The 54,852-nt window shown below is 44.0% G+C and overlaps 1 protein-coding gene across 2 annotated transcripts; it reads right to left on the bottom strand.

Annotated features, from left to right (window-relative positions):
• Nucleotides 1–12,377: 12,377 nt before the first annotated feature.
• On the bottom strand, nt 12,378–52,702 carry DDRGK1 (DDRGK domain containing 1). Of its 2 annotated transcripts, XM_074865461.1 has the most exons (10): nt 52,536–52,610; nt 47,941–48,070; nt 45,837–45,995; nt 35,610–35,716; nt 33,530–33,631; nt 23,483–23,605; nt 21,301–21,339; nt 16,692–16,748; nt 15,249–15,297; nt 12,378–13,957 (listed from the first exon to the last, which is right to left on the bottom strand). In XM_074865461.1, exons 3-10 carry the CDS (start codon nt 45,913–45,915, stop codon nt 13,785–13,787), a joined length of 729 nt encoding a protein of 242 aa, XP_074721562.1. In that variant the 5' UTR covers nt 45,916–45,995; nt 47,941–48,070; nt 52,536–52,610; the 3' UTR covers nt 12,378–13,784. The 2 variants fall into 2 exon arrangements, with proteins under 2 accessions (XP_074721562.1, XP_074721561.1); XM_074865460.1 differs by lacking the exon at nt 47,941–48,070 and having other exon boundaries at nt 52,536–52,702.
• Nucleotides 52,703–54,852: the final 2,150 nt, after the last annotated feature.

Below are 54,852 nucleotides of genomic sequence, written 5' to 3'. Positions count from 1 at the left end.
GGAAAAGACCTTGAAGATCACCTAGTCCAACCCTTAAACATATCACGTGTATATGCATCTTAAGAATATGCTGGCTTCAACACCCAGAGTTGGAGTGGAGGGATCTAGTTTCCAGCAGCCAGTGTTAAGTTTTGCAGAAGAAGAAAAACTCCTTGTGCTCCCATCTTCTGGCCTGGGCTCAATACAGATGCCATCGAGCTCAAGATCTGATGTTCCCTGTTGAGCTGCAGACAACTTTGCCTGTTGGTTGGGAAAGCGAAAGGACTCCTTGCATGAGTAAAGACCTCTGGAAAAGGTCTATCTGCCTTGGTTGCATGTTTCTGCCATGTCCAAGATCGTTGCCTGGACTAGACCGGGGTCTGGGCTTGGAAGGAATGTTTAAGAAGTGGAAGTTTGTTCCTATGGTCTACAAGGGAGGAAGCCCTTGGTCATTGCTATAGATGATGCCTTAGTATGTGAAATGCGGAGTGAGCCACCACATTCTCATTACAGAACTGTATAAGACTTTTAGGTGTGCATTTCTGTGTTGGGATTTTTTCCTTTTCTGCTCTTCCACACAAAGAGGAGACCCAACAGGCTAAGGGAACTCTTCAGAGACACTTCCAGTGTCCAAGTTTCTCTTTGGTCCAAAAGGCTGGGGTTATCTCTTGGGTGGGTTTTAAGAACAGGATCTTGTTCCTTGGAAGTCACTGGGCTGACCTGGATGTTGTTCATGCAGTTCATCATAGCTTAGAAATGAAGCTCAGCCATCAGTCATTTCTTACACTGCTTTGGACAGCAGGGTGGACTATTACTTTTCCTGGTATAAGCAATCTTCTAGCAGGGGATATCAACGTACTTTGCAAACATTTCCAGTGCTTTCTGCTGTCTGCATAAGCAGTTTACTTTGTATTCTAGCTTTATTCTATTCTATTTATATTTACCCAAAATATCTTGGTATGCTGGTGAGTGGCAGTTCTCTAGGATGACTGCGTATGTGAATAAACTTCTGCTAACTTAGTGTGAATCTCTTCTGCCAGTCAGGCAAATAATTATGGCAGAGAAAATTAGGAAAGGAAAAAAGAACAAAGACATGCAGCATCTCTGGGGAATGACTAAACAGGCCAGGAGACCTGATTTATGCCAAGTGCCTGCCTTTTCATGAGGTCTCTGAGATGCAACATGCTCCTCTGTTTGGACAGAGATGTGGGAACTGGCTTCATTCTTAGTTCATCCATTCCCCGAGATAGAAGATGACACAATGTTTTCCAGTGGGTCCCGTGGGTGATGAGGACCAGTTTTCCAAAGGGCTGTGTCTGACAGGCACCCTTCTATTTCAGCTCAGCCCCAGGCTCCCACTCCCTGCCCAGGCTTCACTGGAGGAGCACTGATCTCCAGCTCAGCCATAGCCATGCCCATGCCCATCCATGGACCCTTTGGCCCCCACCTGAGGGTTGACTTCACAGCTTGGCCTTGGACCTGCCTCATCACCACCAACTTGTGTGATGATCTGGCCTCTTGGTTGAGCATGGCTGTCATCCATGGGCCTTTCCTGCTCACCTTGTCCTGTGGAGCTGGGCATCAACTGGTGAGGTCCTTGCACTGTGAAGTCCCTGCCCTGCCTCTGTGCCATCCCGCTCGGCTCCTGGCTCTCCATCCCTTGGGGATGCAGCCTGGGACAATGCACATCACACACTGTTGAGCTGATAAAAGCTGCAGCCCATCAGAGCTGTTAAAACTATAAAATTAAATAAGGCGGGATCTGTCCAATGCTTGAACAGGAGACTTCCAAAGAAAAAGTGGGTGCAATCCTTATAGAGAAGAAACCTGAAACTATAGAAGAGTAGGAGCCATCTGGCAGGTACCTAAGGATCCCAATGGCCCAACGATGTGTGTTTTCCTGTAGAGCCGTATCTGCTGCGTCAGTCCATAGCTGGGACTTGAAACCACAGCAGTTCATCAGCCAGAGTCAGGGCTGGAACAACACAAGAGAAATGTCTGGTTATGCTGCGTCAGGTCCTAGCAGGGTGACACCAGCATGGTCAGCACCTCTTGCTGGAACCACAGGCCCAAAGGGAAAGATCTAGCAACTAGAGAGCAGCTCTGGGACAGGACCAGCTTCACTCCTGCTCTCTGTTAGAAGGAGAAGGATGAACCAGCTCCAGGGCTCAGCTTATGGGTCTACAGACAACGCGGAGAACAAGTTATGGTTGCTGGCTTATTCTCACCAGTGCTGAGGGGACTAATGTTTGAGAAGGAGTTTTGAAAGCGTCAGATTGATTGGCCAAATGTAAAGTATTAAGACAGCAAAGCATCCTTGAAACTTTACTACCAATCCCTTTCCAATCACCTCCTTTGCCCTCCTTGAACAACTCTTTGAGCTATGCCTTGACTCTAAGGAATGACAGTGTGTTTGTACCCGAAAAACCCTTCCTTGTAGAAAAAACCCTTCCTGAGCTGGGTCCCAAGAGCTCCACTGCATGACCTGAAGTGGCATTAGCCACAGATGGAGGGACAGGTCCCCAGCGGCAACTCAACATTACGTGGTGCCTAATTGCAAAAAATCCAGCGTGCAAATAAATGGCAACAACCATAATGATTTTCCTGCTGTAGGAACTAGATTTTGTTAACATGCATATTAGCGCATGCTAATTAGCTCCCACTGCTGCTCCTGCCACAATCCTGAAGATGGATTATACCACATGTGCTAAGCGGCTTAGTTTGGGTGGTAGCACACTGGAAATCAGGGAGTCGAGAGGGAGCAGCCAGCTTTCTAGACACTGAAGATCAACTGTTTACGAGCAGCAGGACGGGATCTAAGCTCACGAATGTTTCCCTGCTCTGGCTGCTCCTTGCCAATGGCTGTTAGACTTGGTTGATGCTGCTGTAAACATTTTGCTGCCAATGCTGCCATTTCCCCTCCTTGGTACGTCCAGGATCTGTGCAAGTTTTGCAGTAGCTTTTCCCTCCTGCTAAAAGAAGAGAGTGAAAGAAAACTCAGTCACCTTGGCTAATTCAGCAGCAAAACCCTGACTGTCACCTCAATTACTGCGCTGCGATGCTGGGCAAAGAGCAAAGTGGCAGGCAGCCTCTCTCCATGTTTCCCCAGCCCCGAGAAGCTGGGAGAAAAGCTGTTTGCTGGGAAGCAATGGCCTTCCCTAACCTTGTGGTCGCCCTCCAAGCTCTGGGGGATGCTTCATTCTCGTTGCCATAGAAATGCTGCACGGGGGGGATGCGAGATCTGCTGCTGCCATCTCCTGGAGGAGGCGTGGATCGCGTGGGGTGTTTTAGGAAGAGCACAGGCAAGGCTCAGCCCAAATCCAGGCATGCCAAGTCCAGGTACATTGGTACCGTGCCCTTTGGACCCCAGCAGCACACACCTGTTGCCACCTCTTACGGCCACAACCTTGCAGCGCATCACCCAAAATCAGTGGACTCTGCCAAACAAACCATTAACAATTCAAACGGCCGTGACCCCAAATCATGCCAAACCTGCCTGTGTAGGATTTTGGCCCCAGGTTTGTCCTTGGTTAGCTTCACCCTAGGGAGATTTGGGCATGCCTTCTGTTGGATTGGGCTCTCTTGGAGGATGCTGAAAGGTTGGTGAGGTCAGCTCAAGGATGGAGAACAGCTGGGAGGTGACTGCTCTTGGAAGAGAAAGGCCTGAACCAGTTGGTCCCGTCCTTAATGCACTAATGGAAGTGGCAGCAAGGAAATATGTGCAGTAGTACGGGGTGATGGGTAAATCGAGCAGATGGGAGGGGATGGGTGTGAGGTTTAGCTGCGTGCATGGAGGCAACACAGACAATGAACGTGGGACGTGTTAGAAGCTGCAGCTGATCCTTGTTTCTCAGTGTTACGACCAAGAGCTGTAGCTTTTCTGCAGATTGCAATTTACTGTCATCTTTCCTGTAAGCAGGCAGCCCACGGAGATCAGAGACCACAGCCCCCAGGGCAGAGCGGCTGCTTCCATCCGGATGGAAACCTCGGGCTGTGGATGGCTCCTTTGCAGGAAGGTGAGGTGAGTCACAGGCCGGGCTGTTAGCTGGCAGGGACCCAACGTGGGTCCCACTGTGGGGTAGCTGATGGGAGAAGCAGCCTGGATTCCTGTAGCTGATTGTTACGAGGACAAAATGACCAGAGCTGAAACACGAGACTGCTTGTGCTAATGGCCAAAATCATTGCAGAATGAAATGATTTTAAATGGGGGAAACCTGACTCTCTGCTGGGTTGTCATTACCCAGGGAAAAGTTCTCAGGAGCTCCTATGCCCCCTTGGGATCTCCTTGTCCCACCCTGGGGCTGACTTTGCACTGGAGTGGATGAGAGATGCTTGGATCACCCCTACTGCCAGCTCAGCTTCAGCTTCAGCAGCACCTCTTGCAGTCCCTTCTGCAGTGGTGGCCCTGTCGCAGCCTCTCTCCTTGGTTGGAGCCTTCCCTCCATGAATCCCACTTCTCCCCCTTGCCCACCCAAATCCTGCCCTCCCCGAAGAGCTCATGCAAAGTGTGAGAACCTCACACAAAACAGCCCAGAGCAGCATCTTCCTAGCAGGAGGACGGAGAAAGAAAATAAGTCACACAAATGTTCCCCAGCTCTTATAGTGTGGGAGACTGTCCAAAGTGACCAGCATAACCAGGGCACCCGTGTCCTGCACCGTGCAGCGCAAACGTGACTGCGGTACCCGCACTCCCGATTCCAGATTCCCTTGCCAGGCTGAAACGAGGCCGTTGGGCTGCTCTGTCCCCTGACCTTAATTTGGCGCTGGCAGAAGTTTTCCTCTGAGACAGACAAGAAATCTCTGTCATCTGCAGTGACCCGGAGGTGTTTTAGGAGATGCCAGTCCCTCCTACAGTTCACGTCTGATTCGTCTCTGACCATACAGCGTGATCCTCTCTGTAACCATTTTGATCCTGCTTTTAGGTCATCTTAAGTAAATTTCAGGACGCTAAAATGGTCTGAAAGAAAGACCAAAGGGAATTGTGCCTCTCTGCTGCCAGACTGTATCCCACAGTGCAGGTCTGCAGAGGACCTGTAGGTTTTAGAGACAAACTGGGTAAATTGCTGTGCTGAAGATGCCCAAAGATCAGGTTTTAGCTGTAAAAGTCCTGCTGTGCCTGTTCTCTGTCCTCCAGAGTGGGTGGTCATGTGTCTTGGCTACCTCTACATCCATCCTTTGCCTGAAGAAGCCCCTGAATGCACCTGGTCCCCTATTTACATGGGCACAAGTGTCAGGGAGAGATTGTCCACCTCGGCAGCAGCTGGCTGGGAGCACAACGTGCAGCTGAGCTGGGTGTCCATGGCCCAGGGAGGAGGGTTTGGATCCCATCCTCTGTGCACTTCAATTGTCCATCTCTCTCCATGGGATGCATCAGGAGACCAGGGCACAGGCCCAGGTGGGTCCAGGCTTTGAAAGGTTGGAGCATGACTCTTGTCGACAGGGAGCCCTGCAGCAGAATAGGAATCTGAGCCCCCATGCAGCATCAGATCATCTACCAGCTGCCAAGCTCAGATGCCACCTGGGAAACAGGAGGGTTCCCACCACCAGTTTCTCTACTGGATCATTTTTGCTGTAGACTCTACACCCCTCCCACAGCATCCCACTGCTCTGGGGGCCCATCCCATGGCTGCCCAAGGGAAAGAAAAATCACTCAAAGCACAGGCTGATGTGCTTCAGGGACTGAGCTACCTCCAGACACAGCAGCCCCTGGAGGCACTGGGGCTGAGTGAGGTCCAGGGTCCCCGTGGTGGGTGGACAGGACTCCTCTGGTCACAAGGAGGCTGCCCTAAAGCAGAGACAGAGACCGGGAAGCAGTTCAGGCTCTTCCATTGCCACTGATAAGACAATTTCAATGCCCTGAAACGACTTGTGGCACCTGGCCAAGATGCTCCACAGCCCACTGCGTCCTGAGTTATGTCGTTTAATTAATTTTCCTCTCTGGATTGATGAGTTTTGGGGGTTTGCCTCCACCGCTGAGAAACCGTGCAGTCAGTGCCTTGGGAGAAGGCGAGGATTCACACCCGGCTGCACAGCACAAACCCGTCCGGCACCTTCAGCTTTTGAACTGTCCTCACTTTCACCCTGTGGTTCGCCAGCTGCAGCTGCAATTTCCACCCCTCCCCGAGGAATACCAGCACTGGGGTTTCATCAGGGCGGATGGGAATTAAAACACACAGTGAAGGCAAACCCCTCCGTAAGAGAGAAAATGCCTCATTCCTGTAGGTGATAAAAGAAAAAGAGGAAGAAAACTTTCCCATGTCCAGAGTTACCTGCCAAAATACGTAGGACAGTTGTGACTATCGTGCGCATTCGTGACAGTCACCAGATTTTTATTTTATGAAGGCGAGAAGGACAGCAGCGAAGCCAGTAAGGATGCCAAGGAAACCACTTCTATCAGCAAGTGTAAAAAGCTGAAATCCTTTGGGTGCAAGAGAATGACTTGCACTGCCAAAGGAGAAAAGAAAAAGAGAAGAACAAAAGGTGGAATAAACACAACAGGCAATGCAAACCGGGATTGCTTCAAGTGCCCGAATGAAGGAGAACAGGTCCCAGAGAGATCTTCTGCTTGCTCCTGGGGTCCCTCCTTTCCAAAATACTGTGGTGCTGTTGCCCAGCCCTTTGCAGAACATCTGAGCTGGGTGGTCTGTGCTTTGCACAGGGCTGGGGAGGTGTCCTGCTTCCCGAGCCTCCACTGAACACTTTATTCTGAACGTATTGATTTCTCTAGCCTGCATCCATCCCATCTCAGTGTGCTCACTCACCACCCCGCCGTGGTTTCTGCAGTTCCCTCGCTCTCTCTTTCACTCAAGGCTCTGGCAGTTCTACTTGTGGCATTTTCTGCCCAGGCTCTCCTAGTTCCCTCCAAGCCTCATGGCCATGACCTCTGCGGTTGTTTGTAACAGGCAGCACTTCAGTCTCTATTTGGATCTCTCCCATTGACAGACCAATGGCGTTTTCTTAAAGTCTACTGCCACACAGATCCTCCACCTGGCACTGGTGTGGATGTCTGGTCCTTCCTCTTTTGTCTCTGCATTAGCTGGGCTGTGATTTCTCATCTTTTTCTGTGCATCCTCTGGTTCCTTTATGGCCTCTGGTGTCTGTCTATCATTTCTTCCAGCAGGGCCTGCTGCTCACTTCATCTTACTTCATCTTCTCAACCTTGTTTCTCCTCCCCCAGCTTCTCCCCTTTTTTCTTCCGGCAAATACATACTTCTGGGTTCACTGTTCTTCAGACCTTATGCTCAGCAGATACCCGCAGCTTCTGTGCATGTGCATCTTCTACTATCTTCCACCATGCCCTCAAAACCTGTCTTGCAGAGTTCTTCAGTGTCCTATTTCCTCAAAACCTCATTAACATTGTCTTCACTTCAATTTTCAGCCTGCAGCTCCCATTCCATGGATCTTTTATTTTATAAACCTCTATCATTTGAGACCTGTTCGGTGTTAACATACCACCCTGACTCATAGCTTTTGTTTGGTTAGAAAATGATGGGAACTCTTCAATTATGGATTCAGGGATATCCACCAGTCCCTGAAAACTTGTTGGACCTCTGGAATAGTCAAACAATTGCACATACTTACACGTATACATGCACTTAACATACAGGATATTTCCAGGGCACTCATAGATGGGAGCTGCGAGGCTGCAGCCTGCAGAAGTGACTGGCAGAGATGACTTGCATATGCAAACCATAAGGGCAGAGAACATTTCAGACTTCCTGTGCATATGTGGCCACCTGTACAGACACCCTCAGCACACACATAAGATGCATCAAGCTCCGTGCTTGGTTTTCCTGGGGGATTCCCTGGGTTTGGTACCTCTGATCCTTCCATTAGTGCTGATGCACAGAAATAGCACCCAAATCCAGCTCCCTTTACTTTTTCTACCCTTCTCTGTCCCTGCAGTGAATTACTAGAAGTTCTCACCTAAAGGCAAATCAAACATTCCTGGAATTGCCCCACATACCAGCTCATTGATGGGCTCCCAAAAGCCTCCACCTTCTGCTCCTTAGACGTTGGGGAAATCAGAATTTGGGGTAAACTGAGTTTCATCAGGTGGAAATGGCTGAGCAGGACTTTGGCTGAAGGTATTGGAGGTATTAGATGATTCTCCAAACCACCATTAGCTGCCAGTGAAGGTTCTGGAGGGAAAGCCAAGTGCAGGATGAACTCAGAAGTGATGTTTCTACTGCAGTGTGAACGCTGCCATCCAAGACCTGCACAAGATCCCACCTGTGGCAGGGACAGTTCTGGTCACTCATAGGACCAATGTGTACATCATAACTTCACTCTTAAATCTCACACTTCTAGTTCATCTGTCCAGCTGCACAGCAAAATCCGTTGACTTGGAGAAGACACATTCCTGCTGGACCCAATTAATAAGGCACCTGATTAGATTTCTGGGCCAGATGCCCAGACTAGCAGCCCTGAGCCCAGCCTAGCTGGCTTCCAAGTAATGATCTGTCTCTAAAACTGGCTCTTCCCTGGAGCTCCTCTTCTTAGGGGCTGGTTTTCTTTGCAGCTTCCCCCTGTTGACGGGGCAGGCCAGGCCAGTCGTTCAACAATTTTGGATGCAGTCAGCAGAAGCTTGTTTGTCCTGATGTTGTGTGCAAGCTCAGCACTTTTGAGAATATCAAACAGCTGTGCAGGCAGTTTCAGAAGGAGATAAGCTACATCAGGGGGGTTTATCTGGCGTCAGAAAGGGAAGTGCAGCTCTTTGACTCAAAAGGGAAATGATTTGGTTTACTGGTCAACAAATAAATCTGGAGTTGTTCCTCTATCTCACCACCAAACCAGCCTGCCCCGTAACAAGAAGCCTTCTGAAGGGTGAAGGTGGCAAATCTGGGCTGGGTGGGCTGGAAGGGGCTGGGGCACCCCTGCTGCGGGGTCTGCGCCCGGGCCGGCTGAGGATCCTCCAAAAAATGGTTCCCAAAAAGCAGTTTAGTTGATGCCACTTTGTGTTTCACCATTTGAACAGATATGAATGACTTGTCCCCAGGGACAGAAAATGTCACATTTGATGACTACAGACGTACCCACAGAGATCATAAAACGTTCCTTCGTCTTTAGGCCAGGAAGGAGATTTTTTTTCCCCTCCTTTGTTTTACTTGACTTTCACTGTTTTTTTTATATCAGAGAAGATGAAAAGAATTAAGGTTTCATCCCTACAGTGCTTTGGGCACAAAACTTCCCTGGATATCAGCTCTTTTGCAGGGATCCCTGCATTCAAGCCACAGATCGGCACTAATGCTCTGAATTTGCTTCTAGGGTTAAAAAAAATTTAAATAGTTAAAAAAATATAAATCTGTGAATCCAGAACATGGCTGTTCCTGTGCAGAGGGGAATATTGCAGCTTCGTGACTCACTGCCATCTTGTGATATTTAGCGTTTTCCTAAAAGGATCAACACACAACATCAATTAAAACAGAACCCCAAACAACAACAACAACAACAAAAATCTGTTCCTAGTATCCATAGTTACAGAGAAAACCTGGAAACCATGAGGCTGATGGGCTCTAAAACTCCTATCAAAGGAGAAGAAAACTCCTATCAAAACAAAGAAAATTAAAAGTTGTGACATTTGTTGCTTTCACATTTTTACAACCTGTAAATGCTTCACGCAGACTATATTCTTTCATTGAAAAAGAAGCTGGAGTTTTCCTTGATTAGATCTCCCCTTGTGTAATATGAAGACAAGGTTTTCAATCTAATTGTTTTGGCCTTTGCCTTCCGGTAGAATGGCAAAATTAGGACAAGCTCGCTGAAATGAGCTAGTAATTATGATTATTATTCCTTCCATGTACAACCAGAGTACCTGGGAGCTCTTGTGCTAGTTCAGAGGAAAAACACAGTGATAGATACTGCATAATGCATGGGCAAAGTTTAATGGAAAATAGGGATTTTTTAATTTATTTTAAAGCCAAATGGATGTTCCAGCTTTTAAAAAATGATAAAAGTGGATTGGACAAAGCAGCAAAACATCGAAACCGTCCTGCCTCTAGCACAGAGGGGTAGCGGGAGTAGGTGTCCTTGCCCAAAGCTAATTTTGATGAGGGATTTGCATACAGATCATCCCCAAGTGAAGGGCCCAGGCAGAGCTTCGCTGAGCACCGTACCCTGGTTCTTAGTCGTGAGCTATAAACAGTCAACACTCACTTGCAAAAATATCTGTGAGAAACTTTGGTTTACAGTTTTAAAACGGGAGACACTCCAAGAAGAGCTTTTAAATTTTTATGAACCCTAAATCTACAGTGCATCCCAGTATTTTACTGTATTTTACTGTATTTACTATTTTACTGTATTTACTATTTTACCAGTATTTCCCTGCCCTGTATTTTCCCGCTAACTGTGCCGGGCGTGACGAAGGGCCCACGCTGACAGATGCACGTGGTGGCTGGGTTTTGTGCTTGACCCTGTAAAAGGTTCCGTAAGCACGTGGGGTGGATCGGGGCTCTGGACGAGCCAGGGAAATCTTGTACCGTCCTGCAGGACCGTGGTTCCCTGCAAGGGAGGGTCAGGGGCAGTTCTAAACGCCAGGGAAGGCGGAGGGGAGAGCACCCCAGGTGCTGATGGACCATTCCACCTCTCCTCAGCATCCTCAGCCTCCATCCTCACCCAGGACAGAGGGGAAACCCCCCCGTCTCGGCCACGACAAGCAGGGGAGTCCCCTAATTTAGTGCCAACAGGGATAACTGCCTTCCTGTGAGGTGTTTCCTCTCATGGGATATACAAAATGTTACCACGATTTATGAATTCTGTCAATGAAATAATTTTTGGGGCACAGCCCTTAATTTCTTCCCCCTCCACTTCCACAGAAAAACCCATGAACACAGATTTAAGAAGCAGCATAGATTTGAATTGCTTCATTTCTAAACCAACCGAATGGCCTGAAGTAATGGTATTCAAGGTTTTCAGTTGTCTCCTCGGACTTTGTAAGTGGATTCCTAGAAAATATCATTAACGCTCTTTAATAGAAAAATCAGTTACAATTTAATAGTAGCTGTTCCCCAGAGCACGGGGCTGAATGGGACCTGTGGGTCAGAGCACCGACACCCCCTTGTCCTTACCTCATGCTGGCAATCTAGAAAAAATGAACAAGTGAAACAATTTCCTCAAGGCAGAGCACAGTTTGCTTCCACAGAAATTTTCAGAAAAATCAGAAGCCTACGCATGCTTTTTGTTAGCTAGATTTTTTTCCCTGGCTCCTCTAAGTGGCTGGCCTCTCAAGCCACATGCAGTGAGGAGCACAAAGCACCCCAAAATGAGTGAAACGGGTTTTCCTGAACGCTGACACGACGCACTGGGGTGCAAAGCACAGGAATGAAGCAGTGGGAGAGGATGGCAACAGACAGACCAGCTGCTGGCACAGCCACGCGGGCATATCTTGTCCTGGCTGATGCTACATCTGAGACTACAACAAGGTCAAGCCAGGTTGGACGGGGCTTTGGGCAACCTGGGCTAGTGGAAGGTGTCCCTGCCCATGGCAGGGGGGTGGGACTGGATGATCTTTAAGGTCCCTTCCAACCCAAACCAGTCTGGGATTTTATGACATCAGCTTTTCCAAAGCCCATCACCAGACCTGGGCTCGTTTCCACATGACAATTCCCCAACTTTAAGAACAGCACGGCCAGGGTCAGCTCCAAAACGCACTATTGAGGGTCCGTGGTAGAGAATCGTGGGTAAAAGCCAAGCACAGACCCCCAGACACTAGCATTGGATATGAGCTCAGTACTAGGCAGGACCCACAGGTTAAGTCTGGCCTCCCGCAATGACAGACAACATGCAGAAGGATCTGCAGAACTTGTTTGGTGACCCATCTCCCACATGAAAGGGCTGGCTCCGGCCACCTTGCCTGCTTCACTTCATAAACACTCCTGCAGAGGAGCTCTGGCAAGTGGCACCTCTGAGGCGCCTGTTTTTGTTAACAGACCCTGTATTTGGCTCGTAATAAATACTCTGCTATCACCTTCTCCTGCCTGGCACCTCCTTTAAACTGCAGCTTATAACTAGCCTTTCTCTGAGCTGTCAGTGAATCACAAACAACACTTTGGGCTTTGGCGCAGCCCCGTGAAACTCCACTAACAAAACGGTCTGAATTATTTTGACATTACAAGACACAAAACTCGCCCGAGCTGACAGAGAGGCGTGCGAAAGGGGAGTGCACACACTGGCCCAGGCTGCAGCGGCAGGGGGGCTTTGCCGGTGCAGTGTACAAGCAGAGCAGAAGTAAGTTTGCACTGCTCAGCGGACGTGGTGGTATTTGACAGAAACTGAGCGATTTCTGTGGATTTAACGGAACACCTCTGGTGTTTGACTGGCACACTGGAGGCTGCGGCACTGCTGGCTGCCTCCTTTATCTCATAAAACACACTGAAAAAAATATCTCTAATACAAATCTCCGCAGTTCTTTCAATATTGTTTATTTTATTACAAGAATAGTTTTGGACAGAACAAAAAAAGTCATGGCAAAATCAAATTTTGAATAATTAAGAGACTTTACCAGCCTCAAATCTCTAGCAATCTCTGTGCACCACGGTAATGATGAACCAACCTTTCACACCAACGCGTGGTGCCGCGCTGTAACTCAGCACTCCTGCAGAGTATCACATTCAGCAGCGGTGCGGAGATTAAAAGGGACATATGCTTCCTCCCATTGTTTTATTGCTACCTCATCTCACTGATAACGCAGCTTTTAGTCTACTCAAGTTATCTCTAAGTTTGGCAGAGACAAAACCAACCCTTGCCCTCCCCAATTACTGCATATCCACGCAGATTCTGTTGATTTCAGAAAGGAGAATTAACAAAGCATCAACTAGGCTATTAAAAAATAAATCTTATGCAGGAAATATACTGACCCCGACAAGTAATATATTAATAATCATTTACTTGCCACATTAACTGCATGACTCATAGTGCCTGAATTTTTTATTTTAAAAAACCCCAAACATCCAGAACAGAAAGGCCATGGGGCGGGGGTGGTGTCTGAGGCCTTCAGACACACTGTGCTGGCTCTTACTTCAAAGGATGAATCATCAGAATCTGGTTGGTATCAGTAGAATTGGCCTGCACAATAAATGAGGCGAGTTAGCCTTTCCCTGGAGGTATTTCTGTCTCTTGGCTACAGAAAAATAACACAGCTTTGCTGCGAGCAAACTTTTCATATTATATAAACCAAGCAAAACATATTTATACAGCAAAGGTTTATCTGAAATAACCTCTGGAAGTTCTCACAAACTAGCAAGCACTCTTTCTAGAGTTTCAGTATATATTTCAGTAAAAAGAGAGACACTTGCAGTATTTTTTTTACTCTATCCTTCCAATGTTGACACAAAAGACAAAATCTGCAAGCCTCACCCCTACACACCTATTATTCTGGGCTGTATATGTCATTGCCACAAAGTTATACAGCTCCCTAAGAATCCCAAATACAATGAAAAGCAAATATATTTGATATAGACATCAGAATCTGGAAACAATAAAAAGTTTGGGTATAGTCGCGTGAGACTGACTGTCAAGATAAAGTAATCACGTGAAAATTACCGATATTCCTGGGGTACAAGTGCATCAGAGTGTTTTAGTCCCAAGTTCTTGGCTAACCTCTGTTGTACAAAAGACCGTCCTATTTTATACCGGCTCTAACAGAATCAAAAGCAAAACTTCTGATCAAGTCTTGCGGCTGATGCTTAAAAAGAGCATCCTATCTTCAAGCACCGTGAATGGACTAGAGGGGTTCTCGTTTGTTTTTAATTACGTGGCTTATTCATTAAAAGGTTAAACTCCTGCCGTATTTTTCTCAGGCCACAGTTTCATGCCACAGTTGGAGCGACCGCTCGGCCGTCAGGCTGGAGGTTGATCAGGGAGTTGCTGGCTTGGGCCAGCTCTGCGATGGAGACTCGTCCTCGCTGTTTGATGTACCGAGCCACAGCAGCCATCTCCTCTGGAGTGATGTAGATGAACTTTCCTCTGTCATCAATCACACCTACAGGGGAAAAGAAAGGACCTTGAAGTCAGCACTTTGGCTCCTCTCACTTCCCGACAGACATCAGTCACTTCTTTTGGAAGGGACGTTCAAACTGCTGAGGCTGCATTTCCTATCTAGGGCAGGCAGAACAACGTGCTGGCAGTCAGGCTTTTATCTCCTCTCTACCGTTGGGTCTTTGAGCAGGGCTATGACAATAACCGAGTGCCTTGGTAAGAGTAATTTTGCTCAAAGTAACACATTCTTTCCGTTGAGCGCAGCCAGCTGGGAGTACCACGGCAGCTACTTCAGGTACGTGGTTTTGGAGGTGATGTCGTGGGCCCAGGCGGCTGGTGGAGAAAGGCAGAGCTGCAGGAGGGTCCAGGAGGTGACTCGGAGGCCCTGCTCAGCCATTCCAACTTACTCTCTAAAAGGGAATGAAGCTCAATTTCTGTATTTCAGTTGCTCCATCGAGAGCAAGATTAGATCTCTCTGTTCTTAATGCATTACAGGATCAAAGGCAAGGCAGAGAGCCTCGCTGGCAAGCCTTTTAGGCCACAGACACAGCCAGCACAGTACACATCCTTACGCTTTAATTCAGAGCACTTTTAGGTCATTTCACTGGGTATCCACCAAGACGGTTGTTTCCCAGCCACGATCACAGTATCAGGTCAATAAATGTTTGCACTGGCACCTTTCCCTACTTCATCCTTGGGAAGAAAAAGACTGCCCAGCAATAAAACAGACTCGATCAGACAGGGAGCTACCCACACACTCGGTCTCTGCTTACATTCCAACTTTGATTGTGTGGGTACGAGGCCAGGAACATGCACTTCACTTACTACAGCATCCTGGAGTGCTCTGGGATGTTTGCTTCTCCCACACATGCCGTACATACCCCAGTCGTGGCTTTAGCCACAGCAACAGCCTTGCAAACTACCCCAAAACATCCAAGTGATTCTTTCAAATTCACGTTTCGGAAGATACCGTTTGCAGCTGGCTGCTCAGCAACCCCTGAGGGCCTTCAGCAGGGCTCAGTCAACATGCAGGAGCCTTGTGCTGGTTCCTGAACTGTTGGGGACATTCACCCCCAACCTCTGTGCAATGTATCATAGCAGCAATCACATCCCATAGTGCTTTAAACGGTAGGGATAGCAGGGACAATAAAAATATCTATTTATCGAGTCCTACTAGGATCCTCTACAGTTTAAAACAAAAATCACACTGGAAGCCTCTCTACCCTAGTGAAGGCATTTGCTGCATCAACTATTCACCAGCTACAATAAAGTCCCCTTTGTGTTTTGGCTGTCACCTGTTAGAGTGCCATCTGCCATCAGGTCCTGGATTCTGTTAATTGCATCCTGTTCAGAAGGGAAAAAGGAATAAACAAACTGATCAAGAGGGAGGCAAAAAATGTTTCACATGTTCAGATAAACTACAGATGGAGGCTTACATTTAATTCCTCCATGTTAAAGACCTCAGTGAAGGATTCACATCAGTATTTCCACACAGACAGATGCAATAAGCCCTTTGGGCCTAAAGGATGAAGCAAGTTTCTGCATTTTGGGGTGTTCAAGTAACTTCCCTACCCCCAAAAGAGACTTTTCTTGCTAAGTTACCTGGCTGTTTCAAGGAATGGGGGGTGGTTATAGAAATTTTCCCAGGGAAAGGCTGTATAGTGCCAATGCACCACGCAAGTTCCAGGAAGTACACTGAGGTACTTCTCCAAGAACCTGGCTACACTCAATACATTCCAGAGTTTTTTATATTTTTCCCTTCTCCATTTAACAGGAAACCTCTTTTACCAATCCAAAGCAATAACTTGTTGAATTTCTTGCTGGATTAACACTGTAATTACTCCAAGCATGCAGTTCCACTACACCTTAAACTGGTATCTAAGCCTTGGTTTCCACAGTTCTGCCTCTCCCTTTCTTGTATTTAGGTGACAGCAGAAGCAAATTATAGTTTAGGTTTCAACCAGATAAATTCTCTGCATGCTTAAATGAAGGTCTGGTTTAAGAGAGAGGCAGGGACACAGCAGCCTGGACTTACAGCAGTGTAAGCTGCTGTGAAGGGGCACCCCAAGATCAGATTAGGTACAGAACAACAGAAATCTATGTCAAATGTGCTCAAATTAAAATAAACCAAACCACAACTATTCTTCAGAGTCAAAACATAAAATGTTTAGAGAACAGAAAAGGGGGGGGGAGGGGGGGGAGTGCAGATATCACACCATGAGCTCACTTTGACAGGCCTATATGGTGCCAAGAGGGACAATTTTTCTTAAATAATGCACTGGAAGATACAAATTCTTAAATGTTGTAGGAATACACAAGCAGTTGGAGCAAAACACCTCATCTGTTGATTGTCTGCAAACATAACATTGTCCAGTTATTCAGGCTGTGACTGAATTTGCTTCTAGCTCTGCTTTTGATTCCTAAGTACCCTGAATTGCTCTATTACTAGATTTGCAAACACTGTAAGATCCATTAGCTGACAGGCAGCTGTACAAGAGGCAGACTGAGCACTTTTCACTGAAACAATCTCATAAGCCAGCAATCCTTCACTGGCTGGCTGGTACTTTGATGAATGGCCACGTTTTTAGGGCTGATTTTGCTGAACTTCCCCAAAAAACCAAGCATTTTCAGTAATGTTGAGACACTTGCACAGATGTTAGTTACCCTTATTTACCCACTTTCTCTCCTGTCCTTTTAAACTCATTGCTTATACTTGCACCCCAAAAGTTAGTACTTACCTGTGTTCTTAAACCCAAATGTGAAGCCAAGTCCTCCAGCTGGATTACCTTTGTTTTCTATGGAAACAAACAAGAGTTACATGCAGTTGATGAATTAAAGTGTTAGCCTATTTATCTTTCAAATAAAAAAAATGCATTTAACAGACAAAATAGAACCTGTCATTTGAAAAACTCTGACTTAAGTTACTTAAACCAGTCTGCTCTGTGGAAAGACTGGATGCTCTGACCCACTTCAGCGAAGACTCAGACACATTTGCCAGTGTTCATCCTGAACTTTTCCTTACGTTGGGAGGACAGGATGAGCACAAGCACAATACACAGCCATGGCTCTGTTTTCCCTGCCACCTTGAGTTTCTCAGCTGCTACCTTTAATTTCCAGTATGCTTTAGGCATGGTCCCTTTTTGTTTGAGAGATGTTTCATTTTAAAATGATCACTAGTATATATCAGCACATACACAGAAACCTAGATAAGATTGGCAGCATTAAGTGCTTTAGTCTCTTTTATTAATGTCATGTGTATTAATGCCATAATAATCTTCCTAAGCAAGTGAACACCTTATTAAAATTGTCAGTGCTGGAAGCGTACTGCCAGTGCACTCCTGCGCAGGCAGCGCGATGATCTCTGAGAACAAAGGCAGAAGCAGGAACTGCAAATTTTCATTTTGCTTTTGAAAGAGATTCTTACTGCAGCCTTTCTCAGCCAGGATGCAGTCACCACTGCTCACATCTGGTTTTATGCTTCTCTGTAGCTCCAGAGAATTACAGAGAAAACACCTGGTGCACTCGTCTGGAGCTATTTGGTTCCTGTTTTCTTATCTGCAAAAGTTTTAGAAGCTCATCTGTTTAGATGCAGTAAAAGGATGCACTGTTTATAAGGAATTTAGAAAATATAAAACTTTTGAAAACTGTTCCATTAAGATTCTGGACTACATTCTTAAGAGCCACATATGTACAGCCACGAGAGCTACATTTACATTATCAGATACAATATTTCAAATGATAAATGCATTTGTTTCTGATCTTGAAAGTCCATTGGAAGGACACTGAAGAAATAAAGAGAGGCTGAAATAGATGAATCTTTTTCATTAAGTAATCAGACAAAAAAAAGCCACACACAGACTTAGTAGTTGTGAAGTTCGATGCAGCCAAGCTAGAGAACTGAATACCATGGACTGAACGCATGGAACTGGAACCAGTCCATGGAATTCAGTTCTCAGAGCTGGGAACTGCCAAGATTCGTCACATCTTCTTTTAAAAGGGGGGGGGGGGAGCGCAAAGCCACATAAACAAGAAAAACAGGATTTAAACCTTCACTTAAAGATATTCACCCTCAGTGACCAAGTTTAGTGGAAGCTTTCCAAGATAGATCCTGCTGTGAATAACAGCCCAGAGGGTGGGGTGGAATTAGGATGCACTTCCCACACACACTCCTAAATATAATGACATTGTGAGGTCCCAAGCGAACAAAACACTTTACCACATGCTTCATGTTTTAAGAGACAGGCTTAACTTTCACAGAGCAACATATACACATCCACGTTTTACTGAATTCATTTAATTTTAGGTGTGATTCTGCTGCTGTCCTCAATAAGGGATGAAACAGAGCAAGAGCTCTCAGGATTGAGATGAGTAGGATTTTTTTTCCTTATCTTGTAAGCATCGTTCTTCTTAAAGAAAAAACAGGAAGGGGTAAAGCCTCTGAGTCCTTTGCTATCCCTTTCAAATGGAGTTTGTCGTTTCAGTTCACTGGCTGTAGTTCAGATGCATTCAATGATACACTGTCAAGCTGGGTGAGAACAGTTTGATGGACAAAGTGCAGGCTCATATTTCCCTGGGCCAGCAGAGCTAGTGCTCCACAGCGAGGGAACAGCTCAGCCACTCTTTAACCTCTACCCACTTCATTATTGTTTGAAGTGCTCAGAGAGCCCACAGAGGTGGTTTGTAAGGTGTGTCACGCAGCTACAAGCACTGCTGAGTAAAACCATAAGGCTCCCACATCCAGAATTGGTTATTCTGCCCCTCAGAGCAGAGCAGGCAAGTCTGTAACTTGAGGACTGGCCGCCGTAAGCAGCGAACACACAGGATGGCTCCTGCAGCAGAGACAGTGCCACAGCCTGGGGTGTGAGGTGGTGATACTGCAGCAGGCTGAGGTTGAGGGGGTGCTGTGAAAGCCCCGAAGGAAGGGAGATGCTCAGCTTCCAGAAAAGCAGAATTGGGGGGGGGGGGGGGAAATCAATCCTTTTGGTGCCTTTAAGAAAAATGCCATTTAAAACAATCCCACAAGGCAGAGCTGTAGAAAAGAGGCTGCATTTTAGTTCAAACACCCTTAGGAATGTAGCATGGGGTGAGCTATCTCCAGTCAGTTATACCAGTAAAGTTATTCAGCAGAAGAGCTAAACTAAATTTTAATTTTTAAAAATGCCAATTCTCTTTTAATTTATACATTTTTTCAGACAGCTTAGCACTGCTTCTTGATATAAGTCAACAGTTTCTGTGAACAGAAGAGATGAGGGCAATACATAATCTATATATTAAGCATACTTTCAAGATTAAAAAAAAAACCCAACCTAAAACTTGTAAAAGAAAGCAGTGTCCCAGTTCTGCAACTCATCTCTACATAGGAAATCAGGTGTTGAAGAGCTTCTGAATTAGGTTTTCAGCCTGTGCTTAATTTCTCTGACGTCAAGTAGAAGTGACTAATATAAAACTATACATATGTGCTTAAACACTGAACTGAGAGTTTGTGACTAATCTGTTCCATCCATCACAACCACCACGGCAACGTGCAGAATCGGACCCTACTGCGTTATCCCTTGGAAACCTTCCCAATTTTAGTGGAAGATCCCAAGGGACATTGAAATATCCTATTGTTGTACCTACTGTTATTGATAAACAAGCTGCCCTAGGATAAAGAACAGCATGTTTTCCTTAATTCACAGCTTGGCTGTATCTTGAAAGCCTTGGATGGGAACAGGTGAACTGGGATCACACCGAACCACGCAGCTCATTTCCACAGACAGCAACTGAAACAGAGGGTGGTCTTCACAGACGTTGGCCATTTCAAAGTTCCTCTCCCTTTCAAAGAAATCTCTCTGGCTTCTGTGGAAAACAGAATATTGAAATGGCTGCAAGATGAAATGTGCCACCTGATGGTTCATCTTCACTCCATGGTTTTACTTAGGCTCTTTAAACATGTCACCCGTAGCTTTTCCAATCTATTCTTGGCTGTCTCATCTGCTTTTGGTGGTGCTTCTGATCAGAGCTGACTAGTTTATGCTGGGGACTTGGTTACTGAACAGGCGCTATTTTCATTTGGGCTTCAGCAATGAAGATGTCTCCTAACTCTGAGTGCTACTAGCTTAGACATTTCCAAATTACCCCCAGAGATCATGCTGAGCAGAAAGCACTTGACAGCTGCAAACCCAGCAGCCTCTGTCACTGGGGCCCGATGGCAACGGGACACAGCACCAGAAGTGCCAGTGACACAGGAGGCAGAGCGCAGCCCAGGGAAAGGCGCTGGCACCCCAACTTTGCCGCCACTCTGGAACGATCCAGCCATTGCTCGGTCTTGCATGGCAATCACTCAAATTGACTCCTTGCAGAGAGTTACCCATCAAACAAATCTGTAAATCTGGGGTTTTGCTGGGATAACAGGCACGCAAATCTGGCCCAGAGTGCAAGATTCTGGATTAACAAAATGGTTAGGATTCCACTAAGTACACAAGTGATTTGCTTACTAATGAAGCCTTTCACACACATGCCGTAGGTTGTCAGATAACAGTCCAGTTTCCAGCAAAGGAGGAAAGGGATTCATTAGGACAAAAGATTTGCATAACATTGTTAGAGTAAGAGTAGAAAAATGCATTTGACCTTTGATATACCAATAATGGAGAAAGAAGCATTTGTCCTCACAGATCAAAAGTGGAAATCCTCATGAACACACCACAGGTTTTAAATAACCAACCATACAATATGATGAAAGGGAGACTAACACACCCTGTTAAAAACAAGTGAACTACTTCTTCAATACGCCTTCCAAACATTAAGACAACATTGCAAATTGCACAGATAAAAACAAGAAAAGAATTCGCATGAAAAGTTAGATTGACCTTTACAATGCCAGTGTTTCAGACACAAACACATCCTGCACGGCAGGCCACATGCTGGTACAGCAATTCTCATTCATGCTGAGCTGAGATGCAGAGATTGTTTTCTAAATCAGTAGCTGATGTTCACAAACAAAAAGCCTGAATGCCCCAAATCCCAATCAACAGCAGACACTGCTGTTCATAAACTCTGAGGATGAGCCACCAGGCTCAGAGTTTATAGCACCTATCCTTACGAAAGAAGGTAAGAACCACAATCCTGCCCCCAAAAAGCCAAAACACGGCTATAATTACAAACCATTTTAACAATGATGGACACGCTCATGCATGGTTAAGTAAATAATGCAGACTTTAAGGTAACGCTTTTGTTACTTGTTGAATATTTAAGTAAATCAAAGAGGAAGTAAAGATTTCCCTTCTTTCTGCAACTCAGCTCTTAGACAAAGGTATTTTACACAAACTAACAAGTATGGAAGGAGGAGAAGGACCAATGGTAGCTTACCTTAACGTATTCGAGAAATTCCATTAGAAAGCTGTGAGACTGGATACAGCAAGGAAAAAAATTGTTATTTTAAACTCATGAACATTAAACGCATCGCAAACTTGCAGAGTACAAATATTATAAATGTGTTTAGCTTGCGTACTTCTGAAGTTTTAAAAATTAAGGGAGATTTTGAACCGGAAAAAAAAAATCTAGATTTAATCTTAACTAGGAATTCATGATGGGTATTTTCTAAGACAGAATGGTTCAAGTACAATTTGTGTTGAAGTGTTTTCTGAAAGGAATCTTTGACCCTTTTATTCTTCACATCATACGTACCCTGAAATAACCACATCTGGGTGAGTGTGCATTGTGTATTAGGTTACATGTAGAGACTGAGGACATTTTGTACAGAGGTGAAGCACAGAGTGATTCAGAAGACAGACAGCTCATGCAGATGGTCAAGTGGAGCACGCAGCTGCGTGACACATGTGGAAGCTCAAGCTGTTTTCAAAGCTACACACCTGAAATCCGGCATTTCAATACAAGCAGCTCAATTTTCAAAGGCAATGCAAACAACGTGCATTTAAGTTAACAGGAGATCAAGTTACTCCGCAAGCCTGGAAATCAATCAGCCTTAATTAACTGCTTAGCTCTGGACTCAGGACCTTCTTTTCAGCATGAGTTTCAGCACAAGGCAGAGTCAGCTGTTGTAACAGGGTACTGAAATGCCACCACAAGGCAGAAGGGAGGCTTGCCTTTTCTGCAAGTCTGGTGCCTCCAGATAACTATGTGCCTGTGATTGTTTCTGAAGATGACTTCCAAATCGCCTTCTATTAAAGTTCTAACTCCCCACCCCTACCAAAGAGATCTTATGTTGAGATCCAGGTATCACCAACTGTCTGCCAAGCTCTTTTGAGTGAGGAGCACCCTTCTCTGTTCCCACATATAGAAAGATTAATTTCTCTTTGAGAGGCAGCTGTAGGAACAGAGAAATAAACACATTCTGGCTTTAAAGGGTGTCTAAAGTGGAGCAATTTAACATTTAGGTATAATCTTATCTTCTAACAGGGTAGGCACACATTTTTGAAGGAACTTTCAATAGAAAGTATGCATTTTGCTGTTCTCTGCATCTTAGGAAACTCCCCATCACCAGATACAACTGCCTTTGGTGCTAATCCCGGAACGATGGAGGAATTTATCTTAAAGGGAAGGGGTCCATAGTGAGAACTTGTGACCAGTGTCAAGCAGTATTGACTCATTACAAGCTCCTCAGCCCAAAGCCACTTTCAATCTCACTAAAGGCAAATCCATTCAGCAGGGCCACTTCAGCAGAGGAGCAAACGCACACATGGCCCTGACAAAATATACTTGTCACGAAATGCATTGGACAGCTCAAATTTGGCAGCTACAACCCAAGAGCAATTTCAGCATTTGATAGCAATTAAAATGAGTCTAACAGGTTTTCAGCAGACAGAATAAGAACACTGCCTCCCACAACAGTGGGACTTTTTCAAGTTTGCTGTGATATTATGTGAAGTATCGCACTTCAACCACCATCCCCAGCAGCACGTCTGCAGGCAGCCACAGAAGCCCGCTAGAACATTACACATGAGTTTGAAATACTATCAACCATAGCAATTGTTTGTAACACTGAATGCAGTTTTCCAACATACAACCCCCAAGCACCTAGGTTGTGTCTTGTGAATTCTCTTAACAGAAGCCTTTTAAAACAAAAGCTTGGTTTTTCATTTGATTTCACAGCAGCTCCGTTGGTCTAGAAAATAAAACCAAAACCAAGCAATTCTGCCCAAGATATGTGGGCACTACCAAACTCCAAATTTAGCCTTACTTTCATTTGGCCCACTATATATGGGTAGGGCAGAGTTGCCGACAGATTTCAGATTATCTGAAATCCAGAATGAGTTTTATTTTAGTCCTTGGACAAAGGGAGGAGAGAACTCATTTCCAGCAATATGCCTTAGCACTCTAAACTAACTCGTAGGAGTCTGGTATAAGGAACTGTAGCATTCCCCAGGAAATATTCCAGGTTAACTTGTGCCATACACACAATTTAGCTTTTACAAGCAAAAACATTTGGCTGACTCCTTTCAAGCTCATTTTACACGAGACAGAATGCTGTAAGGGCAACCCGAGTCTAACAAAGATAAAGGAAACTGCAGTAACTGCCTAACATACATACCTCTTCCTCTGTCATTGATTCTTCAACCCCTTCCTCTTCAACTACAAAACTCTCCTTCAGCTTCAGGTACTCTTCATACTCTCTCTTCTCCTCTTCTTCCTTTGCCTTCCTTTTTTCCTCTTCCTGGACAGAAAAGAGGACAAGTGGTCAGTTTGCTCCTCCCCAAATCAGGTTTAGTTTTAAGTAAAGTAGCATCTTCTTTATCTGCAGCTTGGTTTTACTAGGACAGACAGCAGATAAAAAGTTTCTAAAATAAGACTAAGTTCTCCTTTGATAGCACCATTAATTTCACAAGCCACCCTTAAGGTAGTAACCGTCTCACATGGTAGTGTAAGCTTGCACACAATACACCTAGGCTGGTTCTTAACAAGAGCTGACACAGGAGAAAACCACTCTTATATAGCAACCTGCTTTCTTAATTTGCATGAAGACGTTTCTTCTGCAGATCCCGTGACAGGAAGTCCCTGCCCCTAACTGTACTTTGATGCAACATCCACATTTTCAGTAACTGGCCCCAATTTTGCTCTGACATGCGCTAGTGTACATTGGGAGCGATCACAAAAAATAGTGGAGTTACACTGGTGTCCATCTGTGTGTGAGAAGCAGCTGGACTGTAAAAGAGTTTCAAGTAAAATCTCTTATGACATACAAGCAAACTATGTCTACTGGAATGTAAAGAACTGTATAAGTATTTCAGGCCTAGGAGACAAGGTGTGATTTTATTAAAAAAAGGTTTTTTACATATTTGATTGTTAACCAAAATGACAGACCCTGCTTTTAGCTATTTGCAATAAAACTACTTTCAGTTACCTACCCTGAAAGAAATGCTAAAGTCTTAAAAAAAAAATTAATGTCAACCCAGAAAACTCACAGCCTGACATCAGTGAAATGGTGATGCATGCTAGGTAATGTAGAATAGTCACACATTCACACAGCAAAACTGTGATTAAAAGCTTTGGAATGTGATAGATTACTTTAAAAAACGCTTCAAATAAGAACAGGTTTTTACTGGGAGCTCATAAAGTTGCAGCTTTCTGTGATTTGCTTTGCTCTTCTCTTCTCCAAAACACTTTACACATGTAACTTCACATAGAAGAAAAATGTTTCCTCACGGAATGGTTTCTTCACAGAGAAATTATGTTTGTACAGCGCTTGGTACAATGAGATTCCAGTTTGACTGGCTTCTGGTTACTATCACACTGCAAAGGCTTGATTAAAACTTAGAAGGACGAGTTCTTCAAATTTCAGTGACAATCTCAGGGCATTCCTTTACTATTAGCATAGGAATTGATCTCTTAAAGAACAATTATATTGATTTCTAAATGCTTGCCATGCTACATCATTGACACTAATATGGTAATTGCTTCCTTAAATGGCTGGAAAGCAAACACTTGTTCCAGTAAAACAGGAAGAGACAGGAACAGGTCATTAAGTATACTGAAAAATATACATACTAAAAAAGATTCTATGTAAGGCCAAAACCAGCAAGATATGAGAAATGGGAATGGGAGGGTTGCCCTTCAATAAAAGACAAAGAGAAAGTGTATTTGATCCCAGTAATATTTAACCAAACACCCAGAAAGTCATGAGAAGGAATGCTACCAACACGCAAGTATGAGAAAAAGAGGACTAAAAGGATCTTGCTGTATGTGCAAAGTCAAAACTATTTTTTTAACCGCTATCTCATGAAATAAAACCTACAGATCTGAGGAAGCTCTTGAGACAAAACAAGACCATTTTCTGGGTCATTCATCCTGTAATGATTATTAGCAAAAGCCCAACAGTAGATTTTTTCCTTGTAAGTGTGACAAGTGCCAAGAACAACATAACCATATTTCATTCGGAAGTGACAGCAATTGTTCTTTTCTTGTAAGTGCATTAAATTTAATCTTGAGCCTGGAAATACAAGAATAAGGTTCTTCCCCCGGTCTATTACAGAGGTTGTAATTCAAGAGCATTGGAAATGAGAAAAAAAAAAAAAAAAAAAAATCACAAAACCTGAAAATTGCTTTAGCAAATTTCTAGGTGGTTCTACCAAAAAAAAAAAAAAATCAGAAGACAGTATTGCATTTACAACTGAGAGCAACAATAACTAAGCAACACGTTCCTGTTTCTGGAAAGTCTAACAACAAATGAACAAGACTCATTCCTGTCTTCCTTACCTACTTGAAGAAAGTACCTTCAATTTTATTAGTGTACCAGCATGTTACTATCAGTGCTGCCATTTCCAACACACGCAGAAAAGCATCTCTGCCGTGAGACTGGTAAAGCACTTAGCTGCCAGTCCCTCTTTTGCAGTCTCCCTAAAAGCCAGTATGAGTTTTTCAGATCCTAAATTTTGATGCTACGATCAGCAGAGCATTTCCAGGTGGTCTGAACCACTGCTTTGGTAGCTAAAGCGTGTCAGCCCTCAGAGCCTCATGTTTCCTGGTGGCTGTAGCCTCCTCCATAATGCTATTTCCAGAAGCTTTTTCATCTAATAACTAAAAATCCCAGCCACTTCCTGCACAGTCTCACGTGCTTTACTACCTAAATTCACCGACGATTCAATCTGTAGAAAAAGAAGGATTTAGCCAAACTGTAAACTGGTTCAAGGCCAAGAGGAGAGATGACTTTGCATAACCACCCTAGGAGAAGCAGCCAGCAACAGCAGTGGAAGCGGAGTGAGGGGAACCCTAGAGAAGTCAGGCTGTCTGTTAACACTTATTCTCAGCTAAATTTTTCACCATCACGCTAGCACTCATATTCCACATGCCCAAGTCATGCAGCAGTTGCATGGAAGGTGCAAGGTCAAATTTAGGCAGGTTGCATTCCCACAAAAACCAGTCTGTCTCTATGCATAACCCACACACAGAAACACTCTCAGCACCCCAGGGTTTGCTAATGAAACAGAGCCCAGCACTTGCTTTGTGCAAGTCATACAGGGGACACTCAGCTCAAATATAAATGAAAAAACCCCACGTCTTTGCTAGTCAGGCTTCTTTGCCCCTCCCCATTCCGATCTCATTAACTGCTGTGGAGTTAAGTGGTAAAGCATGTGGCTCAGAGGAGAGATAATAGTTGGGCCACCTCCCTTCAAACGATGGGTGGGGTGGTGGGGAAATCCCAGCATCATGGAAATTTGGTAACTGCAGATGCTCACCTTCAGCTGCTTGGTTTTCTTTCTTTTTTTTCTTTTTTTTTTTTAAAGCAGGTTTGCTTCTCTCCTCACCCACCTAAATGTTACCCAAATGGGGGCTTGCTGCAGTGTAAAGATTTCTTTTTGATCAGTTTACTATACTGCAGGTGAAGAACAAATTTTCCCGCTTTGATCATGTCTTTATTGGAAAAAAAAAATAAAATTAATCACTCAAACCTTTCTTCTCTGTCTCTTTTCTGAGAAAATGTCCACATTATCACTGCTGGATTGACTCTACCTCTGCATCCTTGCTATGAGTCGCATGTGTCACCTTGCGTAGCAGAGACCCAAGAGCTTCCAGAGCTCCCTGAAGCCTGGGGGTCTCCAGCACTCTGGGAGACACTTTCCAACACCCTTACCCCTTCCTATACCAGACCTGGTCAGCACCGACTTCCCACTGCACCCAGTCCTTCTGCTGCTCTCCAGGCTCCCTCCATCCCAACCTGCCCACTGAGGACCTGGATTAGCTCTGAGGCTCCTTTCAGATCATTACTTTCTGTTTGCCTCTTACCTTGATCACAATGATTATTTCCATGACATCAAAACCATTAATTGTGCCCACTGCACAAGAGCTCAATCTTTTACCAAGTGAAATCCATAGCAACTTAAACTCTTTTAGACTTATAGCTGGAAACAGACCTTGACTCTTGGGATCACAAATCCCTCTGGAGTCCTGGGATGCTGCTTGAGTAGCCGCATTGTTCCGGCTGGCTGATAGATTACAGCCGTTGAGGGTTTATCATGTATTACCATTTTTAGCAAAGGGTGAGGACCCTTACAGTACTGTCCAGCAGGAACACACCAAACCACCGTTTCTAGCTTTCCATGCAGTAACCCATTTAAGGTTGACACTGAGATTAAGCAATATTGGCCTATAGAGCAAGTAGCTTTTCTGAGAGCTTTGCCTAAGTGGCTTTCCCAGAGAGGAAACTGCTAGTTGTGTGCTGTGCCAACTCTCCTCCAAATCAGATAAAGGACCAACTTGCTGACAAACAAATCACTTATAGACAGCTTATTCAACTGCTAAGTGGAAGAGAACTCATTGCTAGTGAGGAAGGTAGAGCACCTGGACTCTCTTCAACCACCACCTGCTACCAGTCAGTTCCTTGTTTCAGGCTGTTTCCTTAACATGCAGAATGAGGAAGAGCATTCTGGTTCCTATGCCAATTGCTTTGAGGTTCATGAACCAAAGAAACCCTCCTTGTATAACATCCAGTTTTTGTGCTGTTGCTAGAGGTTCTGCAGAAAGCAAAAAGGGACTTTACCAGTAAATAATTTGGCATAGAGCAGATGGATCTCTAGGATTCTCTCCCCAGTGTTGAGACACAAAATAAAAAAAATACTTTTAGTAAGACAGAATAAGTGTTCTTACCAGTCTTCATCCCTTCAAAATCAGAGTTTTCTGCAAGCTTTTCAACTTGTACTTCCTTAGGAGAAATTAACTTTCAGGAAAGTATACACACTTGAAAACTGATGCTTAAACTGCAACTACGTAGTAGTCTCCATCAGCCTCCAGAAATGCACTGTTTATGTATGAATAGTGGATATAAATGCCAAACAAATAATGAAAAGTTCTGCTGAGAAGCACACAAATCTTGATGTTCGCATAATGCTACACAGAACAAAATAACTCAACATTTTAAAACTTGGTGCCTATTTTGACATGATCAAGTATCAAATCAAAGAGCCAGAACTTTAGGGTCTTAGTTCTCAAAATCTTCAGCAGGACCCTTGGGATCACTAGCCGATCCTCCATTTCTAGAGCTCTGAAGATCCAGACTTTTTTTTGGTTTTTTTAGGCACTTAAATGCAAAAGTGAAAGCCTACATGAAAGTGCCCTCCTCGCTGGGAAACTTTGGGCACAGCTATGCTTGAGCAATACAGATCTTGTTTTAATGTAACAGTGGACAAACACCAGTCCCCACTCCTGCTGTGGCTTTTTGTTTCACAACAGTTAAAAGCTTGCTTGCTGGAAGATTGGTATTTTCTCTGCAGTTCCAAGCTGTGTTTCCAGAGCAGTCCACTCTGCAGTGGATTTATAGCAACACACCCTGTTCAACGCTGCATTTTAGTATAGAAGAGTGATAGCTGTGAGCCCTGCATCTGCACAAGCAGTTTCCTTAGCAGGGCAAAGCTAGGCTGAGGGAGTAAAATCTACAAAAATCCCTGTGCACAGGAAAAAAAAAGAAGCTCTTGTGCGAGCAACCTGCAAGGCTTTGTATGAAGACAGTTTTGCAACATCAGAGGAAGTTCGCTCTCATTGATAAGGTGTCGGTTGGTAAACCATCTCACCACTAAAAAACTCCAAGAGTGAAAGGGAAATCCCCAGGGTAAAGCAGAGCTGAAGCAAATGCCAATTATACAGAAGCTTCCTCACATGCATTAGCCAATCAGGTCAGCAGAACACTGGAAAGGAAACTTGAATTTAAAAATATATTATCTGTTTTGCAACACTGGAACCAAGGGGCAACCACATTTTATTTATATGTGCATACAAATATATTTAAATAGAACCAGGCGGTTATTTTTCTTCAAGAAAATGCAAGGTGTTAGCCCCTATAATTCCCTTGAAGGTACAGTTCCCACTTTTTGTACAGCGCTGCGTAGAGTTGCCCAAAAATAATTGGAGAGAAACATCCATTTGCTTATAAAACAAAGTGGGTTTTTATCTAACACAAGAATTATTTCCACTAGACTTCATATCTCAAACTACTTGAGTGCGTGTGGGGGGTGTGTGTGTGTGAAAGGGTTAACAGTCCTGGTGACTTTATCAAAAATCAACACTGGGGAATTTCTAGAAGATCTGCATGCTGCAACATGATTTTATATCCTCCTGATCTATTCGGCTTCCCTCATCATCTGACAAACTTTTAAGATGATATTTAACGGCACAGGAATCACCTATTGCTGTTGACTAGGACTCAGCTATTAGTTTAAGGCTGTAGCTGAAACTCTGAAATGAAACTCTCCTTCACACAAAGCCAATCTCAATGTTCATAGAAGTTAACACAATCTTTGTAGCACTTCTTGGGAGAGAGATTGAAAAAAGGTTCAACTGAAATTTAGCTAACAAAGCTGGTTGTGCTTGTCTGGAGACTTGCCCCTGTCATTACACCTGCAGAAATACTCTTGATATATTGGAAAAGGAAGGGAAAAAAATGAAGCTGACAACCCTAACATTTCACAAACTTTAGTGATAAATATCTAGATTTCTTGTGCCTTATGGGATGATATAAACTACAGAAACCTCAGTGGTCAAACTGCCTTCAAAAATCATACAATGAGCTACCCTCTGGTTTTTAGCTCATGACTGTCAATCATTACTTGAGCTACCGTTCGTAATTTTGCCTTTCCATCTCCTGCCCTATATGAGGGAATAGTATCATCCCATTGTAGCCCACAAGGGCTTACTCATGACAAAATGTTACTTGTGGAAATGAAGAATCTTTTCTCTAGAGGAACATATAAATGACATTTTATACTATGCATTCCATAAAAAACACAATAAATCCAATGATCCCTTTATCGCTTATAGGAGCCTAGAAGAGAGAGGCAGCATCTTTTACATCACACAATCAATCTGTAACAAGATTTGAAAGATAAGATGTTATGATCATAAAGACAGGCTATGCTTACATGCACAGTAATCAAGTATCTGTTCATTCAATTTGTTTCCTCTCCTATCACCCAGTCAAGACTAAAACACTGAAGTCTTGTTATTACCATGCTCCCTGTAATACTGCTTTCTTTGCTGACTGAAGCAGGAACTTGAGCAACACAGCCTATACACGTACAAGTCTTGAATTGTTCTATTTCCTGTTAAAGACTTGAAGACACACTTAAAATTACTAGAAAACAGTTGAGGATAGACATTAAATATTGTCAGACAAATGTACTTTGATCCACGCTCAAAATGTTCAGCGGTTACTTGATTATCAACTTGTCTTAGACCCAAGCAAAAAAATAAAATATTGAAAACACTTTCCCCTGAGTAGCAGAATAATGTTCATGATGTAGCCCAGCGGGTTGGCTTGCTGCCCTGATAAAGACTGCTGGGAAAAACAAACAAACCAACCAAACAAAAGTAAGTTAAAATTACAGAATTTAAATAGCCAAGGAAGGTACTGGCTAAAGTGAATAGCAAGCTAGATTCAGGCCCCTGAACAATTTTCAAAACACTAGTAAGTACTCCTTTGGACCGTTGAACAGAAAATTTAAAAAATATAAAAAAGGTTTTTATTCCTCTTTTTTACTGAGCCTTGCAAAATAGAGGTGGAATTGTTTTAGTGCAATCTTTACTAGGAATACTGAAAATAAAAACAAGTAAGATTTTCCCCATTCAACCAAAAGAAATTACTCAGCCCTAAATTAAACAGAAGTGGATTTAAAAAAAAAGTTAAACTTGTTAACAAGCACTTACTGTGTGAGAAGACCTCTAGTTAGAATTTCACCCTTATTTTCTACTCAGCTTTTCAACCATGCCTGATTAGCCAGCTGCACTGCTAAACCCCAGGTCAAACCTGTAGGCAATTAACAGGATAACATCTTCGTCCTGGGCTACAAGCTTCTTTGCAGTAGGTTGGCCAAGCTCAACTGCAATTTGCTTAGCAGTTCACCTGCCGTGCTGGCTACCACTCTGGAAAGAATTAAAATTCTGTTCGTTAGCCTCCTCTAAAGGCAGTGACACTGAAACAACGCTAGAGTCCAGCCAGTGTGCCCTCCTAATTCCTCTCAGAGTATTGGAGCTATTTGTTTCATTTCAACCAACTCTTCAGGGTTTCAAGGATAGTAAAGTCCCAGAACTTTAGGAAAAAAAAAAAGTCAGGGAACTGGGTGGAGATAAAACACTTAAAAGAATACAGCACTGGAGGGAAACTTGCCATCTGAGTTATCTGTTATGCCAAGCCCCATGGCAAGCAGGATGGGCAACAGACAGGTGCTTTAGAGGCAGTCAGAGCTCATCTTGCCTCTTTCCAAGCTGGAAGTATGAGGGGGAGAGATTGGCAATACTTAGGAGAAAAGCAGAGTGGTCGCTGGGACCTCAAGGCAGAAGCTGGTGCTACTGCAGCGCGTGGGCAGGGGAAAAGTGATTGACACAGATCCAGAGAAAGCTGGGTCTGATAGTTCTGCTGTTAAGAAACACCTTGGTTAAGCATGGGAGTGGCTCGGACTAGCTGAGATCAGATATTTAACCTCAGGGTTCACGCTTTGACCGCTACCAGGTGCTTCTAAACTTGAACATCTTTCTCAGAAGGGCAGCTGTGGAATAATTGGTCCCCTGGAAGTTTGTTCAATTTGCTTTACAAGTCAAAGTCTCAGACCATGCTACATATCCTGATGTTGTAGTACTGACATTCTCCTCATCCATTTCAATGTCTGAAATTCAGGAGCCTTCTACTGAGAAAAGGAAATGAAATAAGAGAGAATTCAGAAAATAAAGGGTTTTGGGGTGGATAACCCCAGAGGTAAATGTAGATTCTACAGAAGATCTCATGGATACAATCTGCATGTGTGACGTAAGGAAAAAATTTTTTAAAATTGCTTTATCCTGCCTACATGTCCCCAACAGAGGAAAGAAAAAATTGTCTTTTCCCCTTTTAAAATGTTATCAACTTACTTTAAAATGTTACTCCGCTTACTCAACCTGCGCTTAGAACAAATTAAAATAAATCTGCTCACTACAAACCAGACACACAAATTTCCATGCACATTTAAGTGTCCTCAAAAGTTCACACTGAAAGCTGCTGGCTACGCTCTCCTGGGACAGCAATTATTCAGCACAGGATTGTGCAGAACACTTTGGTCCTTGCCTCCAGAAGCACATTGCAAAGCTACCACACAACCTGCTCGAGCACCAGAGAGCATGAAGCTCGTTCCTAGTTCTTAGCCAGTAGCACTGATGCCCAGAATCCACAAAGCAGCTCTGAAATAAATTTGCCTCCCTCACTGATGAAAAGTATTCAACAAAAGCATTTCAATTGCACAGTACCTGTTTTTCCTGGGTCACTCCTGCTAACACACACCTTTGTGTGCATAGTTTAGAAATCTTTAATTGTGAAGCACATGTAAATTTGTATAATTAGAATAAAATAATGTAATTTTACACAACAGTTGCAAAATTGGTTGCTGATGTCTTTCACTTTCTGCCCTGCTGGTTACAGCTGGCAGGCAGGCAGCACTAACCAGCATAATGGCACCGGGGCCCCCTGAGATTGCAAAATCTCCTTCGTTAAGAGACACTCAAATCTGGGCTGGTCAAGTTCTTGAGCAACCTGCTTTAACTGGACACAGTTTGTGCAGAAGGATAGGCCAGATGGTCTTCGGAGGTCCCTTCCAACCTAGATTATTCTATGATTCTGGGATAACCAAACTTCTCCTGTCAGACACCAAGCAAGCAACCCCCAAAATTTCTTTTGCAACTAGGTACAGGTCCTTCCTTCACATACCTGCACTTAAACAACTCCCAGAGGAACTAATGCCAACTTTATCGCTGTGTTTGTCAACATAACAAACTGACCAAACAATCTGTCACTATGGCATACAGCAGTAGCAGATCCACTACCAGGAGATCGGGTTTCGTTTTGCCCTAGACTCGACCGTGGGTGGGTGCTTGCTGCTACGTGCCTGTATTCATGTTTGGAGCAGTTTTCACTTCTGCCAAGCACTTGGGGGAACAAAGCTGGGATCTACAGTTGAAATAACTGAGTATTGCTGTAATTCAAACAACATGGAGCAACGGAAAAACAAAAAAATGTATGCAATAGCAATGAAAAGCAAAGGGAATTCTGCTGATCACAGAACTTACGTAGAAGCAATCTCAAAGACAAGCTTGGTTCAAAATTTCCATCTATAAATACAACCAATCCCACCTGTCGTTCCTCCTCAAGACGTATTCTCTCCTCTTCTTTCCGCCTTTCCTCCTCTCTTTTTGACTCAAGCTTTTTCCGTTCTTCTCGCTCTGCTTCTTCAGCCTAAAAAAAAATAATTACACAAGCCAAGCCTTATTCTTCCTGAATATACATTTTTTAATTTCATATTGTGATACCATAGGAGGGTTTCTTACTATCTTCCTAGATGCACGTTCAGAAAGAAACAGTAAAGAGAATAAGAAAAAAAGTCATTATCATTTAACTCTCCCCCACCCCACAATCTTCAGCATTATAAGAAGTTTGATAACTTCATATTATGATAAATTTGAAATTACCCTTCTCACTTGCATTACCTGTATCTCAATAAGGGTTTTAAGCTTGGTAAATGCATATGAGCTTATTACTATGGTGATATTAAGTAATATTGTGTCATGGCATTCCATTTCTCCTCATTTAAAATTTAGTTAGAAGGGACTCTAAGGAGAGAGAAAAAAGGGAGAGGGAAATATAAACTCTGTAAAACCAAGTACATTCAAATTTATCACTAACCTGGGCAGAATCTCTTAAAGAAAAAGCTGTACCGGTCTCTCAAATAATTTTATTATTTGTTTTTAAACCAAACCTAGCAAAGAGATTGTTGCAAAATGGGGAAAAAATAAAAAGGGCATTTAGTGTATTGTTTAGAGTTTTCAGTTGTTCTTGAGCTTCCTCAGTATAATTAAATTTGAAAATATATTAAGAGAACAAGCAAAAGACATTCAAATGGAGGATTTGTGGCTTTGAATGTTTCAGAGAAAAGATCTAACCAAGGAATTTATCTGTCTACATGGGGAAATAAAAATCAGCATGTTTTAAAATGAAACAAAGGATTCCTCACTCCACCAACTGATGCTTATCTAACTTCATTCAACTTTGCTCAATTTTTCCACAAAAAGAGGCTAATTAAATAGAATGAATATGGAAAGTAATGACAAAATAGTTAAAACAGAGTGAGAAAAGAATCGTAATGAAGTTTATATATTACATAATAATCAAGTTTATTACCAACCACCCTATCTACAGGGCATGCCACTACAGTGTAAAGCAGAAACTAGATTTAAACCTCAGGTGACACTAAAATTCTCAAAATGGGATTTTGCTGGCTTTATTTGGACCCTCTACACATTAGAAACGTTAGCAGTTTCATAAACCCTGTCTTGTTGTAAAATGTGTGAAGTTCACCTTGCACTCGAGCCTCTGTTACGCAAAGGCCGTTTAAGTTTTACCTACTTCTTGCAACCTCATGTTCCAAGTTACAGAACAATATAGAGTTTGCAAAAAAATATACAGAACAACTAAAAGGATTTAATGCATAACTTGCTGCCATCCATGAGTACACTTCAGACAGTAAGTTTCAAAAAGCCTGCTGCTTCTCTGGAATAACAGCAACATGCTGGGCAAAACCGAAGAAATGCAACCGTATTTACATAAGTACTTTTGCACACAGATTTAAGAAAGAACAACTCAAAAGCCACAGTGTGTTCGCTCTGCATACTTGGTATCTGTTTAAAGGCCAAACTTCAACCAAAATCTGACTGCATCGTAGATTTCAGTGGATTACAGGGTCTGCTCTTCATCTCCCCCAGTCAGTAAAAACAATAAACAAGGCTAAACATAGATAAACACGTACAAAGTTTTTGGACTGAGAGCACATGAAACATTACTCAGAACTGCCCACGGTTTTGGTCACAGACCCAGTGTTACAACAACGCTATGTGGGCTTGAGTGTATTTTTAAGGGGAGACAGTACTGATATTAAGCTGCAAGCCAGTGGAAACATCCAATAAAGAGCATTCAAGATTTTAAATCTTCTCTCCTCCCTGCGAAAATGCCAGAGAACCTAATGGAAAGAAAACGAGACACCATTTTGCCTGACCCTCTTGGGATATGACATATAAATCTGAATTTACATTTTTAAAACACATAACTTGCAGTGATGACACTGCCTTTGCCTTTCTGGGGTATCCGTCATCACCAGTTCTTTGCTGAGTACTGCTATTCAGCTCTGCTCTGGGCTCTATACGTGGCAGGAAATGCTTACCTCTCTCTGTGCTTTTCTGGCTTGTTTCTCTTCTAATTTCCTCTGCTTCTTTGCTCCAATTTTCCCAGACACCTGAAATTCTGGCATCTCCTCAGCATCATCTTCCTCTGCAACATTGCGTAAATGACAAATTTTAAATCGTCTGTAACAAGTCCCTTTGAGAAACTTCCCTGCTTCCTAGGAAAGCAGCAGCAGATGAAAAGGAGGCACACATACATTTCAGACAAGACCTATTAGATGGAAAAAGGCAAAAAAAAAAAAAAAAAAAAATCACACTGGACTGCCAAAGCCACAGAGTAGAAGTAACAAGGCAAACATGCACTCCAGTGAAGTCAGAAGTAAAAATTTACTTGATCTTTTGAAGGAAGGCTTTTCATAAACATTTCCTGCTTTCCACAATTAAAAGATATACTTTCTTTTATACAGAAAATGTGCTAATGGTTGTCATCATATAACTGCTTAACGCCCACCTGCAGAGACTTTCTTCCCAGTTACCTTTAAGCTTATCACAAGACATCCATTCAAAAGTGGGATTCGGAGGCCTGCCACTCATCCATTAGTTCTAGCCTGATATAAAAAACCTTTAGGGGAGGAGGGAAAAAAAAAATAATCCCTGCAATGCAAATCGTGGGCTTGACTGCAACAAAACTACATGTAAATAGTTCCCTGTTGTATAACAATTGGTTGTTTATAAAAATGATTTCTGCAACTGTGAAATATGAAAGCGTCATGCTCAAATGGTGTGCAAATGCATTATATATCTGCTCACCCAGGGGCTAAGTAAGTTTAAAGAGCTTTTAAAGACTGCCATTTTCTCCCCACCCAATGTCTCATGAACATTTGGCCACTTTATTTACTAATCTAAATTAGTCCTTGATCCTACAAATTAAGTACCATGGATTGACCTCAACACTCAAAGAGAAATCATTAGCTCACTTCATGAAACACTTCACAATATATAGAGATTCATGCACCTGAATCAGAAAGCAGGAACAAAATGAAAGTTCTTTATCACATGGATCCCTTTTTGGGTAAGATAACGTGTACTTTGAGCATCCACAGTGCTGTTATGCTTGATGCTGACTTCGGATCCACACACTTGAAGTATGCCGGGTAATCTGAAGAACAGCACTACCAGCTCCTGCTATTTTTCTGAAATGCAGTGTTTATTTAGGGAGGGAGAGGGGAAAAGTGTGCTGGGCAAGTTCTTCCTCAGTTAAGTTTTAGCCCTCATCGCTGGGGGGAAAAAACACCACAAACAATTCCCCACTCACACAAGTGCTGAGCCCTTGGTTTCTAAGGCTGGGCTAACAAGAAGAAAAAGCCCATGTATGTTTGATAACCAGTTTCATGGGAGCTGGCAGCAGCTGTACCTGGAGCTGACCGTAACGTGGCAATCACCAGAAGGGGTTTGGTAGGGCTGGTGCCAGGGTATTTCCTGTAGTGAGCTCTCTCCAGAGCACCTGGTCCCCTTTCTTGGGAATCCAAAAAGCTGCTGTTAAAGGAGCGTATGGATGAACGAGACTCACTCTTCTTTTATACATAGAAGTAGGTTTGAAACACTCTTGTTTTACTAATTCCAATACACAGTATGGTACTATGGTTAAGCCACCGAGACACATCATCAGAAACAAATGTAATTGAGAGCTGTGTAGGTGGCTCTCAAATAATTTAGCTGTTTTCAGGATATGGGAGTTAATATGAGGCAGGCTTGCTTGAATTGGGCTTCAGAGAATTACTGGTATCTGATTACTGAGATGATCAAAAGGGTTCCCCCTTCCTACACCACAAACAGAGAGCAACAGGGGACACTCAGACTTGACACAGTTGCTTCTACAATTTTGCTGAAGCTTAAAATAACTTTATTTATGTTTTAAATACCGGGCCAAGAGGAGTTCCAAACACAGCGGGTTAGCAGCCCAGCATCAGCAACTATTAGTCCAAAATTAGCAGTACAATGCTGGTATTATTCTCTATAAAATTATTTCTGGAAAACACCACAAGTATAAAACACCATCTATGACACTATTCAACCTGAGGCTCCGAGTGCTTCTCAGATTTCATCTATATTAAGAGTACCTGAACCAGAGGTTAGGCAGAAGTTGAGAAAGGCTTTTAAAACCTTTTTCCAGTCCCAGATCAAACATGCCTTTGTTCAGTAGCATTTGCTTTTCTCCCGTTTGAAGCATCTGATGTGATCCCTTAAGTACCTCTTCCTCCAAGCTTGTTCTAGTGCAGGGAGTTACATCCAACAAAAGACAGAGACAGCGATGCAGACCCGGCCCACGATTCAGCAGAGCTTTAAAAGTCAACAGTGCACTAAACCTGGGTGCAATTACTATGTGCTAAATAACCCTGAACATGCTGAAAAGCATATAAGCACTTGGTAAGAGGCTTCGCTGAATCAATCGGTTATTATAGCACCAAAAGCAGAGTGGATGCTGCACACAAGCCAGCGAGACATTTTTTTTTTTTTTTTTTTAAACATAAATAAGCTATCGTTTCAGCAGCTTTTAACAATCACTTTTCACATACTCATAGCTGCCAACACTACCAGACCTGACAGGGGGTCAATCCGTGGGAACATGCACTCCATCTACCCCCGTGCTTCAGATGTGATGCAAGGTGTTCAGTGAGTTGTGCTCACTTGTTGTGAAGGCAGTTTATCATCACCCTAAGCACTAGGGTTGGCCAGCCTGTGTACATACTAGGTTGGAAAACCTGACAACATCAGATGTTACTGTATAGTTGAAGCTGAAAATGTATTTTTTGGTTGAAAGCTGATCTGCTGTAGTGCTCTGTACAGTTTATCTGAGGTCTTAATGGCCGTAGGGTTGTGGCAGGAAAGGGAGAGACATTTAGTGCTCCGAACTTGACACAAGCAGTTTGTCAGTAGTGACTTTCCCCAACTGCTCACACGAAAGTCCTGTTCCCACTTCAGGATATGGGGCTGATAAAGAACACCAAACCCCAAGGCACACAGGCCCCTCTTCACCTGAACTGCCTGGGTGAGACACGATGGGACTGTTTTCGACCCCAGTCACAACTCTACCAACAGTTTTGGCCCATCTTTACAGAGTCCAACATAACTATACCAACATTTCCAGAGTTTGCAAAGCATTTCCACCAGTTTCCAGCTCTAAAAGACAGAAAGCAGAAACAGTCTAACTTACAGTGGCTCTTTCACGCCGCTCTACATAGTCTGCTTTACACAAACACGGGTTTTACAAAGAAATAGTTTCAGGGAACCTTAGCTTTTCCTTAATGTTTTGAACCTCCTGAGAGGCAGGGCAACAGGAAACAGTTATTAGTCACACAGGTGGTTGAATCTCCTGAAATTTTCAGAGTATTAAAAAAAAATACTTCCCAATACCATTAGAAAGTGTGTTGGACTGCTCATGTTTCTATCAGGATAGGAATTTACCAGCTACCGTGTATAGAATAGGCAAAAACTCCAGATGAAACATCCCACGTTTTAGTTGTCCTTGTCATCTACCTCAAAGGGCCTGTCTTGCTTCCTGCTAAGTTTTGGAAGTGAAGCAAATGGATTCCCATTCACGGAAAAGGATGCAGGCTGCACATGTGGCTGCTCACAAAAAGTCCCCTGGGCACAGCAAGCTACTTTATTTACTATTTATGCAGCACCTAACAAAAAAAAAAGTAAGAGAAAGGGGGGGAAGGTGCCAGGCAAAACAAACAGTTCATCCTGAAGGCAGAAGACATATGCGTGTTATTAACGTTGAATAGATGTATGACACCAGCCACTGGAAAGGAATCGGTCCACCATATGGAAAGGTGTGGGCATTCATGAGTAACACAGCCCTGCGGTGGTATAGTCATAACAACTTTTAATATTTTTTTTTAAATTTGGTAGCTGTGCAGTTTAGGAACCGAATGAGACATTGGTTTATTAATTTGAAGCCATAAAACCAGCCTATGCTTAGGACAGAAAAAGGACAGCAAACAAAGGACATTAGCCCTTTTGAGCAGAAGTTAAACGACTTGAAGTTTTTTCTCAAATAAAGCCATATGGCATAACTGAGAAACCACACACCTACCTCTTCCACACACCATCTGCGCTTGAAATGTCTCAAGGGCAGACACACATTGTGGATACTTTGATAACACTAAAGTCACTTTCTATATGAATAGTAGCAAGTCAAAATTAACTTTTGATTCACTAGTTAGGATATTAGTAGTCAAAGTTTCACTGTACTAGAAAGGTTTTCCTACTGATTAAGCATTAAAATTATTTCAACTGCTCCATTGATTAATATAGCTCTCTTACCAGCTGTTTCACAAGAACAGCATGGGACCACATCAGTGTTTCTAAGTTTACACATTTTCCAGATCTTTCGGCACACCAGAGTATGGGAAGATGCAACGTTACACAAGCTGCTCAAAAAAAGTGCTTTTTATATTGACAAATTTCAGCACATTCTTCATTTTAAGCTACACACAGTAGCCATCACTGAATGAGGATAAAAAAATTACAATTATTTTTTATATTTTTTTCCCCAAAACTAGCAAAAACCACTCATACAAGATTTGTTTACATGCAAGACTTGAATGCTGGGCTTAGATGCTACACAAAGCAATAACGGGCATTTTAAAATGCCCAAATATTATATTTTTCTAAACTCCTACAACCTTTTTTTTTGTTTGTTTGTCTTGTGCTTTCTTCCTCAATTGTGATTAACACTTATAAAGGAAAACACAAGATTCTGATCTCCAAGTCTTGCCGAGCAAAAGAGGAGACAAATTTATGATTTAATTTATGTTGGAACTGTTAACTTCTTGTTATCATTTTTTATTTTACAAGCTAGAGCACTCAGACTGTCAAACACTGTTCACTTTATCATTATTGACTCTGTGTAAGTAAAGTAAATTTAACAAAATGTTCACTGCACTGGATGTTCTTAAACCTGTGCTCGGATGTACAGGGCTAAAAGCTCAGAGAAAAGGCACGCAGATGTTGGGATATTTAACCTTTTGGAGTTATATGCTGCTGCCAAAAGTAGGGAGCCTGTAGTTTGTTCCAGTTACAAATAAAAGCCATTGACAAAACCAGATTATTTCTTTGATGCAGTCCTTTCTGTTTGTTAAGAAAAAAATCAAGACATAATAATCCACACAAAATCCCTTTTTTTGGCAACACTTTTTGCAACAAGTCTGAGAGGCCATTCGTTTGTAGGATGTTGAAGTGAGCACCCTTCAAAATGAAACTTTTGAAAGTATTCCCTGGAAATCTATTGGGCTGCTCAGGCCCTCCTGGCACATTTTTCTCTTTTGCCTTGTTTCTTTCTCTAGCTCAGCCCGGCACACAACACCCACCACAGCCTTTCCACCCACAGGGTTGCCCAGTGGTCTTTGTTTTGCTTGGTGGTTTGGAGATCACTATCATTTCTTAGAGAAGTCTGTTTCTTTGTAACTACCCTCAATCATGGCATGGCAACACCCACCAGTTTCAGCCAACAAAAATGCCAACCCCTCAAATCAACAGCAGCAAGTTTTGGTCAGAGACACCACTCCAAGTGACAGAAAACCTGGACTGCAAAACCTGTGTCCTCCTCACCGACTGCTTGAACAACCCTGGAAAAGGCATGTTGCCTGTTCACGCCTCTGTCTCTCCACACTCTTTCTATCGTGTGCCGAGGCAAGCAGTTTTTCTCACTACATGTTTGTACGAAGTCACTGTCGGAGATAATGTCTAACAGTCCTTCAAGCAAACAGACATCAGCCTCAGATCACGATCCTCATTATTTTTACCTCAGTGTGATCAAGACGACCCAACCATACTCGCTGTTATAAATTCATCCCTGCAAGTTTCTCATCACTCGATAGGAAATTACAGTACGAAAACTTTTATGCAAACACCAGATTGGTTGTGTGACTTTCTGCTCCAAGCTGCAAAAAATGTAACGTCAAGAGAGTGTCACTTATTTCATTGCGGAGCGCTTTGCGGGGTTCAAGGCACAATGAGCAGGTTTGGAAGCACAAGCTTGACTCGAGAATTGGACGACTTTTTCTGCACATGACCAGCAACCAAGTAAAAGCTCTCGATAAAACATCTTTACATGTACCCAAAGGTGATCAAAGTCCAAGTGGATGCACTCAGAGCATCAGTCAGGCAAAAACAAGAGCCAAAGACACCCTCCTCAGTCAATAAATAAATGGGATCTGAAAGTGGAAAACAGCTAATGCCATTTATTCACACTACCCCATGCCCCAAACAACCCTCAACCTGACTCAAATTCAACCCCTTTCCCCCCACTTCTTCCCACTGCTTAGCTTGGCCTCTGCTGCCCTAAATGATTAATGCATGAAATCCACACACATTTGTGACTTTATTTTCATCTTGGCTGTAGCCAGCCCCACAAAGCCACTGCTGCCTGGGTTCAATTTAAATCAAGATAGAACAGAGCTAATTAAGTCTGCTAGCTGGGATATCAGAACCAGCCTAACCACATGAATACAGAACTCTCCTTCCAGACTCAATTTCCACAGGGAAAGGCATAAGCACCCTGGTACAATGTGCAGAGCAGATGTCCTCTGAGGCACACAAACTTTAACAACAGTGGCCTAGATTGCACTGGGCTGCATGAAAGGCAGCAGCGTTACAACTAGAATTAAGTTGGGCAACATAAGCCAACCAAACTCATTTTTCTAAAGCCAGCCTGGAAGTCACGCTGGTGGAACACAGCTCAGGGGTCTCAGTCATTTTGAGAATTACTTTGTCACCAGTGAAAAATATCTCCCCAGCAATCTTTGGTCATCAGAGGATATTAATAGATGTTGATATTCTCATAACAGATGACCTCCCTTGAGTACTCAACTAACCACTGAAAACCATTACTCAAGCAAACCGAGCCAGCGTAGGCACCCGGCTAGCGGGCCTGCCCCCACAGCACAGTGCAGCCCACATGGAGCCCGTGAATAAGGAACCTACGTGTGCCGTGTGGGTTGCAATTCTGGTAGGAAAGTTGAGGCATTTAGTGCTTCAACGTTTATTTTCTGTCTGTGACAATCTGCAAGTAATCTAGATGTCTTACCCCACCTCACCAAGCTAAAGGAAGAATTATAATCTGGTTTAACTCCACTGGCAATGGGTGTAGATTTGAGTATTCAAAACAATCACTAGCACACAAAAACTATCCTTGTCTGTATTAAATGACTCCTTATCCAGACTTGCAAGTAAATAAGATTAAGATTTCAACTACAGAAGGGATAATTAAAAGTTACCAAGGTTCTGATCACAGAATCACAGCATGGTTTGGGTTGGGAGAGTCCTTAAAGGTCATTCAGTCTCACCCCTTGCCACAGGCAGGGACACCTTCCACTAGCCCAGGTTGCCCAAAGCCCCGTCCAACCTGGCCTTGAACCCTTCCAGGGAGGGGGCAGCCACAGCTTCTCTGGGCAACCTGTGCCAGGGCCTCACCACCCTCACAGGGAACAATTTCTTCCTTACATCTCATCTAAATCTCCCCTCTGTCAGTTTAAAACCATTAGCCTTCATCCTATCACTACATGCCCTTGTAAAAAGTCCCTCTCCAGCCTTCCTGTCAGCCCCCTTTAGGTACTGGAAGGCTGCTATAAGGTGATCCTAGTGCCATAATTTTTTTTTTGTATTTTTTTCATGTGAGTACTGGCACAACACAAGAACTTAGCAAAGGCAGCACCAACCGTGGGCCACTATTTTACCCTTGAAGGTCTCTTTCTCATTCTGGAATGGAAATCTGATTGTTAGATGGAAAATAGAAAACCCTCATGCTAACCACAACTCCAAAGCCTGCAAGTGTTACTTTGAGACCATTTCCTAGAGTCAGCAGAACTGGTTCCCAAGAGGCAGAATATTTTGGTGATAAGAGCAGTTCCTACCTGACTCCAGTTCTACGTCTGTAACGGTAACATAGATATGGCCAGGGCATCCTCACACCCCTCCCGAGTTCAGTGCTAGAAATCTTGCAGTGATGGGTTAGTGTTGTGCCCGCACTGACCTGTGGCAGAAGTCAGAGTGACACAGAGCAGGATCAGGTAGCTTTACCCAAAGCTAAACACAGGCCCAGAGTGGAAATTCCACACACAGAACAGAAACTTACTAGTAAAACATTTCAACAAATTTAACAACATTTTAACAATGAAAAAAAACCACTTCAGTTGCAGATGTTCAGAGCCTTCTAAAGCAACATTTACAAGTAAAGACTGAAGAAACCAGACTGGCTGGTTTTCAGTGTTTCTGTCTACATTGCCAAGTAACTTTGCTCTTCAGTCCTGGATGCCCCAGCTGGTCCTGCACTGCCTGGGACTGTACATCACTGCATGTGCTCTGGGCTCTCTCTCCATGTGAGTCAACTATTTTTTGTAACACAAATCTCTGCTGTGGGGATAACTTGCTATTTCAACAGGTTCAGACGGAGGCAGTAATTAGGCAAAACTGCTTATTGCAATGACACAGAGAAAATGCAGATGGCCTCCCAAAAAGGAGGCAAATCCAAGAGGTGATGCCAGGCCTATGCCACATGTCCACAGAGTGGGCATCAAAACATCTAACACATCCTTTTCTAAGGTGAAAAAAAACCCCAAACCCTACACTAACACAGGTAGCTCAGGGCCGGGCTAAGGGCTTTGCAGCACAGACGCAGCCAGTCCATGACAGAGGGGGGCTAATCCCAAGTAATAATGGTCACTAGTCACTGCACACCTCAACGCTGAGGAACCAGGGGCAGAAGCTTCTCCCCACAGCTACAGTGAAGTCTGTGCTCAGTCTCCAAAGGCTTTGGTGTTACTGTTGTGCAGCAGTGCTTTGGCACTTGGAAAGACCATCCCAGAATATGAATAAAAACCCACACAGAAACACAAAACAGAAGCAAAGAGCAAGAAGTTGGTTTAATTTGAAAATGAAATTGAAAAAACTAAATAAAACAGGGATGTCATTTCAAAGAACACTTCATGCAAGAGCTGCAGCACTTGCATCTGGTGTACAGTAAGCTGCAAAAGAATTATTTATAAAGCCCAATGACACAGATTCTTCTATTGCTAAAATGACAAAGATCAACCATTTGCTTTGACAGCTTCGCTGTCGGCCGTCGGCATTCAAACTTTTGATGTCTGGAGTTTAAGGCAAAAGATTTTTGGATTCCATTTTCTTTCCAGGATGTTATCACATGAAAAGAAAAAACGAAAGTTGAAAAGTTCATACCTGCCAATTTTCCATTTGTGAAACTGCTGAACACAATTAGCTTGAATAGCACGTTTACCTGCCAACGTGAGGTCAAGACCCTTTCTACAAACTGCAAGACAAGAAAAGCTGAAGAAAATGCAACTAGCCCCTAATGAAGGCATCACACAGATGTGTGCTCCCTGTTTCTCACCTACTGCAGACCAAACAGACACCCTGATCCCCACTGTAAACTCAAGTGAAACAAAGCCTGCTTTTATTTGAGCAGAAACTCTGAAGACTTAACCCACAATCTGAAAGTAGAAGGAATCCAATTAGGTGAATCATGGTGACATTCTCTTTAGCAATAAAGATAATAACATGTGAAGTTTCACCAGAAAAGGGAGTGAGGCTTATAGGGTGTAGAAAGATGTTTTTTATCACCATATTCTTGTCTACAACCACACCACAGAAGTATAGCTATTAACTGTAGATTCAGCACAGGAACAGAGGACTCGTTGTCAACAACCTGCTGGCAGCAAGACAAAATGCTGCAGTCTGTGGTGATCTCCAGCTAATTGGCTTGATTCTGATCACCACCTGGGTGGCTTCTCAGAAAGAAAGCTCCAGATTTTGCAGAGATTACATTAGGGAATTAATGCTTCCCACTGATTTGCAAGAAACCAATACTTTGCTACAGCTCATTATTCTAGTGCAAGGTGCGGATTCTGTTTACCCAAATTTAACCTGCATGGCTAAGCAGGAAATACAAAAGGCAGTTTCTAGGAAGCAAGTGAAGAATATGTTGTGATGCACTGTTGGCACAACAAACTGCCCGGATTCACCACAGAAGGAGGTAAACTCTTCAGTTAAAGGTAAGTGGTATTTAGAGATAAGTGATGAAGTACAAAGAGGAGTTGGACAGTTAAATAGGTTATAGTCAAGCGGTAAATAATTCACAATCAGCAAAACTGAAATCTTCAAGGGCCAACCGCACCCCTTCACCAACCTTAATGTCTGCTGTTAAGGTCTCTTTCAATGGTTGCAAGATGAACTGAACCAAAAGTTACCTTCCACCCAGTCTTCGGCCTGCTGCGCTCTCCTCTGGGCCATCATCCGGTTTCCCATGTTCCTCCGGCGCCTCGGCATCCCATCTGCCCTCTCTTCAGCCTGGGGCCGAGGCCTGGCCACTGCTGCAGCTGCCACATTTTGCTGGTGTTCCTCATCAGCTGCAAAAGGGAAATACGATGAGAGATTTGCCATCTCTGCTTGCTGCGGTTGTCCTTTTGCCAGTCAACTTTTGCAATCAGAAGCAATACCAAATGAGCCTCCCTGTTCTCATGTGGGTTTTTTTCCTGCGTGGCAGGAGATATGTGCAAGTTGCTTTCCCATGATTAAGCGGGTTCGTGCACTGGAACCTTCTTATTTGTGCACAGTGCTCTGTACAACAGGAATTTTATCCTGACAACAGTCTCTTTTGCAACAGTGTATATACATCACTGTAAAGAAAAAGCTATAGCCATGTGCTGCTTGTGTCATTTGATCTGACAGTGCCCAAACAAAAAAAAACCCCAAAAAATCACCACACCACAAAACAAAGACACCCCCACCCCACAAGTGATCAAAAAATATTCTTATTTAATCTAAAGTGATAATCCGTTTTTCCCCTCTGCCAGAAAACAATTCCCTTTATCTGGCAGGACTAGCAGTCTAACCATTTCTGAGTTACCAAAAGGCAAGGACCCAGAAGTACTTTTTTTTTCCCCTTCTAAAGTATTCTGATTTTTAAAAAATTTTTATTTTGTACTTGTGTAACTTAGTAGTAGACTCATTCGAATTCAAACCTCAGAGCATGCATGTTTCAGAGTGGAATATGTAAATTGTTATACCTGAAACAAAACCTGAAGAGCAAACAAGGATTACAAATTACAGCCCTAACAGATACAGGATAACTTCATTCTACCACGCTGATTTAAACTGCAGGTCTCTCAACACAGACAGGGGAAGACAGAATACCAAAGGTCACTGCAGCTCTCACTGCCATCCTCTCTGCATATGCTTCAGTTACTAATTAAGATCTGACAAACGAGGAATATCATAACAGAGGAGCAGCTGGGAGACATCATGGGAGCAAGCGACTGACCAGTGGGCTCATTTCAGAAGTTTTTCAAAGAAAAATCTCCGCCAGGTTTTTCTTTGAGACCTCCATGATCCTGTTGCTATCAACTATGGTAGTCATGCCGAAATAATCAGATAATGGTAAAATATCATCATCCTTGATACCTGCTTTGCATATTCCGTTGATAAGCATAACTGATTTTTGTGTACACTGTTACTTGCTCAATCCTGCAAAGTATTAACTACTATGCCTTAATTCAGGTAAATATTCAAATGGTCTCAAGGAAAGTTGCAGATAGAACTACTCATTTACTTAAACTCGGGACACATTTTTTTGTGCTTTGCCGGATTATATGGTGTCCCAGCAGGAACACAAAATGCTTTCCACACTCTGCCAAGTCTCCAGCATCTTCTGATCCAAACAATGCCTTCCTAAAAAAACTACTATTAGCATATCTATGATCAGAAAATAAGATTCATTATGACTACATCTACATGACGATCAAAGGTGTGCTTGCAGCTCATCTCAGCAGATCTCAGCTCGCTTCAAAGCAGCTAACTTTGGTACTGACAGTGCTGTAGCTGCAGCAGCGCTGAGCTCAGCACAGGCTGCAAAGCAGAGTAACCTGGGCAAGTGTTTGGCCACCAAAGCCATTAGCAGTTCAGGATTGCTGCAACAAAGGTGTTAGCAGTCCCCCAGCAAACTCCAGCACTGACATTTTGAATTGAGTCACTGCACTATCACACTGCTGTCACCCTCTGGTTCTCATCTGCTCCTTTTATCTGTGGACCAAATCAGGTCTATAATAAATTATGGAGTGCAACCTCCAGGGATCTGATCGTTTTGCTTCAAGGCTCACTCAGTCTTATTTATAGCATGATAATGCTTATTTTGAATGCTACAGAATGTGCTATAGGACAGCATTATACTGCAAAGGCCGACCAGCAGCTCACTTATCAGGACACTACTAAATGGCAGAAATACTGTCTGCAAAAAGCCTTTTTATACAAATGCAGTATTTCTCGTAAGTTCTTGAGATACACTGCAATTCAAACCTTAGCATCCTTTCACTGAAAGCTTCAGTGTGTCTATCTCAGTAACCTCCAAAGGTGGTCCTGCGCAGTGTATCAGCTGTGCAGTTCCCGTGCTCATTCATTCTGGGGCTTGGTTTTGGTTGCCGTTGTCCTGTGAAACAGAGACTGTTTTGCATTTTGTGAAAGAGGAATCTATTTATAAGCCACATATTCATTTCAAACCAAGGTGCTTAACCCTCACAGAGGAACCAAGCTATCCTGTTTTCTCAATTTAATTCTCTACAGGAGACATGGTAATTCCTCAAAGTTGATCAGTGTTAACAGGGCTGCGAAAGTAGTAAAACCCCACCAACCCCGACCCATATCACGGTCAGACACACAAGGCAGTTGTTGGACAATACTTGTTAGATCTCCAAAACATTCAGACAAACTGAGGACATCCAGACACTATGGACTGTCATTTAGTAGGAAAAAAGCTCTAATACAGCTTTTTTTTCTTCTCCCCTCCCCTATAGCTTCTGTTTGCAAGGCATTCCGCTGGACGGTCATTTGATAAAAGTGAATGTTTGCCCTTGCATTTCTTCCGGTCCTTCATGAGGGAGAGGAGGAAAGAATAATTTATTCTGCCTGTAACACACTTATACCTGGCTGATTCTTCAGGGGTCAGCGATTTGTCTATATGGCTCAAGGCACATCATTTGTTGCAGTATCTAGAAAGTCAGACATGCTCTCCCTTCCTCTGAAGTGGAAGTACAGATTGAATAGAGCCGCACACGGAGGGGTGTGACTGGTGATTTCAAAGAATAGGGAGGACCCACTTAAAAACCCTCTTGCTCTTATTCTTGGAACTGGATTGACCATCAGATTTGAGGTCAGGAATAATTTTCACTAGGGTCTGGACCTGTGGTTTTTTTACCTCCTCCTGCAGCACAGGGCGTGGTTTGGCCACTGCACTTATCTGAAGACATCTCTTCATTTTCCTGTAGCTGCAGAGGTCTCAGACACAAGTGGCACCCCAGGCTAGCCAGTGCACACAGAGGTTAGTCACACAAGGACTAATTAGACTTGATATAGAGCCACTGAGTGAAACTTCATGACCAATAGCTGAACAAGTGATCCATGAGCTGCTCCACAGTCTGCAGAATGGCAGGCCAGAATAAATTAAAGCCCTCAAATTAACAACCAATACAAACAAAACATTAAACAGATGTCTGAAAAATGGACATGGGTTTAGTCTGTATTTTAAGCTTCACGTTCTCTAGTTTCCAACTCAGCCTCTCAGAATCCAGGCAGTACCTCTTTTCTGGGGACAGCCGGTTTACTGCCATGCTGAGACAGCAGCTCTGCCTCTGTGTTTTCAGAAACATCAGCACAGCGCAGAGGCAGCACCGGAGATTATTTTGTCTGACTTGTCAGTCAGTGCAGAGCAGCAACTCTGAAACTCTGGCTGTACTATCTCAGCTCCTTCCCAAAGGGAAACAGAGCAGAACTCTGCTCTGAAAGCAGAGCTCTTTCCTAAACTGGATGTGAAGCACCACTATTATATCATTACAGAGAATACTACGAAATCTTTCAGAGCCCAGACTTCTTAGGGCTAATTTTACGTGCCCCAGGTAGAAATCTGCTCCTTTACAAAGCTTTGCAAATTTCCACCTGCTCAGAGCAAAGACATTTTTTCTTGAGAAGCAATCCTTTGCCTATCACAGCATTTTATCTTCAGTTACATCAGATAAGCAAGTCCATCAGGGTAACACCTGGGCTGGCAAGTTTTGAGGCAGTCCAACAAGACACAGCGACCAGTTTGAGCTCCCTCATTCTGCACCGACGCAGAGAGAGCTCCACCTGCTGCACCCTCACACCTTAGTGGTACTTCCCACCACACTGGCAGCGTCCAGCGTCTTCTACCTTCACGCTAACCTAACCTGTGAAATTCAACAAGAAGGTGATTCAAAATTCAACAGGTGGAAGTACGCTCGGCTCCCCTGGGGAGGTGCTTTTGCCTAGTACAGCTTATCACATTAGGGCTTGTTCACAAATAGACACGCCAACCATGTATAAAAGCCAGCAACGCTATGGTTTTTTTTCTATTCTCAGCAGAACAAGTCCAGACATGATCTTGCTGGAAACACTGTGCTGCTCCAAATGACCTTTCAAAGGAAATACAAAGTTACAGGATTTACCTCTTGTGATCCTTAGCTCCCTTCCTGATCTAAGGCAGACAAGTCTCGAACGTTTTTAAAAGGGCAATTCCCGGAGTGTGAGTGTAAAGAGAAGCTGCTGCCCCTATCCCCAGACATTAAAAAGAAAAGGTTACAGCTACCAACCCATCAAGAGCCCCTATTTTCAAGTCCCTTCCATCAGACAACACAGATACACTAACAGAATTGTAGCAGCTTCCATTTTCCACATAAGAAAAAGGAACAGGAAAGCAAATTCCCGTTTAAGATCAAAATTTGCAGATATTAAATACACAACAGCCTCAGTGTGGTGTATTTAATAATTTCTGTTGTGTAAGGAGAACATCATGCCCACAATCTGAAATTCTGTAGAGGACTTCATAATGACAGAAATCAGTATATTAAGGTAGAAATTATCTTAAAACCACAATAAGAAAAAAGACGACCAGTGTGGAAGTGTCGAAAAGATGCCACTGAAAAAGAGTCTTCAAAATTATGAAATTATCCTGAATGTAAACTAACTTTAACCAAGCTGTTCAAAACCAGCATTAAAGCTTCTTGAGAATTCAGACCATTTAAAACAAATGTTTGGGCTTCAAGTTAGTGAGAACTTTGTACGCTTAAAAAAGAAAAGAAAAAGAAACCCTCCCAAGCCCTGATTTACCCAAGTCATGATACAAGTCAAGTTCAGGAAATTATGTATTTTCAGCAGTCTCATTTCTCTGGGACATGCGGTCACTTTTTACCAAAAGCTTTGACTAACTGGGAATCTGACAAAATTTCATCAGTTTCCAAGCTGTTGAAAAAAATTTAGACCAGGTCTATACAAGACAAGGTGCAAGAGAAATGTGTTGGAAAACTTAATTACTAACAGCAAAACCTGCTTTTAACACAAAGTCCTTACCAGTATACACTCTTTTACTGGCATGACTGTGTTTATACTAGATGTGGGGTTTTTTTTTTCTCTTAAAAATTTATGAAAGCTGCCACCTCCTCAAAAAAAACCCAAAACAAACCCCCCAACCCCAAAAGACTCCACATCCTGGAAACTGGTGTTGTTATAATGACAAATAATCATAGAATGGTTTAGGTTGGAAAGGAACTCAAAGATCATCTATTTCTGACACCCCTGCCACAGGCAGGGACACCTTCCACTAGCCCAGGTTGCCCAAAGCCCCGTCCAACTTGGCCTTGAACCCTTCCGGGGAGGGGGCAGCCACAGCTTCTCTGGGCAACCTGTGCCAGGGCCTCACCACCCTCACAGGGAACAATTTCTTCCTTAGATCTCATCTAAATCTCTCCTCTTTCAGTTTAAAACTGTTACCGCTTGTCCTACCCCTACACCCCTGATCAAGAGTCCCTCCCCCCTTTCCTGTAGCCCCTTTCAGTCCTGGGAGGCTGCTCTAAGGAGCTTTCTCTTCTCCAGCTGAACCCCCCCCAACTCTCTCAGCCACTCAGCTTCAGTATTTGTCCTGGCTAAATATCTGAATTTGAGACATCACAGGAAAACAACCTCCCTTCTTTCACTCTGAAAACACAAGAAGGTTGATAAGTTCAGAGCCACATCTGACTTCTTCCCATAAAATTCAACTCGTACCCACACAAGGTCGCTTCCACCACAGTTTCCCACAGCTGGACTCGAAGATCTTAAAGGTCTTTTCTGACCTAAATGGTGATGTGGTTCTAACTGCTGGTCAGCAATAAAACACTCGCCGTTTGAGGGACGACTGAAGTGCTGTATCATCTACCCATTCCCAGAATGGGACTACGCAATGCCGCACCGAAACCTGGCGTGGCTAGCAAGCCCTCACAGCGTCAGGCGAGGTGGAAAAGCAGCAGAAGTGGGCGATTTCTGTGAAATGTAGGTAAAGCAGGCTGTTAGAGGCAGGAGAGAGGCCGGCCTGCCTTTCAGCTCTCATGTCTGACACGAACATTAACCGGCCGTTGCCCACGACCTGCCGGGGAGGACGAGAGGTGAAGAACCGCCTGTCAGCCGGGCTGGGCTGTCACCTCACCCAGTGGATTTCACTCCCCGTTTGCAGGGGAAGTCCTCAGGGCCACCCTCCCTCCGCCCGCCCAGCCCGAGAGCGGGAACCCTGCCAGCCTTTCAACCCCACAGCAAACCCGCTGCCCCTCACCCTGGGGCCACCTCAGGCCGAGGAACCGTGCCCGGGCCTCGGCCAGCAGCAGCAGGCCCCGCCACTGCCCGGGGCTCCCACCCCGGGGCCTGAAGGACGACCCCGGCGGGCGGAAGGGCGGGACGCCAGGGATCCAGACGGAACCACCGGGCCCCCCCCACCATGGCGTCTCCCCCTCAGGGGAAGGCCTGAGGCGAGCCCCCCCCCGCCCGCGGTTTCCATTGAGAGGAGGGGCGGGCCCGCCTGAGCGTGCCCCGCCAGACCGGGGCCGGAGAGAAGGCCCGGCCGGGCCGTGACCCACCTGCCCTCGCCTGGCCGCGGAGGCGGGTGGCGAAGAAGAGGAGGACGGCGAGGAGCGCGGCGGCGGCGGCGAGCAGCACCGCGTCCATCCTCCGGCCCTCCCGCAGCGCCGGCCCGGCCCCGCCCCCGCCCCCCGGCCGCAGCAGGGGGCGGTGCTTGGCGCGTCCCGCCCCCCGCCGCCGCAAGGACCCCGAGCGCGGACTGCCCGCTCGCTGCCTGCAGCGGGGCGGCGCTCAGGCGGGAGCGGAGGGGCCGGGCCGGCGTGGCGGAGGGCAGCCCGGGAGGCAGAGGGGGCCTGGCGGCGAGGCGCGGCCGTGAGGGAGCGCCGGCCCAGGGGCGGGCGGGGAGGTCGTAGGGTCCGGCCCGGTGCGGCCTGTGGTGCGCCTAGAAGGGAAATTGCAAGGAGGAATTAAAAACTATGAAGCAAAACCGCTCGTGAGAGCAGCGCCGGTGGGCCTGGCCGTCGGGCACGGCTGCTGGGGGCGGCCGGTGAGGCGTTTCCCTCAGCGCTCGGGCGGGCCGCTCTGTGCCCGCCCGCTCTCAGGGCGTCCCTGGCCAGGAAGCTGAAGTTACACCTATGAGTAATTTCTAACTTCTGCCTTGAAGTCAGCGGTATGTGGGCATGGAGTCTCGCCGAAGCTGCCTGGCTCGGCAGTGCGTCGGGCAGCTGAAGAAGCGGCGTCCTGACACGGCCTGAACCACAGCAAGTTTGCCCCTGACAAAATCGGAGAGGCTGACCCTGCACTGGCCCAAAACTAGCTGTCACATGTAGTAAGCTGGCTTAATTTGGTAAAAATGTAGGAAACGAAGCTGCCCAGAGGAAGCAGATTTGTTTAAAAATCAGGTTTGCATTGATCTGTGCAGAGCCGATACGAGGTGGCTGGGCTTTGGCTGTAGGTTGGTCATTGCTTTAGGCTGATCTAATGCTGGGGTCCAGTCAAATGGAAGATCTGACTCCTGTTGATTCCCTTTTACTGGTAGGAATACTCCATGACTGAGTAATGGGCCACAGCAGGGAACTATTTCATGTTTTTTCTTTTTTTTTTTTTTCCCTGCATTTGGTGTTTAGCCAGATCAGAACATGTATCAGCACAAAAAGATGCTGCAGGAACTTGCAGCTGGGGGTGGAGAACAAACTTCTCCCCCTTTGGATGGTGGCCCACTGTTAGATCTGAAACCATTTTTCGGGCTCTGCCCTAGTCCTTCTGTGAGTGAGAATGAAAATGTTTTAGTTTTTACATGTTTTGACTTGCATTGTGGTTGTAAAGTTCTGACAGATCTAGCCCTTTCATGCTTTGGAGATCTCTTTAGTGTGACCATTTAAAACCACTGCTTGTTGTTGGGGGAAATGTTTTCATAAACTGAAATGGAAATTAAGGACTATTGGACATCTAGATGTGATCAAAAGAACTGTTCTAGCTAATCAGTCATTACTGTGGACTGCACAGCTGCCTGTGCATATACCGTCATGAGCTCGAGACAAATTCAGATCAGTCTGCCACAGAAAAAACAACTTCTAAGAAATTTGCTAAGTCTTAACAACATAGAACCAGCGACAGAGTGGAAAGTTCTCAAAAACGAACTGAACTACAGACTGGATGTTTTATTACGAAGTTTTATTTTAATAATCATCTTTCAAATCTCATTTTGGAAATCAGTGATGATGCCCCTTTGTTCATGCTCTGCTCAAACTGTATTGTCTGTGGTCTGTTTCTGTCTTACCAGGTTAGTCTGACAGTCACTGGGTGGTCAGAAGGGACGTGTCCTCTGGTAACTTTTGAGGTATAAGGGAAATTGCACCTATACACAGTTAGATAAATTATGAACTGAAGCTTTCCTGGTGGTTATCTTCAGGGTGCACTTCAGACAATGGTTATTTTATATCAGGTCTGATGGACAGGGTTGCTTGTAAAAATAAAAACTGAATGAAAAATGTATGGGTTTTTCTTCCATGTCTTTGCCTGCAAATTTGAAAAGTGGTGACTCTTTAATGAGAGTTTAAACCAAAGATTTAGTTATTTTATCTGTAGGATATTTCACTTTCTTAACGTCCATTCTAATTAGAGAACACGCCTAAGACATTCCTAAGAAATATTATGTGCTCTAACATTTGAATATTCTTCTGCAGCCCTGTATCAAGTCCTGTAACACTGCTGAGAACAGCGGTGAACAGCCACAGGCCAGGTGGGGAATGCCAGTGTGTGCTCTCCCCTACGCTGAGTTTGTGGCTGAAGGAGCAGGAAGCGGTGGGGAGTTCTCACAGACCTGTCTGTGTTTAGTGGTAGTCTCAGTTTAACTCACTCCAAGGCACTCTGGGT

The sequence above is a fragment of the Strix uralensis genome, chromosome 4 (assembly GCF_047716275.1).
Source record: "Strix uralensis isolate ZFMK-TIS-50842 chromosome 4, bStrUra1, whole genome shotgun sequence".
Lineage (NCBI taxonomy): Eukaryota > Metazoa > Chordata > Aves > Strigiformes > Strigidae > Strix > Strix uralensis.
Note: the sequence above shows the minus strand (reverse complement) of the source record. Positions and strands in the feature narration are given on the sequence as shown.

Coding starts and splice junctions, on each gene's coding strand:
- DDRGK1 (XM_074865460.1), bottom strand. CDS start 52,623: ATGGACGCGGTGCTGCTCGCCGCCGCCGCCGCGCTCCTCGCCGTCCTC. Junction 45,996..52,535: donor CCGCGGCCAGGCGAGGGCAG/GTGGGTCACGGC, acceptor TCCCTTTTGCAG/CTGATGAGGAACACCAGCAA. Junction 35,717..45,836: donor GGCCGAAGACTGGGTGGAAG/GTAACTTTTGGT, acceptor GCAATGTTGCAG/AGGAAGATGATGCTGAGGAG.